The sequence below is a fragment of the Mustelus asterias genome, chromosome 7, assembly GCF_964213995.1.
Source record: "Mustelus asterias chromosome 7, sMusAst1.hap1.1, whole genome shotgun sequence".
In the NCBI taxonomy this organism is placed as follows: domain Eukaryota; kingdom Metazoa; phylum Chordata; class Chondrichthyes; order Carcharhiniformes; family Triakidae; genus Mustelus; species Mustelus asterias.
Genome location: NC_135807.1, coordinates 44621464 through 44693552, shown reverse-complemented (window position 1 = coordinate 44693552; position 72089 = coordinate 44621464).

Below are 72089 nucleotides of genomic sequence, written 5' to 3'. Positions count from 1 at the left end.
CTCTATAACCCTGTAACACTACATTCTGCACCCTCTCCTTTCCTTCTCTATGTACGGTATGCTTTGTCTGTATAGCGTGCAAGATACAATCCTTTTCACTGCATACTAATACATGTGACAATAATAAATCAAATCAAATTTAATGTTTGACTCCATTCTTACTCAGAAATATTTCAAATTCCCCTGACATTAAACTGTGGACCATTAGCTGTCACCAACACATCTGGAAACCCATGAATTTTAAACCAATTTCTCTAAACCTTGTTTTGGCACTTGTGGTATTGGGTATGAACTCAGCATTTATCCAATTGCTGTAGCTATTGACCAAAATTTTTCTTTCCACTTCAAAGAAAATGGCATGTGCTCATTCACATGGTCATGACTGTGTAAAAAAACCACGGTTAGATCATTTCTCATTCTGAGACACACTTCACCTCTTTTCACCAACTCTTCAATATCTTTGCCTTCAGTTGTATACTAAAAAAATGCTTCTTGGTATTTCTTTCATCCTGACTATTCCTACATAGCCTTGATGAAATTCCTCTTATAACCTCTCTCCAAACTTTGGCAAAAGAATCAACCCTATAGGACTCACCCTTGATGCATACTCAATTCATTCCTTCTTGTGAACTGCTCTTGCAATTTCCCTTCATCATGCTTTTTAGCGTAGGCATTCATGACATAATTGAGCACTTTACTGAGCAGCACATCCTTGAGAGTTTTTTCACTAATATTGCTGGCAGATGCTGTCATATCATTTGTGTACGCCTTGTCAAAAAACTCTGGTAGGTTTAGACCTTTTCCTAACAGGTCTAGAATTGTACTTCCCACTCCCTCCTTGTGAAAATCAGATCAAACTGAAGGTAGCTGTATTTTAACATGTGTAAGATTAAGGAGAATCCCAAGGCTTTCTACAAATATGTCAAGAGTAAAAGGATGAGATGTGAAGGCATAGGACCCTTAAAAGGTGAAGGGGGAACCGGATGGGATGTACCCCAGGTTACTGTGGGAGGCGAGGGAGGAGATTGCGGAGCCTTTGGCGATGATCTTTGCATCGTCGATGGAGACGGGAGAGGTTCCGGAGGATTGGAGGATTGCGGATGTGGTCCCTATATTCAAGAAAGGGAACAGGGACAGCCCGGGAAATTACCGACCGGTGAGTCTAACCTCAGTGGTTGGTAAGTTGATGGAGAGGATCCTGAGAGACAGGATTTATGATCATCTAGAGAAGTTTAGTATGATCAAAAGTAGTCAGCACGGCTTTGTCAGGGGCAGGTCGTGCCTTACGAGCCTGGTTGAGTTCTTTGAAAATGTGACCAAGCACATTGACGAAGGAAGAGCGGTGGATGTGGTCTATATGGACTTCAGCAAAGCGTTCGATAAGGTCCCCCATGCAAGACTTCTTGAGAAAGTGAGAGGGCATGGGATCCAAGGGGCTGTTGCCTTGTGGATCCAGAACTGGCTTGCCTGCAGAAGGCAGAGAGTGGCTGTGGAGGGGTCTTTCTCTGCATGGAGGTCAGTGACCAGTGGAGTGCCCCAGGGATCTGTTCTGGGACCCTTGCTGTTTGTCATTTTCATAAATGACCTGGATGAGGAAGTGGAGGGATGGGTTGGTAAGTTTGCTGACGACACCAAGGTAGGTGGTGTTGTGGATAGTTTGGAGGGATGTCAGAAGTTGCAGCGAGACATAGATAGAATGCAGGACTGGGCGGAGAAGTGGCAGATGGACTTCAACCCGGATAAGTGTGTGGTGATCCATTTTGGCAGATCCAATGGGATGGAGCAGCAGTATAAAATGAAGGGTACCATTCTTAGCAGTGTAGAGGATCAGAGGGACCTTGGGGTCCGGGTCCATAGGACTCTTAAATCGGCCTCGCAGGTGGAGGATGCGGTCAAGAAGGCGTATGGCGTACTAGCCTTCATTAATCGAGGGATTGAGTTTAGGAGTCGGGAGATAATGCTGCAGCTTTATAGGACCCTGGTTAGACCCCACTTGGAGTACTGCGCGCAGTTCTGGTCACCTCATTACAGGAAAGATGTTGAAGCCATTGAAAGGGTGCAGAGGAGATTTACAAGGATGTTGCCTGGATTGGGGGGCATGCCTTATGAGGATAGGTTGAGGGAGCTTGGTCTCTTCTCCCTGGAGAGACGAAGGATGAGAGGTGACCTGATAGAGGTTTACAAGATGTTGAGGGGTCTGGATAGGGTGGACTCTCAGAGGCTATTTCCAAGGGCTGAAATGGTTGCTACGAGAGGACACAGGTTTAAGGTGCTGGGGGGTAGGTACAGGGGGGATGTCAGGGGTAAGTTTTTCACTCAGAGGGTGGTGGGTGAGTGGAATCGGCTGACGTCGGTGGTGGTGGAGGCAAACTCGTTGGGGTCTTTTAAGAGACTTCTGGATGAGTACATGGGATTTAATGGGATTGAGGGCTATAGATAGGCCTAGAGGTGGGGATGTGATCGGCGCAACTTGTGGGCCGAAGGGCCTGTTTGTGCTGTGGCTTTCTATGTTCTATGTTCTATGTTCTATGCTTCTACCTCTGTGAATCACAGATGTCCAAAGATTGACTGGCCCCCATTCCCTTCATCCCCCACCCCCACCACAATCCCACCCCCTGTACCTCCCACTGGGAAAATAGTATTCGCATTCCAACCATTATTCATGTAAATTGAGTCTGTGTCTTTATAAGTTCTGTTTGTGAACAGAATTCCCACTCACCTGAAGAAGGGGCTTAGAGCTTCGAAAGCTTGTGTGGCTTTTGCTACCAAATAAACCTGTTGGACTTTAACCTGGTGTTGTTAAACTTCTTACTGTGTTTACCCCAGTCCAACGCCGGCATCTCCACATCAAAATAGTGGGGGCCAGGTTTGGGGGCCAAGACTTACAGATTCAGGCCTCTGCCACCATTTTTACAAAGATGGAGATCCTGCATGAAAAAGCAGGACTGAGTTTCTAAGGTCACACATCTGGGCATGAGACAAATGGTTAAAATAACCCTTTTATGGTTGTATCAGTTGAAAGATAAATGTTAACGCATGTTAGCCTTTGAAAACTGCTATGTGATCTTTCACTTCCACATGAGGGGCAAAACAGGGTCTCAATTTAATTCTTCTCTCCAACTTCCAACTGCGCAGTGCTCCCTCAGTCAATGTCAGTAGTGTCTGTCTGGTTTATGTACTCAAATATCTGGGATGGTGTTTGAATCATAGAATTTTAGAATAATACAGAATTGAATGAAGTCATTCAACTGAAGTCAATGCCAGTTCTTTCAAAGAGCACTCTAGCTAGTCCTATTCCCCTGCTCTTTCCCCATATCTTTGAAATTGCTTCTTCTTCAAACGTTTATCCAATTTTTATTTGAGGGCTACCATTGAATCGATATCCAACTCTCTATCAGGTTGTTAATTCCAAATTCTAAGCATTCAATGGATCAGATGCTCTTGTCTCTGAATAGCCAGAGACCTCAGGTACTCTGAAAGATATACATGGGACACATTGGAATTCCCGACTTTTATTTTATTCATTTGTGGGACATCAGCATCACTTGTTGACCAGCAATTATTGCCCATCCCTAGTTGCCCTTGGAGGGCAGTTGAAAATCAATCACATTGCTGTGACTCTGGAGTCACATGTAGACCAGACCAGGTAAGAACGGCAGATTTCTTTCCCTAAAGGACATTAGTGAATCAGATGTTTTCTTTCCAACAATGGTTTCATGATTATCAGTAGATTCTTAATTCCAGATATTTTTTATTTGAATTCAAATTCCACCATCTGCTGTGGTGGGATTCGAACCTGGGTCCCCAGAACATTAGCTAAGTTTCTGTATTAATAGTCTAGCGATAATAGCACTAAGCCATTGCCTCCCCTCACATTGCTGGTACTTGTGCAGGAAATCCAAAATTCTAATTGCCAATTTTACCCTGCACTAGTTGCTCCATTATTGGCCAGAGCCATGGTGACTTGGGCTGTTTGCCCAAGACTAACCCTGGTTTTCACATGGATTTACTGAGAGTTTGTCATAGCAGTTGTAAAGCCAGAGGAACTCTAAATAAATCAGGTCCCCCTACCACCCCCTCCCCGCCACAAAAAAAAGTGACAATGTTCACTTTCTCCAAAGCTCATAACCTTCCAATGCAAAGGCAAGTGTGCTACAATGGTGTCAAGTCAGCCACATTATTAGCAAAATATTAGGAAGACTTTTCCAATAATCTTTAGAAATAACAAAATGCCACAAATAACTTTGCATTCCTCCAAATAAAACAATTGAAAGAAAGCATTGAATTGTTTGGATTAAAATTAAAACCGCACAATTATCTCCGCATGTCAATCAGATTTAATTGCAGTAGAAAGGGAGCTTAGGAAAATATTTAATTGAAGGGTAAAATTGGATAGATTTATAGCTACATTAAATACAATGACAATTTTTGACTCCAAGTTATTAGAAATGCTTTATGTATAATAATTAAGCTGGATGCATTGTGAAAACCCTTAGGACGATGATTACTTTTTAAAATCATGTTCACAGAATAATTAGATGTAAACACTGTTAATGACCATCTCTGTGTGGTGTCTATTCAAGACTTCCCCTCCTTTGTAAAAGTGCAGGACAGTCATAAATTACACAGGCCAGAAACAGCTACTGAATAGACAACATTTGACCAAATCAAGCGAGCATTTAAGCAGAGGCCCTAAATCAGCCATTCATCTGAATTTGGCTTTGTCTGGATTTTGTATCATAATGATATCCACCCTCCTCAATTTAAGAAAATTAAATTTTAGATGTTTATTTGCAGTCTGCAAGTGCATCACTTGGAATGTCTAATTTGAAGAAATATCCCTTGGGAAACTGTTAAAGTAATATTTCAAAGCTACAATTAGAAAAAAGTACAATTTGACTAATAATACAATGTGACCACCTGAAAAATACTGATGTTAAACTGACTGGCCTGTAATTGCTGGGGCTATTCTTACAACCTTTTTTGAACAAGGGCATAACATTTCTCCAGTCTTTGGGCACTTCCCCTGAGATTAGAGAAGACTGAAAGATAATGGCCCATAATTTCCAATCTTACTTCCTTCAATATCCTTAGATGCATCTCATCCAGTCTCGGTGCCTTGTCATCTTTAAACACTGACAATCTAATCAACACTTGCTCCTGATCAATTTTGAACTTATTTAGGGACAGAGTTTCCTCGACTGTCACCATGTCCTAGGTAGCACCTACCTCCTTAGTAAAGACAGATGCAAAGTATCCATTTAATATCTCAACCATGCCCCTGCTTCCATGTGTAAATTCCGTTTTAGATCCCAAATTGGCCCCACTCCTCCTTTCCCACCCTTTTACTATTTATATACCGATAAAAGACTTTGGAATTTCCCTTTATGTTAGCTGGGAGTCTTTTCTCGTAATCCCTCTTTGTTTCTGCTGTCGGCCCTGCTGAGATTTTCCAGCATTTTCTGTTTCTGTTTCAGATTCCAGCATCCGCAGCATTTTGTTTTTATCTTCAAAGAGAGGAGAGGAGATCGATTGAATATTAGACTAGACAGATTTCCATAGGGGGAAGGAAGGAAGGGATGTCAGCTACGACTCTCACCAACTTTTACAGATGCATCATAGAAAGCATTCTTTCTGGTTGTATCACAGCTTGGTATGGCCCCTGCTCTGCCTAAGACCGCAAGGAACTACAAAAGGTCGTGAATGTAGCCCAATCCATCACGCAAACCAGCATCTCATCCATTGACTCTGTCTACACTTCCCGCTGCCTCGGCAAAGCAGCCAGCATAATTAAGAACCCCACGCACGTCGAACATTCTCTCTTCCACCTTCTTCCATCAGGAAAAAATACAAAAGTCTGAGGTCACGTACCAACCGACTCAAGAACAGCTTATTCCGTGCTGCTGTCAGACTTTTGAATGGACCTACCTTGCATTAAGTTGATCTTTCTCTACACCCTAGCTATGACTGTAACATTACATTCTGCACCCTCTCGTTTCCTTCTCTATGAACGATATGTTTTGTCTGTATAGTGCACAAGAAACAATACTTTTCACTGTATGTTAATACATGTGACAATAATAATTCAAATCAAATCAAATCAAAAAGGAAGAGCATCCAAAGTTAGAGCTGGGCTAGAAATTGGCTAGCCCTAGTTTTTGGGCACAGTTAAGGGTCACAAGTTATGTCCTGCCTGCGTCTGCAGTGATCTACATTCACCTCAATTGAATGAATGTAGCAATGTCCCAAGTGGCTCCCACTCTACTTCCCTCTGTTTCGTGCTGCCTGTGGGTTCCAGGCAATTGGAAAGCATTCCATCATTTGTGCCTTGTCAATGGTGGACAGGTTTTGGGGAGTCAGGGAATGAGTCACATGCTTCAGAATTCCCAGCCTGTGACCTGTTGTTGTAGCCACAGTATTTATATTGCTAGTTTCATTAAGTGTTTGGTCAATGGTAAATCTTAGAATATTAATGGAGAGGATTTATCTGATGGTAGTGCTAGATTCCCTCTTGATGGAAATGGTCATGGCCTGGAACTTATGTGACATGAACGTTACTTGTGACTTATCAGCCTCAGCCTGAATGTTCACATTTTGTTGCATATGGACACAGACTGCTTCAGTATCTGAGAAGTCATGACTGAACATTGTGCAACCATCAGTGAACTTCCCCACTTCTAACAATGTGACAGAAGGAAGGCCATTGATGAAGCAGCTGATGATAGTCAGACCTTGGATATTACCATGAACTTCTGCAGTGATGTCCTGGAGCTGGGTTAAAGTTGCAACAACTAGAGTGGTCTTCCTTTGTGCCAGGTATGACTCCAAACCATGGATAGTTTTCCTCTTGATTCACATTGACTACAATTTTGCCAGGGTTCCTTGGTGCCACACATGGTCAAATACAATGATGGGAATAATGCTCTTCTTTTTATTCTAAAGTTTAAAATTTATTTATTAGTGTCACAAGTAGGCTTACATTAACACTGCAATGAAGTTACTGTGGAAATCCCCCAGTCGCCACACTCCGGTGCCTGTTCGGGTACACTGAGGGAGAATTTAGCATGGCCAATGCACCTAACCATGGGTGTTTCTAAAGGGGAAATTGTATTTAACTGACTTGCTGGAGTTTTTTGAGGATGTAACAAAAAGGGTCAATGAGGTGATGCTGTTGATGTGATGTGCATGGACTTTCAGAAGGCACTTGATTCATTGTCACACAACAGACTTGTAAGAAAAGTATAGCTCTTAGGAAAAAAGGGACAGTAGCAACATGGATTCAAAATTAGCTAGGTAATAGGAAGCAGAAACTAATGGTCAATTAATATTTTTTGGGATGGAGGAAAATTTATAGTAATGATCTAGATCTTGGTGTGCAGGGGACAATTTCAGAGTTTGCAGATGATACGAAACTTGGAAGCATTGTTAAACGTGAAGAGGACAGTGCAGAACTTCAAAAGGACATAGAGAAGTTGGTGGAATGGGCAGATAGTCAGCAGATGAAGTTCAATGCAGAGAAGTGTGAGGTGATGCATTTTGGTAGAAAAAACATGGAGAGACAATATAAAATAAGGGGTAAAATTCTAAAAGGGGTGCAGGAGCAGAGGGACCTGGGTGTATATGAGCATAGATCATTAAAAGTGGCAGAACAGGTGGGGAGAGCAGTTAACAAAGCATATCATATCCTGGGCTCTATTAATAGGGGCATTGTGTACAAGAGCAAGGTAGTTATGCCGATCTCATATAAGACACTAGTTAGGCCTCAGGTGGAATATTGTGTACAGTTCTGGATGCCACACTATTGGAAGGATGTGAAAGCACTGGAGAGTGCATAAGAGGTTTATAAAAATGGTTCCAGGATTGGAAACTTCAGTAATGAGGATAGATTGTTCTCTTTGGAGAGAAGAAGGCTAAGAGGTGATTTGATAGAGGTGTTCAAAATCATGAGGGGACTGGACAGAGAGAATAAGGAGAAAGGGTTCCTGCTTGTAAAAGGATCAAGAACGAGAGGGCACAGATTTAAAGTGATCTGCAAAATGTTTTCACACGAGTGGTTGAGGTCTGGAAACACTACCTGCAAGTGTGGTGGAGGCAGGTTCAATTGAGGCATTCAAGAGGACATTAGATAATTATTTGAATAGAAACAATGTGCAGGGGTACAGGGAAAAGGCAGGGGAATGGTAAGCCACAATGCTCATTTGGAGAGCCAATGCAGATAAGTTTTAAAATTTAAAATTTAATTTACGAGTGTCACAAGTAGGCTTACATTAATACTGCTATGAAGTTACTGTGAAAATCCCCTAGTCGCCACACTCTGGCACCTGTTTGGATACACCGAGGATGAATTTAGCATGGCCAACGCACCTAACCAGTATGTCTCTCGGACTATGGGAGCAAACCGGAACACCCGGAGGAAACCCATGCAGAGATGGGGGGAACATGCAGACTCCACACAGACAGTGACCCAAGCTGGGAATCGAACCACGTCCCTGGCATTGTGAGGCATCAGAGCTAACCACTGTGCCACTTGCCACCCTATGATGGGCCAAATGGCCTCCTTCTGTGCCATAACATTTCATAGAAAAGAATCATAGAAACCCTACAGTGCAGAAGGAGGCCATTCGGCCCATCGAGTCTGCACTGACCACAATCCCACCTAGGCCCTACCTCCATATCCCTACACATTTACCCGCTAATCCCTCAAACCTACACATCTCAGGACTCTAAGGGGCAATTTTTAGCATGACCAATCAACCTAACCCGCACATCTTTGGACTGTGGGAGGAAACCGGAGCACCCGGAGGAAACCCACGTAGACACGAGGAGAATGTGCAAACTCCACACAGACAGTGACCCAAGCTGAGAATCGAACCCAGGTCCCTGGAGCTGTGAAGCAGCAGTGCTAACCACTGTGCTACTGTGCCGCCCTGTGATTTCTGTGATTCTGTGAAGTATATTTAAATTTGATAGATTATTGCTGATTTCATGCTTAACCTCTGCACACTAGTGTTGAGTGCATTCCAATGGGTGACCCCATGAACCTATTCTCTGAACTACACTGATACCTGTCTCTCAACTGATGTTTGCAAGCGTGAGTTCAAGTGAGCTTTCCTGCTCTGTACTATTTCTTCTTCTTTTTCTGCTCCCTGAGACCTACATGGATCTTCTGGAGTTGAAATGGAATGAGGGTTATCATTTATTGACATGGATAAGCAGAGACTTGTCATGTGTAATGGGAATGGGTGAGATGTAAGTGAGAAGTCAGCGAGGGAAAGATTATGGAAAATCGAGTGGACATCCTCCAGTGTATGTCAGGTCCATTGTCCAAGTTTTCTGTGACCTGCTCTTCAAGTTGCTACAGCATACCAGCACATGGATGAAACTTATTTCTTCTCCTGAGACTGCTTGGACCCTGCTATTGCACATGGGCTTATCCTGCAAGAAAACAGGATATTCACCAGTGCGAGATTATGAAATGATTTGATGATGCGCATGTCAGAGTATATAGGATGTGACAAAAATGCCAGAGATGTGAGGCGGTGAGGAGCATGACAATAGAGAGAATAGTAGGTGCAGATTGCTACAGTATAAATTGAAGGAGATGATTGGAGGAGGGTGCCGATAATCAGGAGAAGAAAGGGTTATATGTGCTGGGGCTGCAGTTGGTGAAAGGCTATGCAAAGAGTAATGAAGGATATGAATGTGGGGACGTCACCTTTGCTAGACATGTGAGGTCACCTTTTTGAGCTCAACTGCATGGCCACCTCTCCTCACTTCAGCCAGGCAACTTGCTTTGATATCTTAGGTTTATGTGGAGGCGAATGGAAGATAGCCTCAGCTACCAAAACTTTCAATGCAACATCAGAAAAACTGGGTGCCACTGAAGCTTCTACTTTCCCTATCCTTATCAATCTTCAGCCACAGTTGCCTTATAAAGTTCACTTCCACTTTAAGAAGTGAAAGTTGCATTTGAATGGCACGGACGTGATATGATATTAATGATTTGATTTGATTTGATTTATTATTGTCACATGCATTAACATAGTGAAAAGTGTTGCTTCTTGCGTGCTAGACAGACAAAGCATACCGTTCATAGAGAAGGAAAGGAGAGAGTGCAGAGTATAGTGTTACAGTCACAGCTAGGTTGTAGAGAAAGATCAACTTAATACAAGGTAAGTCCATTCAAAAGTCTGACAGCAGCAGTGAAGAAGATGTTCTTAAGTCCCTTAGGTTCCCTTAGCTCCCTTAGATGTGCAGCCAATGAGCAATGTGGGTAGCACAGGCAGCCCACCTACATGGCGTCATCAGGTAAACCAATAAGGGACTTTTGTTGTGTCCATGTGATTCTGAAAGCAGACTTAAGCTAATTTCCACCTTGGGATTTGTCAGGCTCATGCGGAATATGGAAAATATCCTATGAGAAACTGACCTCATAATGCATGGTTAGAAATGATTTGCTGTCTTACTGTCTGTGTGATTCTCTGTTCAGATAATGTAGGATTGCCTTCTGATATTATTTTTCCTGCAATTTAGCAGCATATAGCTAAATTACAAAATTGATCGACTCAGGGCGTTCTGAAATATGTTAAATAAATAAATGTTCTTCTGTCACACCTACTCCAGATGTGATATAAAAACCCAACCTTTGTTGTTTTCTATTCCATACCAATCTGAATGTATAACACTTTTACATATGGCAGAAGGAACATACCAGCCTACCGTGTGAAGCAAAGGGAATTGAATATTTGAAGGGTGACCATCAGGAATTCACTCACTTTCATGGACGGAAAACAGCTGTAGATTAGAAGATTATTCAGCGTGGAAGCAAAGTACACACTTTCGCTTTGCTCAACTTGCCGAATATCCCATTTTGAAAAGACAAGAATGAAATGCAAGAAAACAATGTCATAGAGAGCATTTTTCACGTTTCTGTCTGAATATTTTTATATTGCTTAATACACTGAAATAGACAAATCAGTAACTCTGACAATCCATCACTGCCTGCCTCACATAAAGAATAAGCTTTGATAAATGTGAAGTGCCGGAGAAAGATGTGCTTCAGGCTTCTTGATTCTTTGATGGTTCCTTAGCTGAAGAATGAAATTACCATAATTTTATGTCTTTATTCAGCAGTATATACAGCGTTACTGGCTTCGGTCTGATGGAGGCAAGCAGTGAATGTACAGAATATATGACTTATACAAATGAGATTTTACATCTTTAAGCTGCACAGTTACTGAAGAGCAATTAAAATATTAAAACCACAGAACTCTTATAAACAAATCCCCTCCCCCGCCTCTCTGCCTACCACCCCCACCCCCCTCCCCCAAGTCCGTGAAGATGCTTTCTTTCTCATATAGGCTCTTTGTAACCCCTGATTATTTAAGAGTTCTGAAATGAAGCAAACTGCACATTATAGGGTAATTAGTATGCATGTGCATGAATTCACTGCACCTATGAAGTAGCAACTACTTTGATTCATTACTGTGATTTCACCATGCTGTGAGTTCCAAATATCAAATGATCCATCAAAGGTGGTGCTGAACAGAGGAAGTACATCTCTTCAAATGCAGAAAAATATTGGGAATTGAGTCATCCACCCGAACGCTGTGAATCTTCTAATTGTTGGTTGTAGAGAGACATTAGAAGAGGTATAGGAAAAGGTCTTCATGGTCAAGGATTGTCAGTCTTTGAAGAATGGGAAAAGATCCAAGAAAAGCAGGGAGCCACATTTTTATGAGAAGAAAATATCTGGTATGATAATTACTTTTTTGTTTCACTTGTTTGTTTAGGCCATTACCATGGATACCAATCCAGAAGAGTGTGATGGTGAGATCTGGCAGTGATGGGAATAGTTCCTTCTGAATCCATTCTCCAGAGACATAGATTCCAAATTCCATAACTTACAATGTATTTATTAATCTTGACATTCAAGTTCCCGGCAGCTCATGAAAGCATCCTGATTACAGTGTTGCGTTGCACATCGGTAATATTTTAAAGGGGCAACTTCACTACCTATGGGCGGCATGGTAGCATAGTGGTTAGCACTGATGCCTCACAGCGCCAGAGACCTAGGTTCAATTCCGGCTTTGGCTGACTGTGTGGAGTTTGCACGTTCTTCCTGCGTCTGCATAGGTTTCCTCCGGGTGCTCCGGTTTCCTCCCACAATCCAAAGATGTACGGGTTAGACGGATTGGCCATGCTAAATTGACCCCTAGTGTCAGGGGGATTAGCAGGTCAAATATGTGGGGTTACGGGGATAGGGCCTGGGTGGGATTATTGTCAGTGCAGGCTTGATGGGCCGAATGGCCTCCTTCTGCACTGTCAGGATTCTATGATTTACTGGACAGGACATCAAAATAGCCTGTGTCACAAATTAAGTTCCTCCGTGGCTTTAGACTAATTGGAGTTTGAAAGACACATGCTAATATGACTGCAGGAGTTGGTTTAATCTGCCTATGGATATAATGACCTGAAGTACTAAATCAAGTATTAAAGGGAACATGTTCACCTTATTGCTCTTACTGAAACTGAAGGTTACAAACAATTATGAATGAATATTTCAGCAATATTTTTCACTGGTCACTACCTTCAGGAATTCCTTTGGTGAGTCTCCTGATTCATTCATGTAGCTTCAGTGACAGATCAGCAGAAACCTCACCTACACAGTGTATCCTGTGTTCCTGCTGATTTTCTATCAAAGCTACTGTGGCCTGTAAAGATACACCCCTAAAGCAAATTCATGGCATATATCTCAGGAACTTTGTAAACACAGCCAGAATATTTCCCATTTTATGATGATTCAGGATCCATAATGTTCCAAAAGAATGCATTTGTGCCAAGAGGACAATGGAGGAAATTTCCATTATGTTTCCAATGTTTCTATCGCAAAGCAAACAGAGTGAATCCTCCCCTATTGTTTTTGAAATAGTGAGTATTACTGATATCAATCAATTGGTTTTGTGCTATTAATAAACCTAGAAATGTGAGAAAGGTCAAATAACTTTATTACGTACACAGTCATTAACCAAGGACATTTCCACAACTGTTGCTTTAACTGCGTATGTTAATTTAACTGCCTTCGACTGCCAGTCTCAATAACCTGAGCAAGCCGACTAGCCGGATGATATCATTGGTAGCACTGCTTCTAAAAATAAATAAATGATTAACGGAAGGCCAAGTCTGAGTGGCACAGGGGCTGAGAATATTACGGGGGCGATTCTCCACTAAAGCAGTGCAGCGGGCTGGGAGACACAAGCAGAGGCCGTTTAGTGGGCTTCCTGCTGGGCATCACGGCCTCCGCGAGTCTCCGGCAGCAGGATTTCCGGCTCCATCAGCTCCGCATCAGAATTCGATGCGGAGATGCATAAATTATTTAAACGAGCATTTAAATACAAGTTAAATATCATCAGCGGGCCCAGGACTGAAATCTCCAGGCCCGCTAGCCTCTCCCACCCCTCCCTCCCCTCCATCAGGTGTGTTTCACTCCAGCGGGGTTACAATAGCTCCTCACTTGTGGGGAGCTGCAGGCCTGACCCTGCTGGAGGGAAGGGGAGCTATCGAGGTCCCCCAGAGGGTCAGGGGCTGGAGGGGGGTGGGGGAGGTGATCCTTGGGCATTGCCACCTTGACAGTAACAAACCGGCTCCCTGGCACTGCCCAAGGGGCAAAGTGTCAATGCCTAAGGGGCACCTTGGCACTGCCCACCGGGCATTGGGCAGTGTCAAGGGGATGGGGCCTAATGGGGTGGGGCTTCTGGGGGGGTGCAATTGGTGGGGGTGGGGGATCCTGCTGCCACTCTGTACTTGGGACCATGAACAGAGGGAGGGAGGCCAGTGATTGGGGCTGGTCATCGGGGTGGGTGGGGTGTGGGGGTCAGCCTGTCGGGGGGGGTTGGGACTGTTGGGGGGGTGTTGCCGCCGGGGCTGCCGGTGGGGGGGGGTGGAGAGATTGAAGCAGGTCAGGGGGCGGCGGGGTGGTCGAGGTTGGCCCGGACATGTTTGGGGGGGCCAGCGATCGGGTGATGGGGAAGTTGAAGGGCCAGCGATCGAGTTGGCCAGTGATCGTGAGGCCAACAGTGCGGGTCTGCTGCGCATGCGCCGATTCACGGCGGCACGGTAGCACAGTGGTTAGCACTGCTGCTTCACAGCTCCGGGGTCCCCGGTTCGATTCCCGGTTCGGGTCACTGTCTGTGTGGATTTTGCACATTCTCCTCGTGTCTGCGTGGGTTTCCTCCGGGTGCTCCGGTTTCCTCCCACAGTCCAAAGATGTGCGGGTTAGGTTGATTGGCCAGGTTAAAAATTGCCCCTTAGAGTCCTGGGATGTGTAGGTTAGAGGGATTAGCGGGTAAATATGTGGGGGTAGGGCCTGGGTGGGATTGTGGTCGGTGCAGACACGATGGGCCGAATGGCCTTCTTCTGCACTGTAGGGTTTCTATGATTTCTTTCTATGATTTCTATGATTTCGATGCTGACAGATCAGCGCATGCGCAGTGGCCCACTCAGCGCTATGCTGCCGGCCTCTCCAGCCTCTGCACCCACTGAATTTTCATGAGATTTACGCTAGTGCACTCTGCAGTGCACAGTGTGTGGAAGATTCGTTTTGAAAATCCCGCTGAAAAAACCAGTGTGATTGGCTCCAGGTTTGACACAAATTCGACACTTAGAATTTTTTTGGGAGAATCGCCCCCCTATATTTTCATCTCTGTCGTATGAGTCCAGTCCAAATGAATGACTTGACAGTCTCCTATCTTTGCCAATTGTATGACTGTATGATGGAAAATTTGTGCCCCAGGCTTACCCGCCCCCAGCTTCGATCCCCTGGCATCTCTATGTGCCCTCAGCTGACTCGCTAAGCTTGCAAAATGGTAGATTGAATAGTCAGTTTTTGGGAGGGGCTGAATTTCTGGATGCAGGCAATATGCAGGCAAGTATCATGAGCTTACACTGGCATCTTTTTATTGACCATTAAAATGCAAAACATACCAGCTCTTTAACTTGTAAATTTTCTTCTCTCTTGAAGCCACTGACTTCTTTATGATCTACAGCTGAACAGGTGGGTACTTCTTCATTTTCTGCCATGAACTCACCCATTGTTCTTTGGAGAGGCTTGGACAAGAGGGTCAGCAACCTATTTGATCATGAGGGCATTCAAGCTAGTCTGATCTCGGACCTTTCCACACCCTACAACACTGGGTAAATATTATTGATGTGGAGATGCCGGCGTTGGACTAGGGTAAACACAGTAAGAGTTTTAACAACACCAGGTTAAAGTCCAACAGGTTTATTTGGTAGCAAATGCCATTAGCTTTTGGAGTGCTGCTCCTTCGTCAGATGGAGTGGAAATCTGCTCTCACACAGGGCACAGAGACACAAAATCAAGTTACAGAATACTGATATGAATGCAAATCTCTACAGCCAACCAGCTCTTAAAGATACAGACAATGTGAGTGGAGGGAGCATTAAGCACAGGTTAAAGAGATGTGTATTAGAACATAGAACATAGAAAGCCACAGCACAAACAGGCCCTTCGGCCCACAAGTTGCGCCGATCACATCCCCACCTCTAGGCCTATCTATAGCCCTCAATCCCATTAAATCCCATGTACTCATCCAGAAGTCTCTTAAAAGACCCCAACGAGTTTGCCTCCACCACCACCGACGTCAGCCGATTCCACTCACCCACCACCCTCTGAGTGAAAAACTTACCCCTGACATCTCCTCTGTACCTACCCCCCAGCACCTTAAACCTGTGTCCTCTCGTAGCAACCATTTCAGCCCTTGGAAATAGCCTCTGAGAGTCTACCCTATCCAGACCTCTCAACATCTTGTAAACCTCTATCAGGTCACCTCTCATCCTTCGTCTCTCCAGGGAGAAGAGACCAAGCTCCCTCAACCTATCCTCATAAGGCATGCCCCCCAATCCAGGCAACATCCTTGTAAATCTCCTCTGCACCCTTTCAATGGCTTCAACATCTTTCCTGTAATGAGGTGACCAGAACTGCGCGCAGTACTCCAAGTGGGGTCTAACCAGGGTCTATAAAGCTGCAGCATTATCTCCCGACTCCTAAACTCAATCCCTCGATTAATGAAGGCTAGTACGCCGTACGCCTTCTTGACCGCATCCTCCACCTGCGAGGCCGATTTAAGAGTCCTATGGACCCGGACCCCAAGGTCCTTCTGATCCTCTACACTGCTAAGAATGGTACCCTTCATATTATACTGCTGCTTCATCCCATTGGATCTGCCAAAATGGATCACTACACACTTATCCGGGTTGAAGTCCATCTGCCACTTCTCCGCCCAGTCTTGCATTCTATCTATGTCTCGCTGCAACTTCTGACATCCCTCCAAACTATCCACAACACCACCTACCTTGGTGTCGTCAGCAAACTTACCAACCCATCCCTCCATATTGTCACCAGACAGGACAGCCAGTGAGATTCTGCAAGTCCAGGAGGCAAGCTGTGGGGGTTACTGATAGTGTGACATAAACCTAACATCCCAGTTTAGGCCATCCTCATGTGTGTGGAACTTGGCTATCAGTTTCTGCTCAGCGACTCTACGTTGTTGTGTGTCGTGAAGGCAGCCTTGCAGAACGCTTACCCGAAGATCAGAGGCTGAATGCCCGTGACCGCTGAAGTGCTCCCCCACAGGAAGAGAACAGTCTTGCCTGGTGATTGTCAAGCGGTGTTCATTCATCCATTGTTGTAGCGTCTGCATGGTTTCCCCAATGTACCATGCCTCGGGACATCCTTTCCTGCAGCGTTTCAGGTAGACAACGTTGGCCAAGTTGCAAGAGTAGATGCCGTGTACCTGGTAGATGGTGTTCTCACGTGAGATGATGGCATCCGTGTCGATGATCCGGCACGTCTTGCAGAGGTTGCTGTGGCAGGGTTGTGTGGTGTCGTGGTCACTGTTCTCCTGAAGGCTGGGTAATTTGCTACGGACAGTGGTCTGTTAGAGGTTGTGCGGTTGTTTGAAGGCAAGAAGTGGGGGTGTGAGGATGGCCTTAGCGAATGTTTGTCTTCATCAATGACATGTTGAAGGCTCCGGAGGAGATGCCGTAGCTTCTCCGCTCCGGGGAAGTACTGGACGACGAAGGGTACTCTGTCCACCATGTCCCGTGTTTGGCTTCTGAGGAGGTTGGTGCGGTTTTTCGCTGTGACTCGTTGGAACTGTCGATCGATGAGTCGAGCGCCATATCCTGTTCACAACTGCCAGTTTCCAGATGCACTTTTACAACTCATCTGCTTCATCCTGGACCACAATGTCTTCACCTTCAACAACCAGTTCTTCATCCAGACATACGGAACAGCCATGGGGACCAAATTCGCACCTCAATATGTCAACATCTTCATGCACAGGTTCGAACAAGACTTCTTCACCGCACAGGACCTTCAACCGATGCTATACACTAGATACATCGATGACATTTTCTTCCTTTGGAGTCATGGTGAACAATCACTGAAACAACTATATGATGACATCAACAAGTTCCATCCCACCATCAGACTCACCATGGACTACTGTCCGGAATCGGTTGCATTCTTGGATACACGCATCTCCATTAAGGACGGTCACCTCAGCACCTCACTGTACCGCAAGCCCACGGATAACCTCATGATGCTCCACTTCTCCAGCTTCCACCCTAAACACGTTAAAGAAGCCCCTACGGACAAGCCCTCCGTAAACACAGGATCTGCTCGGATGTGGAGGATCGCAACAGACACCTCCAGACGCTGAAAGATGCCCTCATAAGAACAGGATATGGCACTCGACTCATCGATCGACAGTTCCGACGCGCCACAGCGAAAAACTGCACCGACCTCCTCAGAAGACAGACACGGGACACGGTGGACAGAGTACTCTTCGTCGTCCAGTACTTCTCCGGAGTGGAGAAGCTACGGCGTCTCCTCCGGAGCCTTCAACATGTCATTGATGAAGACGAACATCTTGCCAAGGCCATCCCAACACCCCCACTTCTTGCATTCAAACAACCGCACAATCTCAAACAGACCACTGTCCGCAGCAAACTACCCAGCCTTCAGGAGAACAGTGACCACGACACCACACAACCCTGCCACAGCAACCTCTGCAAGACGTGCCGGATCATCGACACGGATACCAACATCTCACGTGAGAACACCATCTACCAAGTACATGGTACCTACTCTTGCAACTCGGCCAACGTTGTCTACCTGATACGCTGCAGGAAAGGATGTCCCGAGGCATGGTACATTGGGGAAACCATGCAGACGCTACGACAATGGATGAATGAACACCGCTCGACAATCACCAGACAAGACTGCTCTCTTCCTGTGGGGGAGCACTTCAGCGGTCACGGGCATTCAGCCTCTGATCTTCGGGTAAGCGTTCTCCAAGGCGGCCTTCACGACACACGACAGCGCAGAGTCGCTGAGCAGAAACTGATAGCCAAGTTCCACACACATGAGGACGGCCTAAACTGGGATGTTGGGTTTATGTCACACTATCAGGAACCCCCACAGCTTGCCTCCTGGACTTGCAGAATCTCACTGGCTGCCCTGTCTGGAGACAATACACATCTCTTTAACCTGTGCTTAATGCTCCCTCCACTCACATTGTCTGTATCTTTAAGACCTGGTTGGCTGTAGAGATTTGCATTCTAATCAGTATTCTGTAACTTGATTTTGTGTCTCTGTGCCCTGTTTGAGAGCAGATTTCCACTCCATCTGACGAAGGAGCAGCACTCCGAAAGCTATTGGCATTTGCTACCAAATAAACCTGTTGGACTTTAACCTGGTGTTGTTAAAACTCTTAAATGTTATTGGCCAGCGATCAAAAGTAGGGAATCCTGGCTAATTTTCACATAGTAAGAGTTTTAACAACACCAGGTTAAAGTCCAACAGGTTTATGGCCTTTTGGCTAAGATCAAGTGTGGTCTGCTGGTGCTGCGCTTGGTAATGGCCACTGGGTTGCATTTAAGCTTCATTTTCATCTGAAGCAAATTTTAAAAGCGGCATCTCGGCCTTTTGGCTAAGATGCAAATGGGATCAAGTCTTGGAGGAGGAAGACCTGCGCCTCCTCCAATCAGCTTGGCTCATGTAGATCAGGCCCAAGACAGGGTAAAGAGTCGCATACCCTGTCTTGTCAGCTTGGATCGGAAATGTCTCAACTTGTTGAGACTCTGAATTGGACTTTATTTGATTGAATTGGAAAAGTACAAAAAAAAACAGGTTTATTTGGTAGCAAATGCCATTCACTTTCGGAGCGCTGCTCCTTCGTCAGGAGTGGAAATCCTGACGAAGGAGCAGCGCTCCGAAAGCTAATGGCATTTGCTACCAAATAAACCTGTTGGACTTTAACCTGGTGTTGTTAACCTGGTGTTTACCCCAGTCCAACGCCGGCATCTCCACATCATAATTTTCACATCCTCAGAGCAGAGGTGATCTGACCAATTGTGTCCCCGATACCACCACCTTCTTCACTGAAGTTACTCAATGCAGAGCGGGGGTGAAGGCTGCGACTTTCCTTGACTTGATTATTCACTGGAGAAATTCACAGGCACCAGGGGGCTCAGAACTATAAATTGAAAGTAAATCAATGCAGCAAAACTGTGTGACACGACATTTTGCTGACTTCAACATCTTCTGATTGATATTCGGGATCAGCATAAGTACTAATCGGGAAGATTTTTCGTCAAGTTGCTCACTGAAAAGCCTCATCTCTGGCATTAGCTGACAGCAATGGGTTGGCATGAATAGAAATATCATTATTTGCTGTGAGATAAGAGATGTCCAGCAATTCTTTGACAAGCTCCAGGATGCTTATCTGATCCTTTTAAAAGAAAAGTTAAATCATAATTCCTCGTAACCTTTCAAAAACAGTTCTGCTGGTTGCATTGATTTTTCTTCAACGAAATAGATGTTTGTTTCCCTCTAAGGCTAATACACTATGATAATTGTGCTTATTGATGCCATATTACTTGTTTTGTGCAACATGATACCCTCTTGCAGGTAATATGCGCATTGTGTAATCTTTTGAAACACAGAAACGCACTCTGTGATCCTTATCATTTGTATAGAATATCTTTTCCAGATGCATCCCAACCGTGGGTCATGTTCTGTACTTTATCAAAGCTGTTTTCTGAAATAGAAACAGCATCTGGAGTGGAAGCAATGAATAATAGACTGCTATTTGACTGCTTCATAAAGCAATGCATTGGGCTATTCCAGAGGACTGCTTGCTGAGTGTCTGTTGAAAGCTTCCCCCACACATTCATTCTTTTGTATTTACTTCATTGGAGACATGCGGCTCCCTGTGTCACACAAAGCTGATAGGGTGATGATGACCAGTCCTTTCTGTTCACCTAAGGGGCTCAAGGCTAATATACCAATCTACAACTGGAAACTCTGGAAATTCTCTGCTTCCCTACCTACTACATGGATCTCTGTTTTTTGTCCACAAGGTCATTGCTGTCAAAATGCAAAGGCAGAATAAGTGGTTTCACTAACCTTTTTGAGAAGCTTTGTTCACTGGAGGTTGAGGAGATCTGTATCAGTATCCGTGAAAAGGTTGAATTCTTAGTTAACTAAGAAATTATTTATACTTTCAGTAAATTCATAGTAACACAGAACTGGTATTAATCTTGTTCATGTCAGAGATTTATTTTTCTTTTCCTTCTTTTATTCTACTGCTATTCCTTCTGCAGTGTGGTTAAGAGATGAGTGCTAGAAATTGGATAGCCCATTTGTTTGAGCACGGGGGTGATGATTTGTGACTTTTTTTTATTCATTCGTGGGGCATGGGCATTGCTGGCTGGCCAGCATTTTTTGCCCATCCCGACCAGACAGTGCCGGTTTCAAATGAAGTGGGCGATGAATAAAATTGGTGTGCCCGCCACATTTCCATGGTGATCGTGTAACCCCTGAGCAGCTTCCTTGCTGAATTGCTTTCGGCAATGCCGCATACCACAGTGTGGCAACCAACATTCTGAACTAACCACACACACTAGGCAGCTTTGGGTTGCAATCTGTAGCAAAGGGAAGCTGTGATAATGGACTGCAGGCTGCTGGATAATCACCTCGAAACAGTCAGGGTGAAGGAGGATGCCACATGGCACCAGGGAAAGGGCTCCCCGCTTCAGTGGTCAGACAGGTAGACATGATGTGGAGATGCCGGCGTTGGACTGGGGTAAATACAGTAAGAAGTCTCACAACACCAGGTTAAAGTCCAACAGGTTTATTTGGTGGCACAAGCTTTCGGAGTCTTACTCCTTCATCAGGTGAGTCAGGTAGAGGCCAGGAGAGAGGTCATGTTTTCATTTCTACTGAGAGGTGGGGAGGGGTGAACAGAGGAGGGAGAGGGCAAGGCAGGACAACTTCCAGGAGGAGCCTTGAAGGGGAAAAGGAGCAAGTGGCACAGGCAGTTAGGTTCCAGAGCATCACCCTCAGAGCATGATAACAGTGCCCGAAGAATCTACAAATCACGTCTCAGACCCACTCAGCCACAGCCCTCGCACTGCTAAATACATCATATCCCCGTCACTCACCCATCAGCAGCCCCTGGCACTCATGACATTCCCCTAACGCTTTATGTTACACCTCTCTTCTTGTCATGATTGTAGCGCATACCTCTAAATGCCTCCGCAAACCTACATGTATTCAGGTATTTTTCCTAAACTCGCAGACACACAACCAAAGGCACTCTGCCCACTTCCTTGCAGTGACAATGGCACACAACAGGAAAGTCTCAGAATTAGTGGGGGACTAGCACACCAGAACCCTCATGGATGGTCCACAGAATCATCCGATGCAATGCCACAGAGCGCCTGCTTCTCTCAAGGCCATGATGTGGAGTTGCCGGCGTTGGACTGGGGTAGGCACAGTAAGTAGTCTCACAACACCAGATTAAAGTCCAACAGGTTTATTGGACTTTAACCTGATGTTGTGAGACTTCTTACTGTCTCTAAAGACCATCACAGATTATGGTAATTTCCTGCTAGTGTACCTCTCTATTCACTCCTTATCTTGAAAGGTGCCTTGAAATAGAAACTATCGAAGGAGTGTCTGTGGAACATCTGTTTTTCTCCCCACTTCCCTCCTGATTCTCTTGCTCCTCCCTCCTCCTTCCGGGAACAAGAACGAGGTTGTTTCGGAATGAAATAGCTGCAATTGCCTTGAGTGGGGGATCTGAAATTAATGCCTTCAAAAATCCAGCCCAGGGTCAAGCAAGGCTGTGTGACAACCTTCATACTATTTACAATCTCCCTGTCAGTGGCCACTCGTCTCATCAAAGATCAACTGCCCTCTGGTGTCAGCATTAAATACAGTCCAGATCAGGCTTGTCCATTGTGGGGGGAAGTGGGGGAAGGGGGTGGGGGTGGGGGGGGGGGGGGGTGGGGGGGGGAGAGAGGGGGCGGGGGAGGGTGGCGGGAGCAACGTTTCCATTTTTTTCTCACTCAAGGGGCCGATGAGCAGATTTAGGAAAGATGCATGAATCTTTTAAAAATTGAGTCTGAAGAAAAGCAATAACTTACTGAGCAAAAGTCATGTCAAAAAATAAATTGTTTTTTAAAAGAGTAATTAATACAAATGACCATTAGATTGTAAGAGGACGAGAGTGTGTGTGTCCAGCTCACTCCCAATCTCAGGGCACCCACTCACTCACCCTCACCCATTGTGAGAGTGGGTGGGAGTGCAAGTTGGTGTGTGCGAGTGAGGGTGACTGAGAATCTTGAGACTGGGAATGAACCAGGCGCGCACGTGCACATACACACACACACACACACACACTCCCTCATTCACTATCCCCCCCCCCCCCCCACCCACCCACACACACACGCACACACACACTCCCTCATTCACTATCCCCCCCCCCCCACCCACCCACACACACACGCACACACACACACACTCCCTCATTCACTATCCCCCCCCCCCCCCACCCACCCACACACACACGCACACACACACTCCCTCATTCACTTCCTCCCACACATACACTCACTCCCCTACTCTCTCCCATACACACTCACTCCCTCCCAGAGTCACACTCACTCCCTCTCACACATTCACTCACTCCCTCATTCTCTCCCACAAACACACTTGCTGGAATTTTACCAGCGCACCTGCCCCAGAATCAGGGCAGGAGAGGCTCACAGAACAGCATTCTCCATTGGCCTCGGGCTGGATCTTATGAACTTCGAGCGGGCGAGGCAATAAAATTGTTCTGACTCACTCCCTCACTCAATCCCTCCCACACACATACACACACACACTCACTCTCTCCTGGACGCTCACACCCACTCTCTTCCACAAACCCTCACACTCCCATATGCACTCACTCTCTCCCACACACATACACTCAACCTCTCCCATATACACACACATTCACTCACCCTCTCCCACACACATTCACTCACTTTCTCTCAGAAATAAACCCATTTCCTCTCACACACTCATGCCTTCCCTCACTCACTCCTTCCCTCCTACACATACATCTGTGCATACACACAGACACACTCTCTCTCCTACAAACACTCACGCCCTCCCACACCTGCCAAACATACATTTCTCCCTATAACTGGGCCTGCTGCTCTTTCTCTGCCCCGCCCTTGCTGTGCGTCCCCTGTCCCCTACCACCGCCCCAGGCCTGCTGCATTTTCCCGCCATCTCCCCCCACCCTCCCATGCCACTGCTGCCAGTCCAGACCTGGCTCACTTTCTCTCCCTCAGTTCCCACTACCACACCCTCTCCCCCATCCCCTGGTCCATTGCACCTCAGAAGTTCATCTCTTTTGTTCATGTTTGAATCAAGCCTGTAATGAGGTCAGGAACTGGGTGACCCATGCAGAGCCCAAACTGAGCATCCCTAAGCAGGTTTTTGCTAACAAGTGCCACTTATAGTGCAGTTGATGACCTCTTCCATCATTTTACTGATGTTTATGAGTAGATTAATGGGGTGATCATTGACCAGGTTGGATTTGTCCTGTCTTTTGTGTACAGGACAAACTTGGGCAATTTTCCACATTGATGGGTAAATGCCAATGTTGTACCTGTGGTGGAACAGCTTGGCTAGGAGCATGGCAAATTCTAGGGCACAAGTCTTCAGTACTATTGCCGGAACATTGTCAGGGCCTATCGCCTTTGCAGTATCCAGTGCCTTCAGCCATTTCTTAATATCATGTGGAGTGAACTGAATTGGCTAAAGACTGACATTTGTGATTCTGGGGCATCTGGAGGAAGCCGCAATGGATCATCTAATTCTGGCTGAAGATTGTTGCAAATCTTTCCTTCTCTTTTGCACTAATGTGTTGGGCTCCACCTTCATTGTGGAGTCTCCTCCTGGAGTGAGTTGTTTAATTGTTCACCACCATTCATGGCTGCATGTGACAAGACTGCAGAGTTTAGATCTGATCCGTTGGTTGTGGAATCACTTATTTCTGTCTATTATTTGCTGCACGTGCTGTTTGGCATGCTGGTGCTGTGTTGTAGCTTCACCAGGTTGACACCTTTTTTCACAGCTACACAGAACATACCGAGGGACTGTTCTTAGGATGTCCCTCCTGAACTCTTCATTAATCCAAGTTGATCCCCTGGCTTGGTGGTAATGGTGGAATAGAGGATCTGCCATTGACGGTCACAACACCTCAGAGTTACCCAGTCTTCCCAGTCTTGAGTTGCTAGATCTGTTCAAAACCTATCCCATTTAGCATTGTGATAGTACCACACAATGCGCTGAAGGGTATTCTCAATGCGAAGATGAGACTTTGTCTCCACAAGTGCTCTGCAGTGTTCACTCCAACTGATACTGTCATGGACAGATGCATCTTGCGGCAGGCATGTTGGTCAAGTATGTCTTTCCCTCTTGTTGGTTCCCTCACCACCTGCCACAGATCAGTCTAGCAATGATATCCTTTAGGACTCTGCCAGTTACCTAGCCACTCTTGGTAATGGACATTAAACCCCCCCCCACCAGAGTACATTCTACACCCTTGACATCCTCAGTGCTTTCTCCAAATGGTATTCAACATGGAGGAGTGTTGATTCATCAGCTGAGGGGGGAAGGTACATGGTCATCAGCAGGAGGTTCCCTTGCCCATGTTTGACCTGGTGCCATGAAAATCTATGGCGTGTGGAGTCAATGTTGAAGACCTTTGCTGGGTCTGTCCTGTCGATGGGACAGAACATATCTAGGGATGGTGATGGTGATGTCTGGGACATTGTAAAGTATGACTTCATGCGTATGATTATGTCAGGCTGTTGCTTGACTAGTCTGTCAGACACTTCTCCAAAGTTTGGCCCCCAGGATTGACAGGGTTGAGTTTGCCATTGTTGTTTCTGGTGTCTAGGTCGATGCTGGGTGGTCCATTTGGTTTCATTCAGTATTGACTTTGATGCAGCTGTGTGGCTTGCTGGGCCAATTCAGAGGGCATTTAAGAGTCAACCACATTGTTCTGGGTCTGAAGTCACATGTACACAAAACCAGACCAAATAAAGTCAGCAAATTTCCTTCCCTAAAGGGTCATTAGTGAACCAGATGGTTTTTTATGACAATCGACAATAGTTTAATCATCATTATTAGACTTTTTGTTCCAAACTTTTATAGATTGAATTCCATCTGCCGTTATGGGATTCAAATCTAAGTCTCCAGAACATTATCCTAGGTCTCTGGATTCCAAGTTAGTGACAATGCCACTATGCCAACCCACTGCACTAGTGAAGGTATCAGCAGCAAGCAGAGAAAAGGAATGGCCTCTAATTGGAGGAATAGCTCCTTGCAAAATCTTGATTTTCACTTATGTGTCTTGCCAGCTTTTGAATAGTGGCTCTGGGAACCACAGAAAGGGGTTTTATGAGCTATATTGTGGACAAGTCTAGTCTTGATGGGAATTGTTTTAACCTGGATTATCTCCGTGCCAAAACTGAACTAATCTCCATAGACATGATCTATAGTTCGTGAAAGACTGCAGTGTCTTTGACCAATGTGCACCGGATTTGCAAACTCAATCTCATCAATTTTGCATCCATGAAACTCAGACTGTGCGAATAGAAACATAGAACATAGAAAAACTACAGCACAAACAGGCCCTTCGGCCCACAAGTTCTGCCGAACACATCCCTACCTTCTAGACCTACCTATAACCCTCCATCCTATTAAGCTCCATGTACTCATCCAGGAGTCTCTTAAAAGACCCTATTGAGTTCGCCTCCACCACCACTGACAGCAGCCGATTCCACTCGCCCACCACCCTCTGTGTGAAAAACTTACCCCTAACATCTCTCCTGTACCTACCCCCCAGCACCTTAAACCTGTGTCCTCTCGTAGCAGACATTTCCACCCTGGGAAAAAGCCTCTGAGAGTCCACCCGATCTATGCCTCTCAACATCTTATACACCTCTATTAGGTCTCCTCTCATCCTTCATCTCTCCAAGGAGAAAAGACCGAGCTCCCTCAGCCTATCCTCATAAGGCATGCCACTCAATCCAGGCAACATCCTTGTAAATCTCCTCTGCACCCTTTCAATCTTTTCCACATCCTTCCTATAGTGAGGCGACCAGAACTGAGCACAGAACTCCAAGTGGGGTCTGACGAGGGTCTTATATAGCTGCATCATTATCCCCAGTCTCCTAAACTCAATCCCTTGATTGATAAAGGCCAGCACACCATACGCCTTCTTAACCACCTCCTCCACCTGCGGGGCCGATTTTAGAGTCCTATGGACCCGGACCACAAGGTCCTTCTGATCCTCTACAGTACTAAGAGTCTTTCCCTTTATATTGTACTCCTTCATCCCATTTGACCTACCAAAATGGACCACGACGCATTTATCTGGGTTGAAGTCCATCTGCCACTTGTCCGCCCAGTCTTGCATCTTTTCTATGTCCCTCTGTAACTTCTGACATCCCTCCAGACTATCCACAACCCCACCAACCTATGTTGCCTAAAAATGAATCTTGTATCAACCCACACCTGATCAGCCATATAGTCCACATCCCATTAACGTTGAAGGAGAGACTAATATACTTAGCACTTCACATACCATGGTATCCACCTCACCCACAAGGCCACCATTGACAAGCAGACCCAATACTATTTCAGCTGTGCCAAATTACAGCAACAATTGCTTGAGAACAAAGACCCCACAAGTCAATAGAAGTCTAGTGTACAGAGCAATTGTCATCACCACACTCCTGTACTGTATTGAGACCTGGACTGTGTATCAGTGATAGATACAGAAATTCCATCAGCAATGCCTCTGCCACATCCTCCAGATTCAATGGGAGGATCATCAAACAAATGCTAATGCCCCTCTTGAAGTCAGCTCCACAGCATTAGGCAAATCTCTTGCAAAATCAACTTCGCTGGAGTGGCCACGATGTCCTGATGGCTACAAACTGTCTTCCCAATCAGACCCTGTTCCCTCAACTCTAAAATGTCCAACGTTAATGAGGACAAGAAAATGTTTCACCGACACGTTGAAGCTCTTCTTGAAGCATGGCGGCATTGACCATAATGTTTGGGAGGAACTTGCTGCCAATAGTTCAGAATGGCAACAATCTATCCACCAAGCTGCATCATGCTGTGAGTTCCAACATCTTAATGATGAGGCAGAGGAACAGCAGAAACTCACAATCCTGAGTCGGTGTCATGTTTGAAACAATGGACAGCTGACAATGACCCTCCCATTATGCTTTTGTGCTTTAATAACATCAAGAACTGATGGCTGCTCAGCCTCCAAAGAGACATGAGGAAGAAAAAGAACAACACACTCAAAGTGAAGAGAAGGCACCATCACTGGAATTTACACTGATAATAATGGTGTCATTGGCAGGCCTCCAGTCACTGACAAGGAGTATCGGAGGAATCTTTGATTTGATTTGATTTGATTTATTATTGTCACATATATTAGTATACAGTGAAAATAATTATTCATTGCATGCTATTCAGACAAAGCATACCGTTCATAGAGAAGGAAAGGAGAGTGCAGGATGTAGTGTTACAGTCATAACTAGGGTGTAGAGAAAGACTAACTTAGTGCGAGCTAAGTCCATTCAAAAGTCTGACAGCAGCAGGGAAGAAGCTGTCCTTGTGTCAGTTGGTACATGACCTCAGACTTTTTTATCTTTTTCCCGATGGAAGAAGGTGGAAGAGAGAATGTCCGGGGTGCATGGGGTCATTAATTATGCCGGCTGCTTTTCCAACGTAGCGGGAAGTGAAGACAGTCGATGGATGGGAGGCTGGTTCATGTGATGGATTGGGCTACATTCACGACCTTTTGTAGTTTCTTGCGGTCTTGGGCAGAGCAGGAGCCATACCAAGCTGTGATACAACCAGAAAGAATGATTTCTATGGTGCTGTCTCCAACATGGTGGAGGACATCACACAGAACATTCTTTCCACTATGTAAGTTGTGCCCATCTCCATAACAGCACTGCCAAACTGACCCATGAAGCAGCATCTTCTGACCACTCTCTCAGCTTCCACTGCAGACCTCCTAGTGTCTTAGTGCCAGAATGGAAGCTCAGATGGAGGCCATGAGCTCCTGGCATCTTGGCTCAGGCTGCTGCTCAGTATTCAACAGGGCATCTCACTGCAGTCCAGCAATCTGTGCTCCAGTAAGTGAGGCGGATTACTGAGGTCCCACTCTGTAGGAATCACAGTGCCTTTCTCAAGATGACAGCATTTGCCACTCTGCCAGAGTCCTTACTGTTGACCCTCAGTCAGCCAGACTGCTGCCACCCATGCTGAGGAAGTTGTAGCCCTCAAGGCCCAGAGCTTCTCCTGGGTGCACCTAAAAGCCATCTTCATTGTTTCATCAGCCAGACAAGGACCCTAACAAAACTGGCACCTCAGGGATACACATGGGGAATTAGTTATTGGGTATTTTTTATATATTATTGGATAAAATGGTTGAATGAAGATATTTGCTGCTTTAATGAATGACGTTGGCAAGGGAACTTTGTGATGGGGAATCTGATATGATGTCATCTACAAGAATGGTGGGTCTAGGAAGGGGTGGACAAATTCCTTTGACCAAAGCAGAGCCTCACAATGTGGTCCCTCTTTCTCCGTCCAATTGTACGTAGTACATGTGATCTTGTCCCTGCCTCCTCTTCTTCCTCCTCCCCCTCCCAGAGTAGCCTCCAGTTCCCAGGATATATTGGCTGGGTCTTCAGATTTGCAAGGTTGGAGAGGACGCAGAACACCATGCCAAACCCTCTCCGGTTGCATATCACATAAACCAACACCCAAGCTACCTAGGCATCAAAAGCATTGTCTTAGGAAGTCCATGACTTGCTCCATAGTGCTACTCGTCACCCCATGGCTCTCACTGAAGGCCTTTCTAAATAAGAAGAGTTCAGGGAAAGACTACCCTTTGACTCTGTTTGTCCGTCCACAGAGGAAACTCAACCAGTGCCATCTCCAGCTTTACATCTGCAATGAATAATGAAAGAAGAGCAAGCGAAGGGTTCCAGATCAAGAGTGGCTCCCTGGTTCAACAATGGCTCCCTGCAAGTCCTCTTCCAGGATGTGAATGATTAGTGAGGGGTCCTCATGTCAACCGATGAGAAGGGGATCTTCTACACCATGACATAAAGGGCGGGATTTTCCAGCCTTGCTCATCCCAAAACCGCAAAATCCTGCCCGAGGTCAATGGACCTTTCCATTGTCCGCCCCTCATCCGCTCTGATTCCCGTGGCAGGTGGGCGGTAAAATTCTGGCCAAAGAGTCTACAGAGGGATTTAGATAAGTTAAATTATTTTTTTTTTTAAATGGTAGATGGATTATAAAGTGGGAAATGTGAACTAGTCCACTTTGCCAGGGAGAATAGAAAAACATATGAACAGAGAGAGATAACAGAATTCTATGGTATAGAGGGATCTGGGTGTCCTGGTACATCAATCACAAACATGTGGCATGTAGTTACAGCAAGTGATTGGGAAGGCAAATTACATACTGGCATGTATTGCAAGAGGAATTGGGTACAAAAATAGGGAAGTTGTGATAGTTGTTCAAGGTGTTGGTCAGACCACATCTGGAGTATTCTGTACAGTTGTGGTTTCCTTCCTTAAGAAATATAGTAATTGCATTAGAAGCAGTTCAGGAAAGGCTCACTCACTGATTCTTGGGAAGCATTGTCTTATGAGGCAAGGTTGATCTTTTGGAGTTCAGAAGAATGAGGGGTGATCTTACTGAAACATATGAGATCCTGAGGGCACTTGGCTGAGAGGATATTTCCCCTAGTAAGAGAGACTAGAACTATAGGACATAGTTTAAAAATTAGGGTGTATCCCATTTCGACTGAGACAAGGAGACATTTTTTTCTCTCTTCTCCAGACAGCAGTGAAGACATGGTCATTGATTATGTTCAAGGCTGAGTTGGATAGATTTTTGATCATCAAGGGAGACAAGGGTGAGGAGACAGGAAAGTAGAGCTGAGGCCATAATCAGATCAGCTATGATTTTATTGAATGGCAGAGCATGCTCGAGGTGCTGAATGGCCTACTCATGCTTCCAATTCTTGTGTTCTCTTGTTCACCTTTGTCATCAGTCATAGGTGAGCCACAATCTCCTCCAACTTCAATTTACAAGACTGAAACCACTGTTCTTAACCCTTCCATTGTCTCCATCCTCAACTCTTCCATTGTCCTCCCTCAGACCCTTCAGTGCTCAAACTCTGACCTTTTGTGTGTTTGTTTTATTCATGGCACTTTGGTCTGGCTCTCTGTTATTCCTTCATAAACACATGCATCTCTTTATTCTCCATTCAAAGTTTTTTCAGTAATGTTCAGGTTTCCTCACAGGCCTCTCCTTCTCTAACACAGTCTATGCATTTCTGTGCATTTCCATTTGTGGAGCATTGTAGAATGTTTTTACATCAAAGATGTTGCATAAATATAAATTGTTACCATTATTAGGTTAATTAACTAATTACTAATTACAGTTGACCTTTACAGTTATTTACACATGGAATACATAGTAGACGTTCAATATATAGGTTTTAGAAATCAGCAAAGTCAAAATGAACAGTGGATTCTAACTGAGGACTGGTTTACTTTAGCAAATGACTTTATTGCCTGAATAGGGGCATTTAAAACAATGCTGGCATTTAGGTAATTGTTAAAGGACAGAATCCAGATGTTGGAAATACCTCAATTTACAACATCATATTTTGAATCCAATTCTGTATTAAAGAAAAGCTTACATTTTGAAAGCATTATACTGTGGGTCAGACATCATCATAGGATACATATTTGGCTGCTTTCTAAATGCAGGACCACTTGCACACTTAGGGGTGAAAATTTGAATTCTTTGCGTGTGTTGTTTGGAAGTAAAATGCTGCAAAGCATACCAATTTACCAATTTAGCTGTTGGGTGGCCTTTACCCAATCTGCTGCTGCACACCTAAAACAAGCTTTGGGATCCTTAGATATGTTGGAGGCCCCACTGCCTTTTGAATGACCATTAAAAATGCATACAAAGCATCAGGATTTATTTTCAGGGGCACAGAATTCAAAAGTAGTGAAAGCACGGTGGCACAGTGGTTAGCACTGCTGCCTCACAGCGCCAGGGACCCAGGTTCAATTCCTGGCTTGGGTCACTGCACGGAATCTGCATGTTCTCCCCGTGTCTGCATGTGTTTCCTCCAGCTGCTCCGGTTTCCTCCCACAGCCTGAAAGATGTGCTGGCTAGGTGCATTGGCCGTGCTAAATTCTCCCTCAATGTACCCAAACAGGCGCCGGAGTGTGGCAACTCGGGGATTTTCAGAGTAACTTAATTGCAGTGTTCATGTAGGCCTACTTGTGACATTAATAAATAGTGATAATAATATCTTAAAACTTGTACAGAACATTTGTCAGGCTAAACTTGGAGCAGAGTTCTGGCCTTCATACTATAAAAACACAGAAGCACTGAAGAACATGCAAAAGAGATTTATAAGGATTGTACTAGACTGAAGGGATGCAGCTTTATGGTAGGAATGTGCAGGTTAAAGATATTTCTTTCATAAAGAAAAAGCTTAGATGTAACCTGATAAAGATCTTTGAAATCATTTATGCATTTGAATGGGTAGGGTAGATATGGAGGAAAAGAGTGGGATTTTCCTGTCCTGCCCACCACGGGACTGGAAATTCATGCTCAATGTCAACTGTTCTTTTGCCAGACCTTAAATCTTCCACCCTGGCCGCGACGACTCCTGTAGCGGGTGAGATGGATAATCCTGCCCAATGTTTCCACTTGTGAGAGAAATTAAAACTAACGGCCATAATGTAAGATAGTTGCCAATGAGCTCAAAATGGAAATAAGGAGACACTTCTTTGCTCAGCGAGTGTTAGATTATAGAACTCACTACCACAGGAAGTTGATGTGGTCCGTCAAAAAGAAACGGCAAATGGAGTTTAACCCTGATAAATGTGAGGTGATTCATTTTGGTAGGACTAATTTAAATGTGGATTACAGGGTCAAAGGTAGGGTTCTGAAGACTGTGGAGGAACAGAGAGATCTTGGGGTCCATATCCACAGATCTCTAAAGGTTGCCACTCAAGTGGATAGAGCTGTGAAGAAGGCCTATAGTGTGTTAGCTTTTATTAACAGGGGGTTGGAGTTTAAGAGCCGTGGGGTTATGCTGCAACTGTACAGGACCTTGGTGAGACCACATTTGGAATATTGTGTGCAGTTCTGGTCACCTCACTATAAGAAGGATGTGGAAGCCTGGAAAGAGTGCAGAGGAGATTTACCAGGATGCTGCCTGGTTTGGAGGGTAGGTCTTATGAGGAAAGGTTGAGGGAGCTGGGGCTGTTCTCTCTGGAGCGGAGGAGGCTGGGGGAGACTTAATAGAGGTTTATAAAATGATGAAGGGGATAGATAGAGTGAAAGTTCAAAGACTATTTCCTCGGGTGGATGGAGCTATTACAAGGGGGCATAACTATAGGGTTCGTGGTGGGAGATATAGAAAGGATATCAGAGGTAGGTTCTTTACGCAGAGAGTGGTTGGGGTGTGGAATGGACTGCCTGCAGTGATAGTGGAGTCAGACACTTTAGGAACATTTAAGCGGTTATTGGATAGGCACATGGAGCACACCAGGATGATAGGGAGTGGGATAGCTTGATCTTGGTTTCTGATAAAGCTCGGCACAACATTGTGGGCCGAAGGGCCTGTTCTGTGCTGTACTGTTCTATGTACTGTTCTATGTTCTATGTTCATGGGAGAAATTGGAACAGTAAGTTCTGCCGAAAGGCTGATGTGCGGCAGATGGAATGGGAGGAGATTCCTTTGGAATATAAATACATTTGGGCTCAATGACCTGTTTCACTGTTGTACTTTCTATCTAATTCTACGTAAATCTCTGTAAGTTTTGTTGGTGGTGAATAGGTCAGGTATTGGGCCTGCCACACTCAAATGTTCTTCAACAGTCCTTGCAGCTGCCATGTAAAGGTAAGTTTAAAGCATTAGCAGTTAGCAATCTCGGCACAGTTGCACTCAAAATTGTGCTAGTTTTAAGAAGCATTTTTCTTCCCTCATGTTTCAGTGCAAACTCATTTGCATATCTGAGTGAAAAAACTGCCATGAATCAGCGGAAATGGGCAGCATTTTAGAATGCAGTTTAAATAATGACGTTATTAAATATTCCCTGATGTACGTAAGAATGGGAACCTAGTGTACTTTTACTAACAGAGCTAAAAATTGTGTGTATCAGAAAAAATAAGCATCTTTAATCTGTGTATAGTTCACCCCAAGTAGATCGAGTTTATATAACAGAAAATTACTTCACTAGTTACATTGACAGCAATCAGTCCATAGTAAATTTTTTAAAAGCTTCTGGAAGGTTCCTGTTACTTCCCTGCACCTAAATACAAACGTAATTTCGAGAATCCTCTGACTGCCCATAAACAGATGCGATGAGTGTAAACTCGCAATGGGGATTATTTTGATTCGGGGTCATGGCTGCTTGCAGTGCATTTTTTAAAAACTAGCACAAAAGGTTGCAGAAACAAGATTGGTACTGGACACCATTTGCTTTTAAAATTCCACAATTGTTTTTGTTTGTTTCGTCGATCTTGGTCAAGTTGGATTAAACAGTGCAACCTGCCAGAAACTCTTGCCCAAATATCTTTCGAATACCCCCTTTCTTTGGAGTCAGGAAGAGTGGCAGTGTTTTGCTAGATTGTCACTACCTGTGGTGTGTAATGCTTAGACATCACTAAGCTGTCTCACAGAATTGACCAAGAAGTCTTTATTAACATGACTGAACTATGTACGTATTTACAGTAGAGGACACAGCTATGGACAGGACTCCATGGCATGTCCATACATGTTGCTACCTAGCTCTACACAGCTGACCTAAGCTCGAGATCAGGTTCCTCCTTACTCACTGATCGGTACTGTACTGCACTGTATTTAATGGTGATCTCGAAGGAACTCTTCCAATGTAGACAATAAAAATATAACACAACTTACTCCAACTTATGAATCAAAGAAAAGGCTCAATAAAGAAACTTCATTACTCCAAACTTGAGGCCTCATGCAGGGCCATTCCAAGCAATTTAATAATTTCTAACAAGTTCTTATTTATATAAATAAAAGCAAATTACTGCAGATGCTGGAATCTGAAACTAAAAGAGAGAAGGCTGGAAAATGTCAGCAGGTCAGGCAGCATCTATAAGAAGAGAAAAGAGCTGATGTTTCCAGTCCAAATGACCCTTTGTCAAAGCTCATTAAGGGGAGAAAAGAGCTGACCTTTCAAGTCCAGATCACCCTTTGTCAAAGCTCAGGTTCTTACTTATACTGAGTCAGCTGGTCAGCTGATCATCACATCATTCTGTCATTGGTTACATGGTTTACTGGGTCATCTGACCCTTACAGCTTGTTACCATTGGTCACATCACAACAGATCCAATGTTATCATCGATTAAGTTCTAACATTCAATCCCAGGTTAATCCTTAATGCACCGAATCCTTCTACTGCAGTGGTATTCCCCAGGTCCACAACAAGTGTGATTTCCCTCCTCCTCTCTAGAAGGCAATCCAACCACTGGGCCATAAAGCCTAAAGCCAACATCCTGGGACATAATTATGTACTGCAGCTGGCAAGGCACAAAATCCTGAATTGTTTTTTTCATCAACCAAGCTGCCTGTGAAGGAATGACTGACATCCACAGCTCACACCAAGTGTGTACATGTGGCTTGAGAAACAATTTCTATCACTCCTCGAGCCTTTAGTTTTGAGCACCTGCAGAATGAGACAAATGTCTGGCCCTTTGTCGGTTAACCACACTATAATAACAATTTATATTTACATAGCATTTTTAATGGAATAAGATGTCCCAATGCTTCACACGAATGTGATGAAGCAAAACTGACACAGAGCCACATAAGGAGATATTAAGGCAGGAGACCAAAATTATGGTCAAAGAGAGAGATTTTAAAGAGCATCTTAAAAAAGGACAGAGAGGGAGCAGGGCTAACTGACGCAGAGAGGATATTTTAGAATTGTAGGCCCTAATAACTGAAGGCAAAGCCATGAATTGTAGAGCAATTAAAATCAAGCTTGCGCAGAGTTAGAAGATTTCCTATATCTCAGTGTGTGCTGGGAAGAGTTAGATAGGGAGGAGTGAGCCCTTGGAGGGAGTTGAAAAAAGGATGTGAATTTTAAAACTGAGATGTTGTTTAACCAGGAGCCAGTGCAGGTCAGCGAGCATGGAGGTTATGAGTGAATAGGACTCCATCTATGTGAGCAGGTAAACAGCAGAGTTTTGGATGATCTCAGGTTTACAGAGGGAAGAATGTAGGAGATCGACCACATTGTTTGTGTTTGTTTCGTCGGTCAAGTCTAGTCTAGAGGTAAGAAGAGGATAAAGGCTTCAGCAACAGATGAACTGCGGCAACTGTGGTGTAAGGTGATGTTACCGAGGTGGGAATAGACAGTCTTAGTGATGAGGCTGGCACAGTGGTTAGCACTGCTGCCTCACAGCGACAGGGACATGGGTTTGATTCTGGTGTCGGGTCACTATCTGTGTGGAGTTTGCACATTCTCCCTGTGTCAGCGTGGGTTTCCTCTAGGTGCTCCTATTTCCTCCCACATGCCAAAGATGTGTGGGTTAGGTAGACTGGCCATGCTAAATTGACCATTAGTGTCAGGGGGATTTCCAAAGTAACTACGTGGGGTTACAAGGATAGGGCCTGGGTGGAATTGTGCAGACACGATGGGTCAAATGGCCTCCTTCTGTACTGTCGGGAGTCTATGATTCTATATGGTTAGAAGCTCTTGTTAATAGCTGGCTACACTTTAAGAATCAGATTGAGAAATATGTTTATTTTACATTGAAGTTAATTGAAATGTAGTTATGTCCATAACTGTTGAATGTTTACACAAGCCTTTCTTACATATATGGCTTGCATCAGCTTCACATCTGGAGCAACAAATCAAATTCCCAAACATAAACAAACTAAAGTGTATTTAATGCTGACTAAGTTTGCTTTTGCTAGTCTGGTTGCTTTCTCTGTTATAATGTATGAAAGCCACATGAACATATGGAAAATGGTTCCAGAGACATTGTGCGCTGTGACTTATTTGTCGATGCCTAAAGTCTTCATAAGAAACATAATCAAGTGAAAATCCTTTTTGTGTGAAGTGCCATTTTTAGTTTTATGGGAAAATGTGTGTTAAAATAAGTAAGTCCAAGAATGCAGATGTGCACATAACAATTCCAGGCTGTAAACTGGATTGAAAATCAAAAACAGATGTTGCTTAAGCATTTTCAGCTGGAACAGACAAGAAAAAAATGGTTCTTATTTTGTTTCTTCTTGGTGCAGCTAATTAAAACAAGAACTCTGAATCATATCTTTCACTAGACATGTTCTGTTTATAAGGTCAAAATTCCATCCGCACTATCATTAGCTTGGATCAAAGTTAAAGAATAATAGAAAGAAATAGCACAGAAGAAGGCCATTTGGCCCACTGTGTCTGTGTTTGTTCAATTAGTCCCATTCCCCTCTTCGTTTCTATCGTCCTGCAATTTCTTTCCATTCCAGTATTTATCAAAATTCTTTTGGAATCTGTCCCCACTGTCCTTTCAGGCAATATGTTCCAGATCACAATAATTCACCGTGCACTTTCTTTCATGCATCTCGAGTTGTTTCACCTTTCACCTTAATTCCATGGGCAGAATTTTGCGGGCAGCATGGTGGCACAGTGGTTAGCACTGATGCCTCACAGTGCCAAAGACCCGGATTCGATTCCCGGCTTGGGTCACTGCCTATGCGGAGTCTGCACATTCTCCCCATGTCTGTGGGTTTCCTCCAGGTGCTCCGGTTTCCTCCCAAAGTCTGAAAGACGTGCATTGACCCGAACAGGAGCCGGAGTTTGGTGACTAAGGGAATTTCACAAGTAACTTAATTGTAGTGTTAATGTAAGCCTACTTGTGACTAATAAATAAACTTTACTTTTACTTATGGTTCCCTCTGCCAGTTTTTCTTTTAAATTTCTGGATAATTTTCTTGCTTCTGTGACACTATTAACAAAGCCTATGATCCCATGTGTTTTGTTTTTAGCAGCCTTCTCAACTTGTCCTGCCACTTACAGATTTACATCCCCCCACCCCCCCACCGCACCCCCCGCCTCAGCCCACCAGGTCTCTCTCTCTCTTCCTACACACATCTAAAAATGGTAGCCTTTGGTTTATATTGCCACTCCTCATTTTTTCCGACTAAACTGTATCAGTTCTCTACATCCAATTTCACCTCCAGTCTGTCTGTGATCTCCGAAAGTTCCGATGGATGTAAAACAGGTTGCCAGTTCATTGTTAGCTGGTTTGCACCATTGACCAAAGTCAAAATGATCCCTCACTAATAGGACCCGGGGTGGAACTGATCAACAGCAGTCGCACAAAACGGTCTGATCATGAATCATCACCAAGCCGTGACTCTATGTGTAGCGTAAAGCAGGTTGCCGCTTGGCTCTCAGGCTGTCATTGCCAGTTTCATTCCAAAGTCTTTTACTCATGCATTCTCTTTCATACTAACGTGGAATCATTCCGTATCCCTCTCATTTGCAAGTGCATGGAATGGATTTTATGGTGTAGAAACAGACAGCAATGGAGGAGGGGGGAGGTTGTAAAATTTCATGGCTTGTCATAAGGTCAGGCCCCCGATATCGTCATGCTGAGACACAACATTTGAAGCAGCCTATGGCAAGATGTGTGGGGACTCCACTCACGTCTCGAAAAGAAGCAATGAAGCAGCACCTCAGATGCTTAAGGAGCAAACTGAACCCAATTTTTTGAGTGCCTCTGAGTTTCGGCGCACAGTGATACAGGTTTCGGAATCTCGGCAGTTTTTAAAGAATAGCAATGGGGTGGTGGTGTTGCATGAGACAGTAATGTTGTAAGGCTCCTCGCATTCTTCCCTTGAAAGGAATTAGGTGGCCATTGATTTGTGGTCAAGGTCCCATTGGGGAGGTTGTATTCCTGGCTAGGTTCACTGGAGTGGGGCCTGAGGGGATTGTGGGGTTAGGTAGTGTTTGTCGCACCTACTGGAAGGATGCCTCTATTAGACTGGGCAGTGTCCAGGTGGCATGAGTAACATTCATTCTGGAGATTCTTCCAGCGAGGAGGAGAGCTGAGAGCTGGGGACAGCAGAAACCTTATTTCCACCTGCAGGGGCAGCCTCCTAGAGGGGAAGCAGCCTAAGGCTGCTGAGACAGCTGTGTGGAGAGAAAGCACCAGTGGCCAGGCTCTACTGACAAAGGATGTTTCAACAGGCTCCTGTCCTGAGAGGCTGTGACTTATCTGTGTGCCATGATGGCAGATGAGTTGCGGTTGTGTTGGTGTTCACTGTGGCTCGAGTTTCTGCACTTCATACTCATTCCAGGGACCATTGGAGAAACATGCAATATCTCCCAATCAGCCACATGTCACTACATCAAGATAGTGGCAGATTCTCTCTTCAGAAGGGCCAACCAGTATATTATCTTTATAACTGATACAGATAGGCCAAGAGAAGAGAGCCATATCTTCATCTTTGGCTGCCTCACTAGAGTTTTCCTTTTGGTCTCTCCGAGTTTTGGGATGTTACCCTCTTCTGCTTTGTGTATTTAGAAAATATCTTTGGATTTTCCTTATTTTTATTTGCCAACTTTTTTCTTCACATCCTTATTTTGCTTTGGTAATTTCTTTTTGGAGCCAAAATCTGAGAGCTGTGTTTTCATTGACAGCTGCTGTCTTCCTTATGCTCAGGTGGAAACCCAAATGTATTTGGAAGGTTTTGCTAACTATTTTTCTCAAGATGCTAGGAAGGTGCTAACCCCCATGCACTCCCTAACCACTCTCCCTGTTACATCTCCATACCCAATGCCTTTCTTGAAGCCTATCTCATTTGTTGAGGCAGTTGTAACCAGATCCCTGCTGTACTGTTGCCTTCCTGCACATCTGCTCCAGATGCCGTGTGCAGCCCTTGCACCCCCTCCCCTTCCACCCCCACCCACTAATATAAGAACATGGTCCTCATGAGCTCTTTGACGCTTTAATCAGCATGACTTGATTCTCGGAGTCACCCTCCCCCCATCGGCATAAAAATCGCCGGTGTTGGGAACCTCAACAGGAAACCAGCAGACTGGCCAGCTCCGATACTTTCATCCCATGCCCACCTCTGTTCCCACTCCCAGTGTGGGGTGGCACAGTGGCACAGTGGATAGCACTGCTGCCTCACAGTGCCAGGGACCCGGGTTCGATTCCCGGCTTGGGCCACTGTCTGTGTGGATTTTGCATGTTCTCCCCGTGTCTGTGTGGGTTTCCTCCGGGTGCTCCGGTTTCCTCCCACAGTCTGAAAGATGTGCTAGTTAGGTGCATTGACCCGAACATTGATCTGGCCACTTGGGAATTTCACAGTAACTTCATTGCAGTGTTAATGTAAGCCTTACCTGTGACTAGTAAATAAACTTTAACATCTCAGATTTCAGCCCATGATCACTCTGCCCCAAACGTTCTCCAAGTGATGCCCCTTTCACCCTATCGAGCTTCATTCTCCAAACTAAGCTCAGAAATCTTTCTCTTGTTGTGCTTGCTGTGCACTGGCTAACAAATGGGTGTACATTAACAAACCTGCAGTCCCTATATCTTTTACATAGACTGTTTCTTGGTGAATATTAAGGATATTCAAAATCCCCTACTATTAATGCACTGTTTTTTTTTACTTCCTAAACATATACTTATATATTTGTTTTTCTAGCTCTGCCTGACTGACTGTTTGGGGTCTATATATGATTTGATTTGATTTATTATTGTCATTATTGTTATTATTGGGATACAGTGAAACGTATTGTTTCTTGCATGCTGTACAGACAAAACATACTGTTCATGCAGTACACGGGAAAAAGGAAAGGAAAGGGTGCAGAGTATAGTGTTGCAGTTACAGATAGGATGTAGAGAAAGATCAGTTTAATCTCTAGTAGGTCCATTCAAAAGTCTGATGGCAGCAGGGAAGAAGCTGTTCTTGACTTAGTTGGTACATGTTCTCAAACTTTTGTATCTTTTTTCTGATTGAAGATGGAAGAGAGTATGTCCAGGGTGCATGTGGTCCTTCATTATGCTGGCTGCTTTCCCGAGGCAACGGGAAGTGTAGATGGAATCATAGATGGGAGGCTGGTTTGCATGACAGACTGGGCTGCATTCACAACCTTCACATGGCAGCACTGTAGTTAGCACTGCTGCATCACAGCATTGGCCAACGTTGTCTACCTGATACGCTGCAGGAAAGGATGTCCCGAGGCATCGTACATTGGGGAGACCATGCAGACGTTATGACAACGGATGAATGAACACCGCTCGACAATCACCAGGCAGGAGCGTTCTCTTCCTATCGGGGAAGACTTCAGCAGTCACGGGCATTTAGCCTCTGATCTTCGGGCAAACGTTCTCCAAGGTGGCCTTCACGACACACGACAACGCAGAATCGCTGAGCAGAAACTGATAGCCAAGTTCCACACACATGAGGACAGCTTCAACCGGGATCTTGGGTTCATGTCACACTATCTGTAACCGCCACGACTTGCCTGGGTTTGCAAAATCTCACTAACTGTTCTGGCTGGAGACAATACACACCTCCTTAACCTGTGCTTAACCCTCTCGCCACTCACATTCTCTGTACCTTTAAGACTTGATTACCTGTAAAGACTCACATTCCAATCATTATCTTGTAAATTGAGTTTGTGTCTATGTGTGCCCTGTTTGTGAACACAACTCCTCACTCACCTGAAGAAGGAGCGACACTCCGAAAGCTTGTGCTACCAAATAAACCTGTTAGACTTTAATCTGGTGTTGTGAAACTTCTTACTGTGCATCACAGCGCCAGGGACCCAAGTTCGATTCCCAGCATGGGCCACTGTCTGTGTGGAGTTTGCACATTCTCCCCATGGCTGAGTGGGTTTCCTCCAGGTGCTCCAGTTTCCTCCCACAACTCAAACAAAATGTGCTGGTTAGGTGGATTGGCCATGCTAAATTCTCCCTCAGTATACCCGAACAGGTACCAAAGTGTGGTGACTCGGGGATTTTCACAGTAAATCTACTTGTGACTAATAAATAAACTTTACTTTTACTTTACTTTTACTTTGTAGTTTCCTGCAGTCTTGGCTAGAGCAGGAGCCATACCAAGCTGTGATGCATCAAGAAAGGATGCTTTCTATGGTGCATCTGTAAAAAATGATGAGAGTCGTAGGGGACATGCTGCATTTCCTTAGCCTTCAGGGAAAGTAGAGGCATTGGTGGGCTTTCTTAACTATAGTGCAGTGCGGAGGGACCTTGACAGGTCTTTGGTGATCTGAAACCCAGAAACATAAAGCTCTCGACCATTTCCACTTCATCTCCATTAATGTAGACAGGGACATGTCCTTCACTATGCTTCCTGAAGTCAAAGAACAAAGAAAATTACAGCACAGGAACAGGCCCTTCAGCCTTCCAAGCCTGCACCAACTATGCTGCCCGACTGAATTAAAACCCCCTACCCTTCTGGTGACCATATCCCTCCATTCCCATCCTATTCATGTATTTGTCGAGATGCCTCTTAAAAGTCACTTATCTGCTTCCACTACCTACCCCGGCAGCGAGTTCCAGCACCCACCACCCTCTGTGTAAAAAACTTGCCTTGTACATTTCCTTTAAACCTTGCCCCTCATCACAAATTCATACCTCAGACTGCCTATTTTCAGATTCATAACATCACCAGACTCTGTCTTTGCTTGCCTGCTGCTAAATGTCTCATCCATGCCTTTGTTTTTTTAAATTCATTCATGGGACATGGGCGTCTCTGGCTGGCCAGCATTTATTGCTCATCTCTAGTTGCCCTTAGAGGGCAGTTGAGAGTCAACCACATTGCTGTGGCTCTGGAGTCATATGTAGGCCAGACGAGGTTAGGATGGCAGATTTCCTTCTCTAAAGCCTTGAACTTGAGAATTACAACCCTCACCAGACCTGCTTCTCTAGTTTGACCCTCTGCAAACTTTCATAGAACCATAGAATTCCTACAGTTCAGAAGGAGGCCATTCGACCCATTGAGACTGCATCGACAAGAATTCCATTCATGCCCCAGCCCTGTAACTTCGCGTATTTACCCTATTAATCCCCCTGACACTAAGGGGCAATTTAGCATGGCCAATCCACCTAACCCGCACATCTTTGGACTGTGGGAGGAAACTGGAGCACCCTGAGGAAACCCATGCAGACACGGGGAGAATGTGCAAACTCCACGCAGGCAGTGACCTGAGGCTGGAATTGAACCCGGGTCCCTGTCGCTGTGAGGCAGCAGTGCTAACTACTGTACAACCGTGCCGCCAGAGTCGATGACTTCATTTTACTGACACTGAGGGAGAGATTATGGCATCGCACCAATTCTCTATCTCTTTCCTGTACTCCGTCTCGTCATTGTTTGAGATCCGACCCACTATAGTGGTGTCATCAGCAAACTTGAAAAAGGAGTTGGAGGGGAATTTGGCCACACAGTCATAAATGTAGAAGGAATATCATAAGGGGCTGAGAATACAGCCTTACCTTCCCAGCAGTGTGACTGTTTCTTTTTTGCTCTTCGGTTCAATTTATATATGGCTCCTGTTGATGATTCCTCTGGCACATCATCTTGCCTATTTAATCAGTAGTGCTACCCCACCAATCTTTTTTTATTTCCTTTCCAACTCATCTGTAAACCCACTAAGCAGGAATGTCGAGTTATCATTTCTACCATTTTTTGAGCCAAGTTTCAGCAATAAATATATCATACATCAAAGTGCCTACCCATGCCCTCAGTTCACCTGCTTTAGTCACCAGATTCCTTTCATTGATGTGTATATCATTAAGCACTGCCAAACTCTCTTGTTTTCTACTTTCTGGTCTTTGCTTGCTCTGCCTCCCATTTTTACTTGCTCATTTTCTGCCTTCTGTTTTGCTTCTCTTTCGGAAATGTCATTGAAGAATCAAGGAATCCCTACAGCGCAGAAGGAGGGCATTTGGCCATCGAATCTGCACCAACCCCTCATATTTACCTCGCTAATTCCCCTAACCTACACATTTTGGGACACTTAGGGCAAATTTAGCATGGCCAATCAAGCTAACCTATACATACACAGGGCGGCACGGTAGCACAGTGGTTAGCACTGCTGCTTCACAGCTCCAGGGTCCCGGGTTCGATTCCCGGCTCGGGTCACTGTCTGTGTGGAGTTTGCACATTCTCCTCGTGTCTGCATGGGTTTCCTCCGGGTGCTCCGGTTTCCTCCCACAGTCCAAAGATGTGCGGGTTAGGTTGATTGGCCAGGTTAAAAAATTGCCCCTTAGAGTCCTGGGATGTGTAGGTTAGAGGGATTAGTGGGTAAAATATGTGGGGGTAGGGCCTGGGTGGGATTGTGGTCGGTGCAGACTCGATGGGCTGAATGGCCTCCTTCTGCACTGTAGGGTTTCTATGATTCTATGATATTTGGACTGTGGGAGGAAACTGGAGGACCCGGAGGAAACCTGTGCAGACACAGGGGGAACATGCAAACTCCACACAGATAGACACCCAAGGCTGGAATCGAACCCGAATCCCTGGCTCTCTGAGGCAGCAGTGCTAACCACTATGCCACTGCACTGTTTTCCACAAACGGCAGAGAGTAGAAGCAGTTTTTGGACATTTAAAGACAAAGCTAGATAGATTCTTGATTAACATAGGAGTGAAAAGTTATTGGGAGTCGGCAGGAATGTGGGGTTGATGTTAGAAGCAAATCAGGCCTCATATTATTGAATGGTGCAGCATGCTTGAGGGCTGAGTGGCCTACTCCTGCTCCTAAATTATGGATGAAATTTTACAAGAAAGTGTCCAGCCAGCATGAAAATGGGAAAGTTCTTGATCTGTTTTTTGGGTGAGTTTTCCCACCCAATCTTATGCACTTAGTCACTGAAAAAATGGTCTAGACCATTTCTAGCTGCGACAGACAGTGGGCTGGGCTTAATTCACCAGCCAGCCTACAGAGGGAGCTACTGCACATGTTTGGATGTTCTCGCCCTTCTGAATCTGTGTTCAGTTTCCCAACCCCCTTCAAAACTCATTTAAAACCCTTCCTCATAGTGCCAATCAGAGAAGATATTGTTCCTTCACATCTGAAATATTTCTTGGATTATTGGTCCAGGATCAATAAATTCAGCCGATTCTGACTTCAAAATTGCCTATCCAAATGATTTTTTTTGTGCGTATCATTTGTGGACAATACGATCTATTTTGGGGTTTTTTGAGGGAATGCAACCTTGCTAATATGAATGTTCAATGAAATTTAGTGCCAAGTTTTTTTCATATTTTATATCTAGTGTTACAAAGGGAAACAAGACTTGCAGTGCATTGTGGACAAGAATATTAATTACTTCAAAGCTGAAAAGGATACTTGCAATTATTATTTCTTAGATATATTCGTGGATTGAGCACTTGGCACATCATAACATTCAAGGCTATGGGCCAAGTGCTGATAGATAGGATTAGGTGGGAAGTCAGATGTTTCTTGTATGTCAGTGCAGACTTGATCGGCCAAATGGCCTCTTCTGCATTATATGATTCACATATCTATCATTGCACATGTAGGGCGTGATCTTGAGCCCACGCTTGCCATCCGTGCGGATGCCAGGAGGGGCTCAAGATCTGGAAGTCACAGATCACACCAGCAAGATCGTGATTTCAGATTTTCCCCGCCCCTCACTAGTGACATCATCAGATTCATTCCCATGTCGAGTGTGAACCTGCTTCACGTGCTTTTCAATAAATTTTAATATTATTAACCTGCCCCTTCGCCAGATATTGACCCCCCCCCCCGCCATATATTGACACCGCACCGACGTAACATCACATTGGCATGGATTACAACAGGTTCACCTAGACATGAACCTGTTGTGAGGGTCTCTCCGGGGTTCCGTAAAGATAGGCATATCCCCCGGAGGAGAGGGACATTGCCAGGCCACTACCTGACCATGGCACTGTCCCTTGGCACAGGTTGGCACTTCCAACTTGGCACAATTCCCAGGCCAACCTAGCCGTGCTGACTGGCAGTGCCAACCTGTGCTAAGAGGTGGGCCCCAGTGGGAACCTCATGGGGAAGGGTGGGGTATTCATTTGTACGTGGTGGTTGCCGGAAGTGGAAGAGTTTGGGGATGCTGGCATTGGGCTGTTGGTTGAGGGGGGAAAGTGGGGGCTGAGGGGCTGCCGGCTCTGACCGTCGGGAGGGAGGGATCAATGATCGGGGAGGGAGGGGGGAAGGGGCCGATTATCGGGGGAGGGGGTAACAAAGTTTCTCTTTATCAATAAATACGTTCCTTGTTCCTAACAAACTCCTGACAAAGCCATAACAGCCACAACGTAATGCTTTGACACTTATTTTCTTGTTTGCATTCCGGTGTCATTTAATAGAACACCTGGGATTGAGGGTTACAACAATTTAATATGCATATCAGAAGTCAAAGTAATGTGGGAAAAGCAATCCCATGGGGAAATGGTGACGATGAGGTTTGCAGGAAATACGGGTGTCACTGGTCTGGTTGCAATTCAAGGAGAATGTATCCCTCATTAGAGCACTTCTAATGTTTGTTTGGATTTACCATCTGGCTCATCCCCTATTTGTGATCTGCATCCAGACCATCAACCCTTGTTCAAAATTGTCCGTCAAACTCCTGCAGCTGGATTCCTCTCTTCCGTGTATAATTATACAGGCTGCTGCAGGCACTAACCACTTGGGAAACTCCTACAAGAGAATATAGTCGGATACCACCACATTTGTTCAAGTGCTGGAATCATACTTGCCGTATTCCAAATTCTAATAATACTCCAAGCTCTATAATTACTCTGGTAGTTTCAAATTGCAGTCCCCCATCAAGTTATCAGATAAATTAAATTACTGCTGTGGAATTTCTTTCTCCTCTTACACATCCCTCCATGGATTTTCTTTACACTGAATTATTAACCTTTCCAAACTTTTCATTGTGCTTAAAGTGAGAAACCTTAACATTCTCCACAGTCTCCAGTTCCTTGTGCTCATTACAGAGATGATTTTGATATTAAACTTCAGGACTAAGGATGAGCAAACTGTTCAGATTTGACTTTAATGGCCAAGTACTTTGATGCGTTCCTTTTTGATCTTTCACTCCATTCCCACCCTCTGCTGAAATTAGAAAGAGCGCAACTTTGATTTTGAAGCGAAACTATTCACTCATGCCTCGTGTGAACTGCATATGGACTGCATTTCAAAGATGCCACAACATGAAACAAAACAGAGTTCTCTCCCACACTCTCACTTTATCTTTTTCCAAAAGTTTCACATATGCTTATGAAGGAATGATTCAGCTGAGGCTTAAGTGTCTGTGGAACTAACAGAAAATCTGTCAGTCAAGTGCCGCAGGTTTTTTTTGAAATAAATATTGTCTTCTCCTCTAACAAATGGCATTAACTGACTGCTTCGGCAAAGCTTTAAATTTTATATTAAACACCTTTCCTTCTTGGAATGTGGCAGCACTCCAAGCTGGCAACTTGAAGAAATTGTGCTCTTCTTTCCATTCCAATTCCATGGCTGTTACTCAGGGATAATCAGAAATTACAGCCGTGTGATATACATTTGAAACAATATTTTCTGTTTCGGAAATACCTATTCTTTTAATCTGTTGTTGCAAGGGGAGGCAGTGGCAAAGTGGTATAATCACTGGACTAGCAGGGTAATGCTCTGGGGAGCTGGGTGCAAAACCCGCTATGGCAAATAATGAAATTTGAATTCAATGAAAATCTGGAATTAAAAATCTAATGGTGACTATGAAACCGTTGTCAGAAAAATCCATCTGGTTCACTAATGCCCTTTAGGGAAGGAAATCGGCTGGCCTACATGTGACTCCAGAGCCACAGCAATGTTTCTGCCATCTTCTAAAATTAATTCATTTACAACCCTTTGAACTGTACTGAAGATTAGATGCAGTGACAGTTTCAAGAAGACCTTCAGCCCATCTATCCACTGTATTATCCTTTGGCACAAAACTAATAAGCCTCAGTCCAATTGGTTGACAAAGTATTGTTTTATGTCTTCTTGAAATCTGCTAACAAAAATCTGCTCCACATACTCGCCACACTTTTAGCAAATGTCAAGTATTAAGAATAAAATTCATAGAAGCTTAATCTTTTCATACAAAACCCGTTGTACAAATTTTCTTCTTCACGATTTGCACCCTCCATTGTATGCGGTAAGGGGGGTGCCCCCTGGGCATTGCCAGCTTGGTAGTGCCAGTCTGGCCCCCTGACACTGCAAAAGGGCACCTTGGCACTGCCCACCGGGCATCGGGCAGTGCCAAAGGGGTCGGTCAGATGGGGGGGTGACTATAGGGGGCAGGGCCTCTGGGGGGAGATCGTGGGGGGGTCATGCTGCAACTATGTACTCGGCGGGGGATTCGGGCTGCGGGGTCAGGGGCGGTGGGGGGGAGGGAGGGAGGGGGGAGGTCGTGACTGTCCTGGACAGTCCGGGAGCCCAGTGATTGCGGGGGAGAAGGGGTTGCACAGTCAGCAATGCTGGGTCACGGGGCTGGCCAGCAATTGAGCTGGCCAGCAATCGGGAGGCCGGCAGTGCGGGGTTACTGAGCATGCTAGCCAATCTCTGCGCTGACAGATTGGCGCATGCGCAGTGGTGCACTCAGCACTATGATGCCGGCCTCTCCAGTGGGAATAGGCCCAGCACACTGATTTTAAATGATATTCACCCTTGGGCCCTCTGTGAGGCACAGAGTATGGGAGATTCATTTTGAAAGTCCTGCTGGGAAAAAAAATGGATTTACTCCTGTTTTTACGCAAATTTAACACTTAGAATTTTTGGGGGAGAATCCCACCCCATATTTAAACTGCACCCACACATATCATTCACTCTCTGAATTGTGGGACTGGTCATGGTGGGGCAACATGGTGGCACAGTGATTAGCACTACTGCCTCACAGCATCAGGGTCCCAGCTTCAATTCCGACCTTGGGTGACTGTCCGTGTGGAAGTTGCATGTTCTTCCTGTGTCTATGTGGGTTTTCTCCAGTTTCCTCCCACCATCCAGGGATGTGTGGGTTAGATTGATTGACCACACTAAATTGCCCCTTAGTGTCAGGGGGATTAGCGGGGTAAATCAGTGAGGTTGTGGGTATAGAGCCTGGGTGAGATTGTTGTTGGTGAAGGCTCAGTGGGCCAAATGGTGTCCTTCTGCACTGTAGGGATTCTATGATTGATGGCCCCAAAAGGTGAGAAACCTACTTCCCTCAAATTCAGCAACAAAGTGCTGGAGTACTTCTAGGTGTTGTTGAGGTATGCTGGGACATTCCTTATCCCCTTGATGACTGAAGGACATCCACCAACCACAACACGCCACCTTGGGAGCAGATTGCCAGGACGGTCACTGCCAGACTTCCTCAGAGAACGACCACCATCCAATGCAGGCAAAGGATAATTCATTTCATATGTTTCACTCGGGAAAGTCAACTTTTGCCTCGCTCTCAACTCACATTCTCACAAGCCCATCTGGCATTCACAGGGTTACCATGTTGGCTTGCAGTTGGATTGATGAAGGTTGCAGAGTAAATTTATTCATTCATTCATGGGAGGTGAGCATTGCTGGACCAGCATTTATTGTCCATCCCTAATTAGTCATAGAGTCATAGAGGTTTACAGCATGGAAACAGGCCCTTGGGCCCAACTTGTCCATGCTGCGCTGCCCTTTTTTTTTTAAACCCCTAAGCTAGTCCCAATTGCCTGCATTTGACCCATATCCCTCTATACCCATCTCACCCATGTAACTGTCTAAACGCTTTTTAAAAGACAAAATTGTACCCGCCTCTACTACTACCTCTGGCAGCTTGTTTCAGACACTCACCACCCTCTGTGTGAAAAAATTGCCCCTCTGGACTCTTTTGTATCTCTCCCCTCTCACCTTAAACCTATGCCCTCTAGTTTTAGACTCCCCTACCTTTGCGAAAAGATATTGATTCTCTAGCTAATCTATGCCCTTCATTATTTTATAGACCTCTATAAGATCATCCCTCAGCCTCCTACGCTCCAGAGAAAGAAGTCCCAGTCTATCCAGCCTCTCCTTATAACTCAATCCATCAAGTCCCGGTAGCATCCTAGTAAATCTTTTCTGCACTCTTTCTAGTTTAATAATATCCTTTCTATAATAGGGTGACCAGAACAGTACACAGTATTCCAAGTGTGGCCTTACCAATGTCTTGTACAATTTCAACAAGACGTCCCAACTCCTGTATTCAATGTTCTGACCAATGAAACCAAGCATGCTGAATGCCTTCTTCACCACTCTGTCCATCTGTGACTCCACTTTCAAGGAGCTATGAACTTGTACCCCTAGATCTCTTTGCCCTGTAACTTTCCCCAACGCCCTACCTTAACTGAGTAAGTCCTGCCCTGGTTCAATCTAGCAAAATGCATCACCTCGCATTTATCTAAATTAAGCTCCATCTGCCATTTGTCAGCCCACTGGCCCAATTGATCAAGATCCTGTTGCAATCTGAGATAACCTTCTTCACTGTCCACTGTGCCACCAATCTAGGTGTCATCTGCAAACTTACTAACTATGCCTCCTATATTCTCCTCCAAATCATTAATATCAATGACTAATAACCAACGAAGGTTGGTGGGGTTATGGATAGTCTGGAGAGATGTCAGAAGTTACAGAGGGACATTGATAGGATGCAAGACTGGGCGGACAAGTGGCAGATGGACTTCAACCCAGATAAATGCGTAGTGGTCCATTTTGGCAGGTCGAATGGGATGAAGGAGTACAATATAAAGGGAAAGACTCTTAGTACGGTAGAGGATCAGAAGGACCTTGGGGTCCGGGTCCATAAGACTCTAAAATCGGCCCCACAGGTGGAGGAGGTGGTTAGAAGGCGTATAGTGTGCTGGCCTTTATCAATCGAGGGATTGAGTTTAGGAGTCCGGGGATAATGATGCAGCTATATAAGACCCTCGTCAGACCCCACTTGGAGTACTGTGTTCAGTTCTGGTCACCTCATTACAGGAAGGATGTGGAAAAGATTGAAAGGGTGCAGAGGAGATTTACAAGGATGATGCCTGGATTGAGTGGCATGCCTTATGAGGATAGGCTGAGGGAGCTCGGTCTTTTCTCCTTGGAGAGACGTAGGATGAGAGGAGACCTAATAGAGGTATATAAGATGTTGAGAGGCATAGATCGGGTGGACTCTCAGAGGCTTTTTCCCAGGGTGGAAATGGCTGCTACAAGAGGACACAGGTTTAAGGTGCTGGGGGGTAGGTACAGGGGAAATGTTAGGGGGAAGTTTTTCACACAGAGGGTGGTGGGCGAGTGGAATCGGCTGCCGTCAGTGGTGGTGGAGGCAAACTCAATAGGGTCTTTTAAGAGACTCCTGGATGAGTACATGGGACTTAATAGGATGGAGGGTTATAGGTAGGCCTAGAAGGTAGGGATATGTTCGGCACAACTTGTGGGGACGAAGGGCCTGTTTTGTGCTGTAGTTTTCTATGTTTCTATGTTTCTACAACCGTGGACCTAGCACTGATCCATGAGGCACACCGCTGGTCATAGGTCTCCAGTTTGAAAAACAACGCTCTACAACCACCCTCTGTCTTCTGTGATCAAGCCAATTTTGTATCCATTTGGCTACCTCACCCTGGGTCCTGTGAGATTTAACCTTATGCAACAACCTACAATGCGGTACCTCGTCAAACGTCTTGCTAAAGTCCATGTAGACAACATCAACTGCACTGCCCTCATTTACCTTCTTGGTTACTCCTTGAGAAAGTGCTGGTGAGCTGCCTTCTTGAACTGCTGTAGTCTATGTGGTGTGAGTACACTCACAGTGCTGTTAGGGAGGAAGTTCCTGCATTGTGACCCAATGACAGTAAAGGAACAATGAAACATTTCCAAATCAGGATGGTGAGTCACTTGGAGGGGAGCCTTCAGGTGCTGGTGTCCCAATGTGTCTACTGTCCTTGTCCTCCTAGATGGTAGTGATTGTGGGTTTGGAAGGTGCTCTATGAAGAGGCTTGCTGAGTTCCTGCAGTGCATCTTGTAGTTGGTACACATTGCTTTGTCCTGGATGATGTCTAGCTTCTTGAGTGTTATTGGAGCTGCACTCATCCAGGCAAATGGTGAGTATTTCATCACACTCCTGACTTGTGCCTTGTAGATGGTGAACAGGCTTTGGGGAGTCAGGAGGTGAGTTTCTCGCCACAGCATTCCTAGCCTCTGACTTGTTCGTGTAGTCACAGTATTTACTTGGCTAGTCCAGTTCAGTTTCTGGTCAATGGTAGCCCAAGATGTTGATAGTGGGGGATTCAGTGATAGTAAAGCTATTGAATGTCAAGGGGTGATGGTTAGATTTTCTCTTGTTGGAGATGGTCATTACCCAGCACTTGTGTGGGACCAATATGACTTGCAACTTGTGAGTCCAGACCAGAATTTTTATTTTATTGATTCGTGGGACATGCGCATCACTGGCTGGCCAGTATTTATTGCCCATCCTTAGTTGCTCTCGAGGAGGTGGTGGTGAGCTGCCTTCTTGAATCGCTGCAATTCATGTTCTGTGGGTTGGTCCACAATGCCATAAGGGAGGGAATTCCAGGATTTTGACCCAGCGACTGTGAAGGAACGGCGATATATTTCCAAGTCAGGATGGTGAGTGGCTTGGAGGGGAACTTGTAGGTGAAGGTATTCCCATGTATCTGCTGCCCTTGTCCTTCTAAATGGAAGTGGTCGTGGGTTTGGAAGGTTCTATCTGAGGATCTTTGGTGAATTGCTACAGTGCAGCTTGTCAATAGTACACACTGCTGCTACTGAGCGTCGGTGGTAGAAGGAGTGGATGTTTGAAAATGTGGCGCCAATCAAGTGGACTGCATTATCCCGGATGGTGTCAAGCTTCTTGATTGTTGTCCAGGTATCGCCGTACTTGGGGCATGGACTACTTCAGATGCAGCAAGGTCACATTTTGCAGCCAGTGAGCTCTATCAGATAAAACTGAGACCCTACTCTTGCTTCCAGTTTAAAATCTGTATGATCTCCATTCAGTTCAATGTTAGTGCTCCAGTTTGGCTTTTATTTTCTTGCTCTCAACCATGGCATTGTATCCAACTGCAAGTTGAGCTTTCTTTTATGGATGGCTAACTGGAGTTCAGTGTCAAAATGGCGGTGGGTTGAGCATCAGCAGGAACAGGTTTCTCATTCCAATTTTTGTGAGCGAAAATGAAAACCAAATCTTTTATAGAACTAAAAATTATTTTTGCCTGCAGTGCAATGTTTGAGCAATGAGCAACCAACGGAAAAGCTTTGAAACTTGTGCAATACCTGTGCAATACCTGTGCAACACAGATATTGGCAGTAATATTTCTGGCAATTAAAACAGTCACCATACAACAACAGCATCAGAGTTTTGCACCGTTAATAACATTCAGTCAACTAAAGTAATAGAAATAGTTGCTGGAACTTACAAAGCAAATATTTTGACAGGCTCAAAGAGCTTTAGAGAATAGAAAAATAGCGAACCATTCAATAGGAAAACAAAATGTATCGAAGGAAAGTAATCTGAATTTATCTGTCACACTGTTGCTTGTCAATGCAATTCTCATTGCAGGGGGTACATAAGAATGTAAGATTTAACAGGAGACGGCCATTTGATCCCTCAAGCCTGCTCCACCATTCAGTAAGATCGTGGCTGCTTTGAGTGCAACCTTAACTATACTTCTGGTGCAGGCTTGTAGGACCGAAGGGCCTGTATCTGTGCTGTAATTTTCTTTGTTCTATACTTCCTTGCCTGTCTCTGTAATCCTCAACTTCCTTGTGAATTAGACACCTTTCTAACTTAGCCTTGAATATATTCAGTCTCCTGGGTCATTGAATATATGACCTGCCCTCTGGGACAGAAAATTCCAAAGAGGTACATTCCTCTGAAAGAAGAAATTCCTCCTTATCTCCATCTGAAACACTCTGCCCCCTTTCCCCTCCCAGGAAAATCTTCTCAAATCTGCAAAAAATATAACCTTCAGTGTTGCAAAGGTATGGAGAAGGAGAGATTTAAATTTTAAATTCTCTGAAGTGACCAATTGATCATGAGATAATTGATTGATTTAAGGGGAGGCAGTGGTATCGTAGTATTGTCACTAGGCAGCAGTGTAGCACAGTGGTTAGCACTGCTGCCTCACAGTGTCAAGGACCTGGGTTTGATTCCTGGCTTGGGTCACTGTCTGTGCGGAGTCTGCACGTTCTCCCTGTGTCTGCGTGGGTTTTCTCCGGGTGCTCCGGTTTCCTCCCACAGTGTGAAAGCTGTGCTAGTTAGATGCATTGGCCATACTAAATTCTCCCTCAGTGTACCTGAATTGGCACCGGAGTGTGGCGACTAGGGGATTTTCACAGTAACTTCATTGCAGTGTTAATGTAAGCCTACTTGTGACACTAATAAATAAACTTTAAACATTAATAGAGAGACTCAGGGTAATGCTCTGGGAACACAGGTTCCAATTTTTAAAAAATCTGGAATTAAAAACGATGACCATGAAAACATGTCAATTCTTGTAAACCCATCTGGTTCACTAATGTCCTTTAGCAAAGCAAATCTATCACCCTTACCTGGTCTGGCCGACATGTGACTCCAGACTCGCAGAAATGTGGTTGACTCTGAAATGACCTAACAAGCCATTCAGTTGTATCAAACTGCAATGACAAGGGCAACCCCAGCCCTGTCCACCTTGCAAAGTCCTCCTTACTAACACCTGGGGTCTTGTGCTAAAATTAGGAGAGTTGTCTCACAGTCTAGTCAAAAAACAGCCTGACATAGTCATACTGACAGAATCGCATCTTACAATGTCCCAGACACCACCATCACCATTCCTGGGTATGTCCTGTCCCAGGGGGAGGACAGACTGATGTGGAGATGCCGGCGTTGGACTGGGGTAAGCACAGTAAGAAGTACTGTTACTATGAGGACAGACTGACCATAGGTGGTGGCACCGCAGCATACAGTCAGGAAGGGAGTTGCCCCGGAAGTCCTCAACATCGACTCTGCACCACAAGAAGTCTCATGGCATCAGGTCAAAATGAGCAAGGAAATCTCCCACTCAATACCACATAAAGTCAAACCCCCCCCCACCCACCCACCTTCGGCTGATGAATCAGTATTCCACCATGTTGAACACCACTTGAAGGAAGCACTGAGGGTGGCAAGGGTACAGAATGTATTCTGGGTTGGGGACTTCAATGTCCATCACCAAGAGAAGCTCAATAGCAGCACAATAGATCGAGACGATCAAGTCCTAAAGGACATAACTGCTAGTCTGGGATTGTGGCTTGTGGGGAGGTAACCCACAAGAAGGAAAAACATCCTTGATCTCATCCTCACTAACCCGCAGATGCATCTGTCCATGACAGTATCGGTAGGAGTGATCACTGCATAGTCCTTGTGGATACAAAGTCCCAACTTCACATTGAGGACACCCTCCATCGTGTTATGTGGCACTACCACAGTGATAAATGGGACAGACTTCGAACAGATCTAGCAACTCAAGACTGAGCATCCAAGAAGTGCTGCGAGTCATCAGCAGCAGCAGAGTTTTACTCAACCACAATCTGTAACATAGAAACATAGAAAAAAACTACAGCACAAACAAGCCCTTCGGTCCCACAAGTTGTGCCAAACATATCCCTACCTTCTAGGCCTACCTATAACCCTCCATCCTATTAAATCCCATGTACTCATCCAGGAGTCTCTTAAAAGTCCCTATTGAGTTTGCCTCATGGCTCAATATATGCCCCATTCTACCAATACCACCAAGCTAGAAGAGTAACCTAAGTGATCCCACAACCAAGGAATCAGATCTATGCTCTGTAGTCATAGAATCCCTACAGTGCAGAAGGAGGCCATTTGGCCCATCAAGCCTGCACCGACCACAATCCCATCCAGGCCCCACTCCCGTAACCCCACACATTTACCCTGCTAATCTCCCTGACACTAGGGTAAATTTAGCATGGCCAGTCCACCTAACCCGCACACCTTTGGATTGTGGGAGGAAAGCGGAACACCTGGAGGAAACCCACACAGACACGGGGAAAACATGCAAACTCCCGACAGGTCCCTGGGGCTATGAGGCCACTGTGCCACCATGCCGCCCCTGCGGATGAGTCTTGCCACATCCAGCCATGAATGGTGGCGGACAATTAAACAACTCACTGGAGGAGGAGGCTCCACAAATATTCCCATCCTCATTGATGGAGGAGCCCAGCACATCAATGTAAAAGATAAGGCTGAAGCACTTACAACTATCGTCAGCTGGAAATGCTGAATGGATGATCCATCTCGGTCTCCTCCAGAGGGCCCCAGCATCACAGATATGAGATTTCAGCCACGTGATATCAAGAAATGTCTGAAGGCACTGGATATGCAAAGGCTGTGGGCGCGGACAATATTCTGGTGATAGTACTGAAGAGGTGCTCCAGAACTTACTGTGCTAGTAGCCAAGCTGTTCCAGTCCAGCTACCACACTGGCATCTATCCAGCCATATAGAAAATAGATATGTCCTGTGTATAAGAAATAGGACAAATACAACCCGACCAATGACCCATCATTTTACTCTTAAGCATCAGTAATCTGATGGAAGGGGTCATCAACAGTGCAATCAAGTGGCACTTAGTCAGCAATAACCTGCTCACTGATGTTCAGTTTGGGTTCCACCAGGGTCATTCAGCTCCTGACCTCATTACAGCCTTGGTTCAAACTTGGGCAAAAGAGCTAAACTCCAGAGGTGATGTGAGAATGACTACCCTTGACACCTAGGCCAAAAATGACTGACTGCTGCATCAAGGAGCCCTAGCAAAACTGGAATCAATGGAAATCAGGGAAAAACCCTCCGCTAATAGGAGTCATACTTTGCAAAAGGAAGATGGTTTTGGTTGGCGGAGTTAAGTCATCCCATTTCCAGGACATCACTGCAGGAGTTCCTCAGGGTGGTATCATAGGCCCAACCATCTTCTGCTGCTTCATCAATCACCTTCCTTCCATCATAATGTCAGAAGTGGGGATGTTCCCTGATGATTGCACAATGTTCAGCACCATTTGCGATTGCTCAGATACTGTATTAGTCCATGTCCAAATGCAAAAAGACCTGGACAATATCCAGGTTTGGGCTGGCAGGAGGCAAATAACATTTGCATGACAAAAGTGTCAGGCAATGACCATCTCCAACAAGAGAGGATCTAACCATCACTCCTTGACACTCAAAGGAATTACCACCACTGAATCCCCCACTATCAACATCTTGAGGATTACCATTGACCAGAAACTAAGCTGGACTAGCCACATAGATACTGTGGCAACAAAAGTAGGTCAGAGGCTAGGAATCCTGCAGTGAGTAACTCACATCCTGACACTCTAAAGCCTATACACAATCTATATGACACATGTCACGAGTGTAATGAACTACTTTCATCTTGCCTGGATGAATGCAGATTCAGCAACACTCAAGAAGCTTTACACCATCCAGGACAAAGCAGCCCACTTGATTTGCATCCCATCTGCAAAGATTCATTGCCTCCACCACTGATACACAGTGACAGCAGTGTGTCCCATCTACAAGATGCACTGCAGGAACTCACCAAGGCTCCTTAGACAGCAGCTTCCAAACCTATGACCATAACCATCTGACAGATACATGGGAACACCACCAAGTAGAGGTTTCCCTCCAAGACACTCAACATCCTGACTTGGAAGTATATTGCTGTTCCTTCACTGTTGCTGGGTCAAAGTCCTGGAACTCTCTCCCTAATAGCACTATGGGTGTACCTACACCACGTGGACTGCAGTGGTTCAAGAAGGAAGTTCACCACCACCTTCTCAAGGGCAATTAGGGATGGACATTGAATGCTGGCTCTTCATTGAATAAAAATATTACACTTTTTTGACCAAATTTTGAAAAACAACTATGCATAAAAATACTAATTTTCTTCAATTGCCCCAACTTTGTTCGACTACACTACTTTAGAATACTGAGCCCTGCAGAAATAATTCCCTTCTTTCCCCTGAGCAGGTGTGATATTCTCCTGGGATCCTATCAGGTTAAGAACTGCGAGTTGTAGAGTGCACAATGGAAAGTTGCAATGCAGTTCCTGAAGTTCATGTCTGGGTGGAAGAGTTCGGGCCAAATCAGAGAGGTGAAAGTGGGAGGTGAGAGTAGGAGTGGGAGCTACATGGGAGGTAGGGATCATATCTGCAGGCACAGCTGAAATATTCAACAAAGCGATGATCCAATTTGCAATTGGTCTCTCCAATATCGTGGAGACAGCACCGTGTGCAGTGAATACAGTGGACTAGATAAGATTAAATAAATGTACATTGCTGTTTGACACAAAAGGAATGCCTTTCAGATCGTTGTGGGGAGAGGTGAATGAACAAATGTCTCATCTGCTATGGTTGTGTGAGAAAGTGCCAGATGGGTCTTGTATACTTGCAGCATTCTGTGGTTTTATTCCAGATGTCCATCATTTGCAGTGGCCAGAGACAACATGAGCTGTCACACTCTCCGTCGAGGAACAGTTTATGACTCAGGGAAACTTTAAAAAAAAGCAAGGGGAATAAATAAATACCGACAAATCTTATCACTATGATCTTTGCCTGAATTTAAAAGAGCAATTTCATGCCACTAATAGAATAGCTTTTATGTAATCAAACAGTTTGTACCACATTAAGTTCGATAATAAAAATAAATAATTGCATTCCAGTTTCTATTTAAAATAGAAATGTTGCAAAATGTCACATGCTTGATTTAGATCAACTGCGGGAGCTCCTGGAGGTGGCTGGCTCTCGTGGGAGATGAACCTCTGTGCTTGCTATTTGTAGCAAAATTGGAGAAATGTTTTTCAGCATTTATGTAATTGGTATAGGTAGCAAACAAGAAAAAATTTCCACCAAACAAGCTAAACAATAAATGTTCTCCTTGTCCCAATAAAGGAAACAGGTGCAAGTACATTATAAGTCAATAAAATCACATCATATCCTTCTTCAAGCAGAATGTAAGTTTGTTAATGTTCTCCAACCTGAAGTGTTTTAATAAACTAAGTTAATTCGATGTCACTTAAAATGCGCATGTAAAGATGCGGTTGTAACTCACTCAAAAAAGGATTTCAACAATTTTTGGAATACTCAAATTTTGTTCAGCATTTGTACAAAAGCATGGAAATGTATGTTTAACAAATGTCACAGTTGTTGCACTGTCCATATATAAAGCTCTATGTTACTGATTTATAAGATATACAATGCAAGTCAAGAGAAGAAAATTTACATTAGCCCAGATCTTCTGATTTCCCCGAAGATGCCTGTTAGTACCCCTCAGAAGACCCAATGGACAGACTGCATGGAAATTGCCTGGCAAATCTGAACTTCCGATGGCCAATCTCCTGTTCCCCGGTGCCGTCCAAAAAAGTCTTTAACTCTGAGTTACAGATGGAGATTTTGGACAGTCCCATATTACTTATCTGGTTAGTTACCCAGAAATATTAGACAGAAAAATCCTGGTCTACTCCAGGATAACGATACAACTAACCCTCCAGTCATTCACACGTATCTCCCCTCGGCCCATTGACTACCCTCCCAACCACCCTCACCACACCCCACCCTCCCCGCACTATAGAACCATAGAACCCCCACAGTGCAGAAGGAGGCTATTTGGCCCATCGAGTCTGCACCGACTCTCCAAAAGAGCGTTTTAACCAGCCCCTTCCAAACCACCCCCCACTACCCCCTGCCCTACCTCCATAACTCCACACATTTGCCATGGATAATCTACCTAACCAACAGATCTTTGGACATAAGGGACAATTTTATCATGGCCAATCCACCTAACTCCTGACTCCCCCCCTGATCCCACCGACTCATTATGACTTGACCTGACCCAACCGCATTACTTACCACCTACTCAGATGGCAGGCACCCTAACCAGTTGCCACCTCACCCACCTACTATCCACCCCACTTATCACCCTGTACACCTACCACATGACCAATCACCACCCTACCTCCCTAAAACTCTACTCACCTGCCACCCTACCCTCTGACCCACTTGCCTCACCTACCTGCCTCCTTACCCACTTGCTTCAGCCACCTGCCACCATACACTCTTATCTCACCCATCCTATCTCCCTTACCCACTTACTCACTCAGTCTACCCCCTTGTCCACCTAGACATTCATCCATTTACTCACACAGTCACTCAGACACTCCTACACTAATACACTGAAAAGTTGTTAAACTGTGCCAGCTTTTCAGTGTGTTAGTGAACATGTAACAGAATATGGCAGCAAGTGCAGTAAAAAAAGGGTCATGGTTTGTCCTCTCTCAATGATCCAGCACCATGAGGAAGCAGTTTGATTGAGTCTATACTCTGCATTGCTGATGCAGCCTGAATTGGATATCCTGACCAGAGATAGAGTTCTTGAATGGCGCAGAAAACCCGGAGAGGAGCAGTAATCTGATGGCCGCTCCTCTGACGATTTGGTCACTTGTTTTATTAAAAAAACATATGGATTAACTCAAAACAACTGAAAATAGCACTCATTGCATGTATACATTCACAATTTTGGTGTACCTGGGGACATTTTGTTTTGCATTTGTTATGGTATGTTTGGCTGGAAAAAGAAATGCTTCAGCAAGCTAACATTAACTGGTCTCATTAATACAGTCTCTCTGCCTATTAACTATAATCACCAGATTCTAAGCATCATGAAATCTGAATATGCGCATAAACTACAGATCTATTGATTTCTTTTTAAATATGTAACTCCCTTGACCCTATTCTATTCCGCTTCTAATTGCTATTATTTTTATTCATTCTTGGGATATGGGCATCACTGGCAAGGCTGGCATTCGTACCAATCCCTAGGTGCACTTAAAAAGCTGGTGGGGAGTCTTTAATGCAATTATCGTTTGAGCAGTTTGATGTAACTGAATGGTTTCCTATGCCACATTGGAGAGTAGTTAAGGCTAAAAGTTGGGGCTGCACTCATCCAGGCAAGGGAAGTATTTTTCCGGGCTTCTAGTTTATTAGTGGAGCTAATCTACAGGACTAGCGGAAGCTATTCAACATTTCCAGACCAGAACCAAGACCACCCCAACCTCTATCATCGAGCTGCAGAATACAGGTGATGCCTGTGTGTGTGCCCACTCAGAGGCTGAGCTGCAAATCATCATCGACGCATTCGCTGAGGGGTTTGAGGAAATGGGCCTCAGACTAAATATCTGGAAAACAAAGGTTCTCTACCAACCTGCTTCTGCCACACAAAACTGCCTCCCTGACCATCAAGATTTACGGTGAGTCCCTGGACGACATTGATAATTTTCCACACCTTAGGAGCCTCCTCTCGGCGTGAGCAGAGATCAACGATGAAATCCAACATCAACTTCAATGCGCCAGGGAGTCTTCAGATGCCTGAGGAACAGAGTGTTCAAAGACCAAGACCTCAAATCCAGCACCAAGCTCATGGTCTGCAGAGCAGCCATGGTCCCCACCCATCTGTGTGCATCAGAAACATGGACAATGTACAGCAGACATCTCAAATCCCTGGAGACATATCAACAACATTGCCTCTGGAAATCAATACTACTGCACTAACAACAAGTATACCTATGTACTCATTTTTTAAAAATTCTTGGAGTGTGAGCATTGCAGATAAGGCCAGCATTTATTGCCCATCCCCGATTGCCTTTGAGAAAGTGGTGGTGAGCTGCCTCCCTGAATCATTGCAATGTGTGAAGGTGCATCCATCCACATGTTTGATATGGTTTTTCCTTTCACCTGCAACATAGACAACCTGTGACTGGTTACCAAGCAATCAGTGTCCTCTGTAGTCAAGGTCCTGCAAAGTTTCCATCCTCTGTAGAAGGAGGCTCTGACACCATGTAGCAGGTCTTATAGGTGAATGACTGACAAGAGGGAAATAAAGAAAGAATCAAACAAAGAAAATTAAAATGGAACTCAATCATAATTTATGTGGAAACAAAGGCCTGGTTGACCAGATATATTTATTTATTAGTGTCACAAGTAGGCTTACATTAACACTGCAATGAAGTTATTGTGAAAATCCCCTAGTCGCCGCACTCGCCTGCCTTAAGTATACTTCATGGTTTAACAATCAGATGTACATTGCTATGCTCTGCACAGCAAAGTTTCATGGAGGCAAATAAAGGGATGTCATCTCAATCAATCATGATCTTGGCAGTGCTGCATCACTGTTTATTTTGTAAGGTATTAGCCCACTTAGATTTTGAGATTTGCCAGCATATGGATAGATTAGAAGGCGTTTCAAAAGAAGAACACTAGTATTCATTCCAGCAACAACTGGATAAGGAAATGTGGCATTTACTGGGAAAACAATCATGCAGAAATCATGTAAGCAAATCAATAGCACTTCCAGCTGAACTTTGTGCTTGCGCGGAAGACAAAGTGCATTGCATTGTAAAGCAGCTGCTCACACTTTACACAAAATGCCTTTTCACTGTCATTTGTTTCTTATGCTGTTGTGTCGATTATGCAATAATGAACATAAATCCTGTGTGGCAACCTCTTGGCTCAACTAGATTATATCTTTCACAGCATAGACCTAAAACAGCTGTTTAGAAAGTTAACCTCCCATTTGCCTGACCTCCCCTTTAATCCCACGGAAATGATCTAGGAGGCTGCTCTTCAGCTTTTGCCATGTGTCTGTTTTCACTCACAGTTTACTTCTTATCTACCATTAGGGTCAAAGAGCTTCTCCTGGGAAGCTTTAAAATAACACGTTTTAGCCCCTAACACTAACTTGGTTTTATCTGCAGACATCCTCAGTGTTTTAACGCCATGTCCCTTCTGCCTGGCTGCCTCTATATTTCTGTGCATTGAACCAAGGGCGGGGAAGGGGAAAGAGAAACAGCAGATGGGTCATATCACCACCACAGGGCATGGCAGCAGCTCATTGTCTCATTTCAGGCCAGCTAGAACCTATTCACATGGGCAGTAGCTGCCACAACAACATATTCAGGAACGGCTTGATGTGAATAACTAGTATGCAGATGAATGGATAACTTAGCATAGATCTGAACAAAAGCAAAGAGCATTGAGAGAGGATCCTCATATTCCAAACATATCCCATTCATTAATTGACCCAGAACCATATCAATTTGTGACATTCTCTGTTATGTTTGGAGATTTATTAAAAAATGCTTCTATTGTGAATAATTATTCATATTCTGATTATTGCCCTTTGTGAGTCTGTAAGGATCAAACACAACGCTTTGCATAAGTGCATGAATAACTGGACTGTCACCACATTAGAGCTTTTAGTACAGCCTATCACACACAAATATTTAAAAAACCTCAAAAGAGGTTTTCCAGACCGAAAGTTGGCATAAAATTCACACCTAGAAGGTATTTTTATTTAGCGATAGGGGAATGATAGAGGAAATTTAATTAAATTTAAATATACAAAATGGGATGGATTTTTTTTCTGGTCGACAACAGAAATGAATAAGCTTGTAAATGAAAACAGGAAGTAAACTCAAAAACAATGATGGTAGGTTTTAGTGTGCAAACATTAGTAATTAATGCTTCAGGGCTGATTTTTAATGAAAATGTGTGATTGCGTTAATGAAGCAGCCGTGTCAATTGTTTCAGTGTATGCGTTTCTAACCGTATGATTTTGATAATTTTTACTTCCGTCAGCCTTTTATGCTGTCTGCACGATTTGCAAAACCTCAGGAACATGTAAAGATCTCAGAATTTGAGATCCAGTGCTGATATAGTTTGCAAACTGGACAGATGGGATTATAGATATTAGCATAAATAATGTACCTTAATATTTCCAGTTTTATCCAATACATCATTTTTGACAGGTGGTAATTTTGGTTTCAATATGTCGACTGATTACACTATATCACTGTTATTAAGTAAACACTGCACAAATAAGTAACACGGAAAGTGAATGGATAAATTTAAGTGTTTCCTCCCCTAAAATTTACCAGCATCATTCACCCAACATTAATGCCCATGCAGTGTTTTACTATGCACAAGATGTGGAAAAAGTGAAATGGGTGGCATGGTGGCATAATGGCTAGCACTGCTGCCTCACAGCTCCAGGGACCTGGGTTCAATTCCAGTGACTGCCTCGGTGGAGTTTGTACATTCAACCCCTGTCTGCATGGGTTTCATGATGTGGAGATGCCGGCGTTGGACTGGGGTAAGCGCAGTAAGAAGTCTCACAACACCAGGTTAAAGTCCAACAGGTTTATTTGGTAGCAAATACCCCAGGCGCTCCAATTTCCTCCCACAGTCCAAAGATGTGTAGGTTAGATGGATTAGCCATGGGAAATGTGTGGGGTTAGGTGGATAGGGCAGGGAAGAGAGCCTAAGTAAGATGATCTGTCAGGGAGCCAGTGCCGACTCAATGGGCCAAATGGCCTCTTCTGCACTGTAAAGATTCTACGAAGTACAACTATGGTTGAACTGTTTTGCATATTTTACTGTGGTGGATGCTTAAATAAGGAGCTGGGCAATGAGTAGCCTCAGTGGTTAGCAGAACTGACAGTTACTTTTCTGGACATGAAAATTCTGTGTTTGAAAAATAAAGCTCCTCCAAAAGGCACCGAAAAAACTTTAACCTTAGCAATTGAAAATAAGCTTTTCGCGAGCTCAATGGATCTGTAATCAGAAACTTGTCCTGGGTGATGTGTGGTGGGGTGGAGGGTTGTTGTTGTTGGTGGTGTAATCAATATTGAGACTCTGACATGATTTTCCTCTAGCTAAAGGACTAACGGGGAATTGGCGTGTGACCAAACATCTGCCTCATTCCATTCAGAGAAAATGTACGTACATCAGTACTGTGCAAACTACATGGACCATGACTTATCTTTTGTGAAAATAATAGAGAAAATACCCAGGAAATCTAAGGAAAATCTTTTGGTGTGTATCTGGCAATGTCCCTGATTCCTGAGACCAGGGCATTAACGCTTTGAAGGTGAGCATCACTGATGCCAGTTTTACTCTCAATGAAGTGACCACTTCAGATACTGATGGAAGGTTGCATTGTGGTAATGTAAATTGTTGTGATAGGGATGATGAAAGCAAAAGCTCTTGAGAGCACACAAGAAGTTGTTAGATGATATGTTGGGGAATGGAGTGATTAAAGGAGATGTTAAATGGCTGAATGGTACTTCTCTTTAGGAAACGACAGAGTGAAGATAGAAATTTATCTTGATCAGTACTGCACATGGGGTGATATCACGTAGATAACCCATTCAATGCCCACATTGACATTCAGTTTGTTTGATTTCAAAGTGGTTGAATTTTAGGTGGGATATAAAATGGGCAGTATATACAACATCACCCATTTTACATTAGAACATAGAACATAGAACATAGAACAGTACAGCACAGAACAGGCCCTTCGGCCCACGATGTTGTGCCGAGCTTTATCTGAAACCAAGATCAAGCTATCCCACTCCCTATCATCCTGGTGTGCTCCATGTGCCTATCCAATAACCGCTTAAATGTTCCTAAAGTGTCTGACTCCACTATCACTGCAGGCAGTCCATTCCACACCCCAACCACTCTCTGCGTAAAGAACCTACCTCTGATATCCTTCCTGTATCTCCCACTTGAAATAAACATATTACACGTGATTGAAACATGTAAGATTCTTAGAGGGCTAGATAGGATAAATGTTTCCACTCATGGGATAGCTTAGGAACAGAGCATATAGTCATAGAATATGGGGAATTCTCATTTTTGAACTGTGGGAGGAAATCGGAGCAAGCCCACGCAGACACACAGAAAACATGCAAACTCCACACAGACAGTCACCCAAGGCTGGAATCAAACCCGGGTCTCTGGCGTGTAAGGCAGCAGTGCTAACCATTGTGCCACTGTTTCGCCCAATGGGACATAGTTAGCAGACATAGTTGGGTGGGGAACATATTTGGTGAAGGCAAGGTGAGGTAGGAACATTGGAACACAGGAATTAGGAGCAGAAATAGGCAAGTTCAGCCCTTTGAGCCTGCACTGCCATTCAATCAGATCATGGCTGATCTCACAGTGGAAGTCATACTTTGGAGGGCCTCCACTGGGTACAGGCTGTCTATCAAGGAGGCACAAACACACCCAGCCTGGCACCAAAGCTCACCAGGTTTTACATGGTGACCAGATGTGGGCATCCTCCGCCATGGGTAAAATCCACTTAAAGGTCTCAAGTGATTCACACGCACCCAATGCCTTCCCTGTGTTGGTAAAATTGCTGGGAAGGTCACTGCTGATATGATATCCAATTTAACACTCGCCTCCCTATCTATCATCCCAACCCCTAAGTGTTGTCAAATTCTGGCCAGTGTAACTGTTCAAAGGTTTCAATGCCAGTCAGTTTCACTGAAGAAGATCTTCCTGCTGTGCTCTACCTTGTTGACCTTGGTGAGTTGCTAACTGGTTGGATATCATCACTCACCTGATGAAGTTCACTCACTCACTCACTCCGAAAGCTCATGACACCAAATAAACCTGTTCAACTTTCACCTGGTGTTGAGACTTCTTACTGTGCCCACCCCAGTCCAATGCCGGCATCTCCACATCAAGGTTGGATATAGGCCCCCTCGCTGAGAAACCCTCCATTTAGTGTTAAAAGTTCAAATAATTAGCTTCTTCACAACCTCTATAATTTCTAAGCTATGGGAGTTCCCCGTTCGCTTTCAGTAAAAAACTAGCACAGGGGCAGGATCATGTTGTCAATTTCTGGGACTTTCCCAACCTACTCAACTTGGAATTCACCTCCACTGCCTAGAAAAATTCCCCCGAAAGTTTCAAAGAATAAAGAACAGTATAGCACAGGAACAGGCCCTTCAGCCCACCAAGTCTGTGCCTACATAGATGCTTCTCTAATCTAACATTTTCTTGCCTCTACATGGTCCATATCCTTCTAAACCCTGTCTATTCATGTTTCGATCCAGATGCCTCTTGCACATTCTTATAGAACATTTTTATAGGTCCATAACCTTCACCAGATTCAAAACTGTGGATAAAGGACTGTCTATATCTCGGTCTATGTTCAATGCGAAATAAAAGAAAGCATGCTTTCCAAATGTAGGGGATAAGGACAGCTTAATATGGCTCCTGCTCTGACCAAGACCACAAGAAACTAGAAAGGGTTGTGAACGAAGCCCAGTCCATCATGCAAGCCAGCCTCCCATCCATTGACTCCGTCTACACTTCCCACTGCCTCAGAAAAACAGTTAGCATAATCAAGGACCCCACATGCCCCGGACATACTCTCTTCCACCTTCTTCCATCGGGAAAAAGGTACAAAAGTCTGAGTTCATGTACCAACCAACTCAAGAACAACTTCTCCAGCTAGGCACTTTACAGCCTTCCGGTCTCAACATCGAATTCAACAACTTTCAGATGATTTGCTCTACCCGACCTCGACCCCTTTGTTTTCATTCTATTTTATTTAATTTTTTACTATCCTCTACCTTTTATTTCTTCATTGTCTTTCTTCATTTTTCTTCCCACTCTTTTCCCCTACTTTTACCCCTTCCCCTTTACCCCCCCCCCCCCCCCCCCGACTTTGCTTCTCCTTTTCTAAATCTTGCCTCTGTCCCATCCATTTTCCTCCCCCCATCCCCCCCATCTTCATTTTAGCTTCTCTGCCGTTTGGCCATTCACACCCTTTATTCTCTCTGTGGACAGCTAGTAACTGGTTTCCCTGGTTTCTGTGGCTATGACTCATCTTTCATTCCCTCACCCTGCAGTATAAATATCTCCCACTTTCTATGTCTTTTAGCTTTGACAAAGGGTCATCTGGACTCGAAACATCAGCTCTTTTCTCTCCTCACAGATGCTGCCAAACCTGCTGAGATTTTCCAGCATTTTCTCTTTCGGTTTCAGATTCCAGCATCTGCAGTAATTTGCTTTTAACAACTTCTCCCCTGCTGCCATCAGACTTTTGAATGGACCTACCATACATTAACCTGATCTTGCTCTGCATCCGATCTGTAACTGCTGCACCCGCTCTTTTCCTTATCCCCTATGAACTCTTATGAATGGTATGTTTCGTCTGTATAGCGTGCAAGGAGCAATACTTTTCACTGTGGCCAATACGTGTGACAGTAATAAATCAAATCAAAATAAACATACATTCAAACAACAAAAGTCCAGATGACCCAAAGGGTTGAAACGTCAGCTCTTTTCTCTCCTTACCAATGCTGCCAAACCTGCTGAGATTTCCCAAAATATATTCGGGAACTGATGCTAAAATGGGCAAGGATGGCTTGGGTTCTTTTTAGTGGAACAAATGGTGTTGCAGGTTCCTGTCCTTGTCAATACCACAGCTTTTCAATATCCATTGAGATTGTCTTTTGCTTTTTCAAGAGTGTTATCCCACAACCCTTCCACATGTGCAAGGCTGACAAAATGACAGAGTTTTTGCTGAGAGAAGCCAAGGTAGTGCATTTGGTCTGAATAGGTGTTAATAGGTTGTCTGATGGTGTGAAGTTTCCCATGTAACTGAATCTGAGTGAGTACTGTGCTGATTGTTTGTCTAATTAAGTATTTAACTGCAAAACTAATTAGGTTAACTGGATTTTGTTGATTGTGCTATTTGAATTGAGGGAGTAACTAAGAGAACTGAGTAATGCCCCAGGCAAATCATTAGGTAGCTCTTGCAGCTATGAAGTAACACTATACCGTCAACAGGTTCCTTAAACTGTTGGAGGCTGACATTTTGTTAAATGTAGGTAAGGAAACAACAGAATTATAGACTCATACAACACAGGAAGAGACTGCTTGTGCCAGTTTGTTGAAAGAGGTAACTAATTAGTTCCACTCCGATGTTCAATCCCCATCACCCTGCAAATGCTTTCCATTTTAAGGACATAACCAATTTCCTTATTGAAGTTATTATTAAGTATCTCTCAACACCTTTTCAGGTACTTTATTCCAAATCATAATATCTGATTGTATAAAATAGTTTCTGCTACCGGCACGGTAGCACAGTGGTTAGCACTGCTGCTTCACAGCTCCATGGGACCTGGGTTCGATTCCCAGCTTGGGTCACTGTCTGTGTGGAGTTTGCACATTCTCCTCGTGTCTGCATGAGTTTCCTCCGGGTGCTCTGGTTTCCTCCCACAGTCCAAAGATGTGCGGGTTAAGTTGATTGGCCATGTTAAAATTGCCCCTTAGTGTCCTGAGATCTGTAGGTTAGAGGGATTAGTGGGTAAATATGTAGGAATATGGGCCTGGGTGGGATTGTGGTCGGTGCAGACTCGATGGGCTGAATGGCCTCTTTCTGCACTGTAGGGTTTCTGTGATTTATCTCTCTTTTTGTCCTTCTGCAATTATCTTAAATCTATGTCCATTGGTTGCCAACCTTCCTACCAATGAAACCATTTTCTTATTTACTCTATCAAAGCTCGCATTATTTTGCTCACTCCTAGTTTTGGTTGTGAGATTTCATTGCTGAGAGAGTTGCTCTGAATCTCTATAAGTGCCCAGATATTTGTATGGGGATGCGAGTCAGCCCTTTTTGCTCCCTCTGAAATGTGAGCACCACTTCAAACCCCATTCTCATTATATATTTCTCTCCGAGAGTTATGGGTGGTGCAGGCTTGGGTTTTATGAGCTGTGATGCTGGGCAGGAGGAGTGTACAAAGAGTGTGGGTGCAGAGGTGGGCTGGTTAGGATGGTCACCCCAGTTATCGGGGGCAGCAATCCAGCTCCCAACATTGTTCTATAGATAAAAGCAAATTACTGCGTATGCTGGAATCTGAAACAAAAACAGAAAAAGAGAGTAACATTTTGGGTCTAAATGACCCTCCTGCAGAAATGAAGAAAGGTAGAAATGTCAAGAACAATATAGTTGGAGAGGGAGCGGTGGAGTTGGGGCAAAATAGAAAAACTGATAAGCATTGTTTGAAATTTAAACCAGGCAGCTTGAATCTCATTTGTCAAGGCATTGCCCTGTGGAACGAATCAGCAAATGGCGATCAATTAATTTGTTTAGCTGAAACAGAAGCAATGTGTCTACATATTCTTTCAGTCTGAAAAGAACAGGACCCTGTGTATTAACATATGTAGCTTCCAGTACACTCAAATAAGCCACACTGCAAGCCTGACTGACAATCTTAAATTAGTTGTTAGTGTAGTTTTTAGCACACTGAGGATTATTTAGCAGTGTCCAATTGCGAAATTGCATCCAATGTTATACACTGGATTTTACCATTGTGTCGCGCCTGGAAGGTAAAGTCAGGCGTGAGGCGATTAGCGCGATCCGCACCCATGTCCACGCAGATGCCTACTTTACCAAGGCCCGAAAATGGCCACGATCTGAACTGTGCCTGAAATGGGCGCGACTTAATAAGATGGACTCCAAATCTTACGGCATTTCCCCCTTTACCATCGCGTTCGCCCGTCCAGATTCAGCGCGAAACAGACATGCTCGGCAGAGGTCTGTTTCGGGCGCTCCAGCTTCTGAAGAGGTAAGTTCAGAGCTTTTAATGGCTCTCGAACTCAGATCAGTGGTGGGGTGATGAGGGAGGCGGGCCAGATCATTCGCTGGTTGGGGGCGGAGGGGGGGGGGCGGGGTGGAGGAGGAGGTAGGCCAGATCATTTTCTGGTGGGGGGGGAGGAGGAGGGAGGCCAGACCATTCTCTGGTGGGTGGGGGCGAGGGAGGGGGAGGAGGAGGAGGAGGGCCAGATGTATCTTTGGTGGGGAGGAGATGCCCGATCATTCTCAGGTGGCGGGGGGAGGAGAAGGGAGGCTGGCCAGATAGATCTCTGGTGGGGGGGGTGACGGGAGTAGCAGAGGTCCACTGCCACTCTGCGGGCGATCGGTGGGGGGGAAGTGAGGCAGGGGGTCGCGATCGGTCTAGGTAGCAGGGGGATGGATAAGGGGGACAGTTATCATAGAATCATAGAAACCCTACAGTGCAGAAGGAGGCCATTCGGCCCATCGAGTCAGCACCGACCACAATCCCACCCAGGCCCTACCCCCACATATTTACCCGCTAATCCCTCTAACCTACGCATCTCAGGACTCTAAGGGGCAATTTTTAACCTGGCCAATCAACCTAACCCGCACATCTTTGGACTGTGGGAGGAAACCGGAGCACCCGGAGGAAACCCATGAAGACACGAGGAGAATGTGCAAACTCCACACAGACAGTGACCCAAGCCGGGAATCGAACCCAGGTCCCTGGAGCTGTGAAGCAGCAGTGCTAACCACTATGCTACCGTGCCGCCCATTATGTTATGTTGTGGGGGTGGGGTGATATCTGTGGGGGCCATCGCTCCCAAGCTGCTTTATCCGCTTCTTGTGGCCCGGGAGCAATGTGACAGGGGAGCATTTTTCAAATTAGTTTCTCATTGCGCATACGCAGTTCAAAGCTCCGATCGGAGCAACAGCGTTTCGGGATCGATAAGCCCCGCCCACAGCATGATTCAGACTTGCGATTTTTTTTCAGGCCAAGTGCGTATGGGGGCACCTGAGAACAGGTATCCAAGTCGGATCTGAATTACGCCCAGATTCAGCACTTAGAATCAAAATGGTAAAATCGCCCCCTATGTTTTGCATTTTGCAAGCATGGGCTGGTGGGGTATGGACTATACTTTACCTGATGCAAAATGAAAAATTACACTGACAACCAACTTAAGATTGTCAGTCGGGCTCATAGTGTCAGTCTGAATTGAATTGTGAACTAAAAAATGATCTGTAGGAGATATGGAGAACATTACAAGCCACTGAATACTGAAAACAAATCAAGGATAAAATTTGTAGGCAATTTAGAGAGAATTGCAGTCGCAACAAAGATCCAACAATGAATGACTTTAATTATCCTATTCTTGGTCAAGACAGATATTAGTGAGCAAAATGGGGATGGTTTCTTAGAATACATCCAGGACTGTTGCCTTCATTAGTATGTGCAATTGAAAAGATACAGTATTATACTTGATCCGGTGGAATGAAGCAGGGCCTGAAAGTAGGAGAACTCGAGAGAACTAATGATCACATCCTGACTAGGTTCATACTGAAAAACAGATAAATAAAGGAAAGAGTCAAAGATAAGGGTACTAGAATGGAAACAAGGTAATTTCAGTGAAACAAGAAGAGACTAGCACAGTTTAATTGGTTGAAATAAAACAGCAGATCAAAAATGAACCAGCACTGGGAAACATTTCAATGTGTGATGAAAAAGGTATACATTAAATGCATTCTGACTGGAGTAAAAGAGGTGTGATGAGGATTATATCGGAAAGAGTAGATTTTAAAAAGAAACAAAGGGGTGGCACAGTGGTTAGCACTGCTGCCTTACAACCTTACGGGACACGGTGGACAGAGTACCCTTCGTCGTCCAGTACTTCCCCGGAGCGGAGAAGCTACGACATCTTCTCCGGAGTCTTCAACATGTCATTGATGAAGACGAACATCTCGCCAAGGCTATCCCCACACCCTCACTTCTTGCCTTCAAACAACTGCACAACCTCAAACAGACCATTGTCCACAGCAAACTACCCAGCCTTCAGGAGAAAAGTGACCACGACACCACACAACCCTGCCACAGCAACCTC